Source organism: Hermetia illucens, chromosome 1, assembly GCF_905115235.1.
Source record: "Hermetia illucens chromosome 1, iHerIll2.2.curated.20191125, whole genome shotgun sequence".
NCBI lineage: Eukaryota > Metazoa > Arthropoda > Insecta > Diptera > Stratiomyidae > Hermetia > Hermetia illucens.
Window position 1 is genome coordinate 159,591,489 of NC_051849.1, and position 72,089 is coordinate 159,663,577.

At 39.9% G+C, this 72,089-nt stretch overlaps 1 long non-coding RNA gene across 1 annotated transcript; it reads right to left on the bottom strand.

Annotated features, from left to right (window-relative positions):
- Positions 1-5,114: 5,114 nt before the first annotated feature.
- Positions 5,115-47,342, bottom strand: LOC119647160. The gene is made up of 3 exons (XR_005248806.1): positions 47,217-47,342; positions 46,300-46,762; positions 5,115-5,168 (listed from the first exon to the last, which is right to left on the bottom strand). It is a non-coding gene; the product is annotated as an uncharacterized LOC119647160 (long non-coding RNA).
- Between the last annotated feature and the right edge of the window lie 24,747 nt (positions 47,343-72,089).

A 72,089-nucleotide genomic window follows, 5' to 3' on the forward strand; every position in this document is an offset into this window, starting at 1 on the left:
AGACATGTTCTATAGGATAGACCTCAGCAACATGCGAGACGATCCAGGGTACGCTTCTCTGGCATGCTCTCCCCTGTGCACCAAAACCAATAAAACTAGGGCAAGGCAAAATGGCCAAGGGAGAGCACGCGAGAGCACATCTCTGGACGTGAACCAAAAGGAAATGGATTAAACCATGATACGGAAAATATCACCCAGTAACTAATGGATACAGGAGCAAGGGCACATATAAATACCAGAAGGCAGATCCAATATAAGCAGTTAAATGTATACTGAAGAAGGGCGCAACTGCTGCCTGAAATGCAAACATACAATTATTAAATTCAGTCCCGTCTTAGAAAAAAAAACAACTAAAGTGTTTTTATTCTTTGGAGACTAAGCCCGAATAAAATTGAAAACTTGAAACTGGACCTTGGCCCAATAATTCTGGCTCTCTGATGCAGGCAGAATCAGACTACAGATGAACATTAACAAAACCAACGCTTTTAGTCTGACTGATCGTCGCATTCTCCTTATCTGCATCAATGTTAATTAATTTCAAGTCAATTTTTCAGTCTCAGTGCGTCGATTCTGCCGAGAGTGATACCAAATTCATTGTTACCCGGTGCATTAACATTTTTTCCAAAATCTGGAATGCAAATACTTCAACGCCAACATCAAGATTGTTTCATGCCCAGGCATGAGGAGAGGGGTGTCGGAGTTATCTCCGGGGCCGGGAATAGGAATTTTACATAGAAAAGGATAATATAGGATTCCATATAATTTTTACCTCAGGCCTATATATTTATCACCCCGGACCCGGTTTTGCGCATTATTTTAACGCTGAATTTTCTCTCTACGTCTCTGCTAGTGCCAATATTCTCTCAGAAATGGCATTGGATAGGTCAGATTTAAGAAGGGGATATAACTACATGAATTTCATTATTGGAAATTAACAACGAATGGGTGGCACTAGAAACACGTAGTGTAGAATAGTAGAGGAGAAGTGAAAGAGTCTCTGGAAGAGTTGAAGTTGCTTTTGGTGAACTCATAATGGCAGTAGTATAAACACTGTGTTCCTTTTATGGGGGTAATGGCAATCATATAACCAACACCTAACTAGCACTTTCGATAGTGGTGATTCAAGGGAAGAGGTGTGGACACATCTGATGAGTTGCTTCTGCTTTGAAGAAAACCGGCAGCCACTACTTTTCCGTTTCGGAAATGAGAGCATTGTTCATAAAATGTCTGCCCTTTACACCTTTTAGTCGGTTGTCTAGTAGATTTGCGATCCGCATTCAATCATTCAAACCTGTAAAATTTTACCTTCTTTAAAATGCTACATATATTTGGAGAGGGTTTTTCCAATCCTACCAGGAGTGCTGAAATTTTAATACTGGAATAACCTTCGACTCCGTGGTGGAGTATAGGGCATCCGCACAGTTAGATTATGGCGACTTGGATTGGAACCCAGAGCCGCGAGATTGAGAGACTGACGCTCTATCCCCTCAACCATCGTGCCGTCCAAGAATCTAAGTTGAATAAATAAACAAATAGGCAGAGAAGTTACTGGAATGTTGTTACTGATAATTGAATTTGCTTTATAATCAGGTGTATTGTCACTTAGAATTCCATCAATAATCAGATATATATAGTTGCCATTCAATCTTTGGTAGGGTATACCGCGTCGATCACACCTACGGGCCAGCTCTCGCAGTTACTTAAAATGCATTTTAGATCCCCCACCAGTGCTTCCGGAGATGCTCGCACTCTTCCTCTACTGCTCTGCGCCAAATGCCCCTGGGGCGACCCACCGTAGGCCATCTGGGCAGAGTATACTGAACTGGTAGCTCATCTAGGGAGAATGGACTCCACTGCATGGCGTCGCCCGCAATCCAATTGTCGCCCCATGTTAAAGTGTGACCTATCCACTCCACTTCTGTCCTCCAATCACAGTGCATACGAATATCAGGCCTGTGCGCCGACCAAGTTCTTTATATGAGACAGTGGCAGGCCAGCAGATTCCGATGACATGACAGGTAGCGACGAAAGCTTGGAGCTTTTAGATAACAGTGAAGTTCAATTTCCCTGTGCTACTCCCATATAGCAGCACAGAAAGAATACTAGCACAGAACAATCTCAACTTGATCTAGCTGTTATGATAATTGCATCTGTAGATTTAAGACAAGACAACGAATGTGGATCTAGTACTGTTAATGCATCGTGCAACATCCAATTTGATGCCACCGTCGGCAGAAACCTCGCTTGCTAGATATACAAATTGGTAGACATTTTCGATGCTTGGCCCATTAATGCAGGCTGAAAACCTTGGTTTTATTGATGTTTACCTTCAGTGCAATTATACTTGCCTCTCTGTCGAAATCCAGCGCCATTTAGCCAAGATCTATGACTTGGTGAGAGAGCAAGCAGATGTCATCAGCTTAGTCGAATTGTTTGAGGAAAGATGCCATAGTCCATGGAATTGACCCACGTCCTCCGGACAAGTCAGAATCAAGAACATCACCAACAAGAAGAAATAATATGGGTGACAGGATGCAACCCTGGTGGGCTCTGCTATGGACCTCACAATCTCCGAGATTTTACCTCGGTGCAGTACGTGAAATTTTGCGCCATCATATGTCCCACTGCTAATAGTTATAATTTTCTCTGAGAGTTAGAGTACTCCAGATACACTCCCTGCCCACGCTATCGCAGACTTTCTCGAAATCGGTGAAGAGTAGGTTTAGCGAAGATCTAAGCTCGCAGTGTCTCATGGTGATTAGTAACATATGCTTAACTTGAATGCAGGAGGATCCCGAGCGGAATAATCAAAAATCACCAGAGAAAAGATCGTTTCAAATGTTGATCTGTCACTTCAGATTGCTTAGAAAATCTGACCGTCGAAGCATGCAGAATGTATTTCGTTTTGAATTTGCTCATTCTTGCTATTTGAGGTCTTAGACAGATTAATGGACGTTATTTTATGCTCTAGTAATTAGTTTCCAACTCGTGTTGAAACTTCCAATAGTAATCACAAGTAGTATCATGTTCCGTAGGTATGTATTTTTCAATGGATTCATGAAAGTCAAGGCACCTTTTTCCTTGAATCTTAAAGGCTTTTTAGACACATGTTTCTCTCATACGAAATTCATTAAATTAAAAGTTTAGTGGAGGGTGCAGTGTGATAAATTCAACTTTACTTTGATTAGTCTAACTGTCACCGTGACGTGAATATCTCTCGGACTTTATTGTAGTTTTAATCAGACGAAGACCTTTAGCTGCAAATAATTCTCTTCGTTTTATAAATGTTTTCAGTTACAGAAAAGTCCGTAATAAAACATTGTTGATATCTTCTTAGGTCCATTAAAATTTTGTAGAAGTCTCCATTGCACTATTTCTAAATCCAAAGCCACATCTGTTAGTAAACCATGGTTCAACATTTGAGCTGCTAATTTTTAGGATTCTGTCGAAAATGAAAATTATGACGACAAAGATCTTTTACTAGAAATTTATTCGGGCACTATCAGAAAGTTAGAGGAATAGTCAGTCACATTTCATTTCTATAATATGCAGGTCTCACCACAATGGACATTTTCATGTTTCAAATGCCTCATTTAGTTAAAAAACGCTCACTCTCTTCAGCAAAGTTCTGCCAGAATGCTTTATCCTGATAACCTTGAATATTGGAAACACTTTATTAATAACCTAAAATAAACTTCAATAAACTCTGCAAACATCTCAATAAAATTGAACTGGTTCTTATATCCTGCAACTCTGGTATTACCTTACGAATCTCGATATCTTTAATAAGTAAATTGCCTAGTTAACACCATTAAAGCGAACAGTGACACCATTTACTCCATAAATTTAAACCTCGTAAAATCTTCAAGCCAATGTACCAATGCACTTCTTGTACTGCAGATACTAGTTAAGTACGGCCAATAAAACTATCTGGTATTACTGAAAACTGCAGTTACGTAGTGAACATATTATACATTGAACTTTAGGGAGAAAAACCAAAGTATGGAAATGTATCTATAATGCTTGTGTTCACGTTAATTAAGAATGGATGGCCGCGAAAAGATATCGAAATTGACTATCGATTTGTAAAAGAGAAGGAATGTGGGAGAATTAGGATCACCAGTGCTTATTTTAATATTTTTAGAGATCATCTTTCCCACTAGGAGTACGATTCGAATCAGCAAGTTAGCTTTTGAATACAAAGATAAAAAAAAATCAGGATTCATTAAAATGTATGAATATTCGAATTGAGATGATTTTGAATAAATTGGGTTAGGCAAATAATTGGTGGGAGTAGGTATATCCATACCTCTATATACCAATAATAGGAAATAAATCACGAAGTACATAATTATCCAAAGAAAAATTGGTTATTTATCTACTTATTGGAAGTGGGTTTGATTGGCAAGCTGATCACACAGTGTTTATTTAATACAAGTACGGTATACAGTTTAGTTAAGGGTGATTGAATGGATGGTAATGGAGAACTCGCCCTTGGCAACGTTTCAGTTCCCGCATTAAGTTACCTGGTTCAACGTTAGCGCCAGTTCATAATGGTTATCAAATACAGCGATATTTGACTATAATTCACATCCCCAACGATACCAAAATTTCTTCCTCTGCAAAGGGTCATTTTCGTCTTATTGCTCGCCCTCTGAATCATAGACTGCGGGGCAAGAAATTCCTCGAGTAGTTTTCTTCTTGTAATTCATACATAGTCTACCTTTGGCACACGAAGGCAGCGTATCCTAATCATTTACGATTATTAGATAATATTCATAATTACATGAAGGCATCGAGCGTTTGCCGTGTTTTAACTTCATTTGCCTATACTGTCATTTTTTTGCGGATGGGCAATCTCAAGGTAAGTCAACTTGCTCGGACGTTTACAAGGTAATAGTCAAGATGTAGAGCCGATTATCATGTATTTCACTTATTGCAGTAGGATTGAGAATTTATTGGGTTTTTCTGCTTTTATGTTGGATGTACGAAAAGAGTTATTGCCAAGCTTTGTCATAAAAAAAATGTTTATTCTCAACGGGAAGTTTCGAAATTTCAGGCTTAGCAGAATTTACGATGAGCATGACATAAGGGAATAAATCATTACTTCTGCTCGAATACTCCGATACTTATCTTCATGAGGTATTTATTGTAATCCAGAAATTTACCTGAAATAAAAAAAAAGATAGGAATTAGTAAATAAATTACTAAAAAGTTGAAACAAAATATACGTTTTAAAAAAACTAAAAATGCTACTATAAGCCTGATGAATGAAATGAATTTTGAACGAAATGTTGGGTATTTACGTATCGGCGCACAGGCGACTGGTTCTTCCATCATGACAACGCACCGGCCCACACCGCCCTTTCCGTGGAGCAATTTTTGACCAAAAACGCGATGACACCGATTGTCCACCCCCATACTCACCGGATCTAGCCCCCTGTGACTTCTTTTTGTTCCCCACACTCAAAAGGAATGTGAATGGAAAGCGTTTTGCCACTGTGGAGGAGGTGGCTTGCCAAGCGGAATGTTGTGGAAATTCGGCGTTGTTGAGGCTCTATAGCCCATTTCGACCTTGTCTTTCAGGATGCCCTTTCGACAACCATCTCGATTCCTTGATCGCGTTCTCCAATTTCGAAATTCGAGCGGCGGCGTGCTATCTTCACCAACACAATCTGTCCAGCCCATCCAAGGTTTTTCTACTGATCTTCAGCCTTCTGTTCTCCCTTCGGATACTCTTTCAGGTATGCCAGTATCGTCTATACAATGAACTTGGGCAGCTCATTGCAACTTCTGAAGTTTGATCAATTTAGTGGCCTCAGAGTCGTCAAATGTTCAATGAAAAATAGTGTTGCACCCATTTTTAGGTATATGAGGACCGCCCTTGAACCTTCTTACCAAATTTCGTATCAACTGATACAGTCGTTTCTGAGAAAAGTGCGGGTGACAGACGAACAGATAGACAGACAATGACTCGAATTTAATAAGGTTTTGTTTAAGACAACGTTGTTAAGCCCGAAACGAGGGCTCCGTGGGGTAAATTGCTCCGCATTTGATCCGATCTAACATCAAGTGGATGCAGACTAAGGGTTTCCTCAATCCATCAAAATATTTTAGCTCTGTCCAGGTTTTGGCTCAAAATATGGACAATTTACTTTATTTTCAATATAATTCGTACTCAAGTCATCCAGATCTCAAAATACACCCCAATCCAATATCTGCACAAATAAAGTTAATATTAGTATATTACCGTGTTTTAGAAATTTATCGGAGAATAAAATTCGGCATCAGCGTAAGCGATAATACAGGACATTAATCGGAAAAGTTCGAAGGCATTCCATCTATTATTAACAAAGTTATAGAAGGTCACAGTTTCGCAATTCAGGTAAATTGTTTGCACCCTTTCAGTTTTCCTTTTTTGGCTGTTTTTAGTTATTTGCATATCAGTGTCAATTACTCGAGGTAGAGTAACCAACCAAAGCTGGTTACCAGCGGTTTTTAATTTACGTATGTGCTTTTGTGCACGGAGTAAAGTGCAAATGTCTGAGTATGCGTTAGATGAATTTATCAATGCGATAGTAGGGTGGTCAAAGGGTAGTATAGGTCCCGGGGCGAAACGTGGATTGGTACCCACGATGGATCATAAAACCTGGGAAATGCCTGCTGAACCAACACCAACAGCTCTACTACCAAACCCTATCTCCACCTCCACGTGGTGACCGCTGGGAGCTCTTTCTTGATGAAAAGCTGCAGACGGAGAAGGATGAAGGCGAGTCTCCCGCGCCTAAAAACGGGACAAATTGTACCAACTGGTCCTCCAGGTTGGGGGTTGGGTAGGGCTGACAACCCTACACGGAAAACAAACTTGTTACGAAGCCACAACAGGAGCCTCGGATAGGACGGATTTTAAAACGACGGACCCGAAAACGACAAAGGAATAACGATTTGCGCATTTTCTCATGGAACGTGCGCTCCCTGTACAGAGATGAAGCTGATAAGCAGCTAGCCGATACCCTGTCCCAATATAGGGCTGATATAACAGCGTGGTAAGAGATGCGATGGACAGAGACCGGTTTCCTGGAGAAGAGCCACTACACCATATATTATAGCGGTCATCCAGTAAACCATGTGCTCGGAGTAGGTTTCTTAGTCAGCCAAAAAATGAAACCTGCTGTTATCGGCTTTGAAAAGATGGGCGAACGGCTATGCACTCTGCGCTTGCGAGGCAAGTTTAGAAATATAAGCCTCATAAACGTTCACGCCCCTACAGAGGAGACTGCAGAGTCGGAGAAGGATACCTTCTACGAGGCAGTAGAACGAACCCTCGAAGCCTGTCCCAGATATGATATCAAAATCATACTTAGGGGTTTTAACAGCCAAGTAGGGAAGGAGCCCGTATTCAGGCGATACGTTGGCTCCCATAACTAACACGAAAAAACAAATGATAACGGACTGCGGACTATTCAATTAGCAGGGTCACACGAAATGGTTGTTGGAAATACCTGGTTTGCGCGGAAAGCGGTCCACAAACATACGTGGGCCTCTCCAGACGGAACCACTTTCAACCAAATTGACCACGTGTTGATCGAACGCCGCCACCTCTCAGCCTTGATGAATGTCAGAACATATAGGGGGGCCAATATGGACTCGGATCACTATCTCGTTGGCATGGTGCTCCGAGCTCGAATAACAATACCACCTAGAATCCCCTCTGACAATCAGGTTAGAGTGAACACTGAAGCCATCCACAACACAACCCTCCACGACACCTATAAGAGGGAAATGGATGCCGCAATAACCGCAGTCAACAGAGGACCTGGAGATGAAGCATCAACAAATGATCTTCACAATCACCTGAAGAACGTTATCATGGATACGGCCACAAATATACTTGGCCTCAGCCGCAAAAGGAGTCGCAACGGCTGGTTTGACGATGAAAGTAAGCTAGAAACGGAACGGAACAATGCCGCCAACCGAGTAATGTTGCATTCTCAAAGAACGTGGGCACGCGCAGAGACTTATCACGAACTTCGTCGAGCGGACAAGCGACTTCACAGATGGAAAAGGAAGCCTGGGAGAACCAACAAGTCTGCGAACTAGAACAGTACAGGGAGCAACCGCACCAGGCGCGGAAGGCGGAAGTTTTACCAACAAGTCAGCAGGATGAAGCCTTATACACCTCGATGCTCATCCTGCCGAGACAAAGAGGGAAATCTGATTTCCGACAGAATGGGCATATTAGAGCGATGGGTTAAGCACTTTGATGAGCTACTGAACAACCAGAACATCGGCGAGTTGGAGGTCCCGCCAACTGACGACGACGGGCAAATACTGCCACCACCAAGTTTAGGAGAAACAGTCCGTGCAACTCATCGGCTAAAAAATCATAAGCCGCCAGGAACCGATGGAATTACAGCCGAATTGGTTAAATATGGAGGCGACCAGTTACACCAAGTGGTTCATCAACTTGTGCTCAAGGTATGGGACAGCGAATCAATGGCTGACGATTGGCAACAAGGCATAATCTGTCTCTTACATAAAAAGGGAGATATCACACAGTGCAGCAATTATAGAGGTATCACGTTGCTGAGTACCATCAATAAGATATTCTCCATACGCCCATAATATCATTGGCCTATACCAAAGAGGCTTCACTCCAGGCAAATCAGCAACAGATCAGATTTTCTCTCTGCGGTTTCCGGCAAGCGATGGAAAAACTGTTGGAATATGGACAACAGTTGCACCATCTGTTCATCGACTTTAAAGCCGCCTATGATAGCATAGCCAGGGCAAAACTGTACACGGCCATGGGAGAATTCGGTATCCCGACGAAATTAATAAGACTGACTAGGCTGACCCTGACCAATGTGCGAGGCCAGATAAAAGCAGCAGGATCACTCTCAAGACCATTCGACATCAACAACGGTCTACGACAAGGGGATGCGCTATCATGCGTCCTCTTTAACCTGGCCCTCGAGAAAGTGATCCGTGATACTGAGGTGAATGCAAGTGGTACAATCCTCTTCAAGTTCACCCAACTACTGGCCTATGCTGACGATATCGACATCATGGGAAGAACCACCCAAGACGTACAAACTGCCTTCATCCAGATCGAGCAGGCGGCAATTGGCGCGAGATCTTGGGCTGCACATCAATGAAGGCAAGACAAAATATATAGTGGCAACGTCAGCACCGAAGACGAATCAACCAACAACATCAAACCGCACTGGTCAAACACGGAGAAGAATAAGGATAGGAGAATACAACTTTGAGACAAATCACAACCGATAACAACTACGATGATGAAATCCGCGCACGGCTGTTGTCAGCCAACAGAGCCTATTTCAGCTTACAAAGACTGTTCCGCGCAAAACGTCTCACCATAGGGTCAAAGCTCTTACTGTACAAGACTATGATCTTGCCAGTCCTCATGTATTCCTCGGAAACTTGGGTTCTTAGCAAGAAAAATTACGAACTCTTGGCCGCTTTCGAGAGAAGAATCCTCCGAAGGATTTTTGGCCCCCTACATGAGGATGGACGATTCCGTAGCCTACACAATGACGAAACTTATGAGCGATACCATGGCCGTCCGGTTGTGAATAAAATCCGGTTCAATAGGTTACGGTGGGCGGGTCACTTAATCCGTATGGATGAGGATGATCCCAAACGGAAAGTCTATAAGAGCAATATCCATGGTAGAAAAAGAAGACGAGGCAGACCCTGCCTAAGATGGAGCGATGGCGTGGGCCAGGGCGCCAGACAGCTTTTAGGGATATCGAATTGGTGGACCTCGGCGCAAAACCGGGATGTCTGGAGTTCCTTATTAAGGCAGGCCTAGACCGGATACTGGTTGTTGCGCCGTTGTTGATGATGGTGATGATGATAGTAGACATTATTCGTTTTTTTAGCATTTAGCATTTATGTCCTTGCTATGTATGTACGTATGTGTATTTTGAAGTTTGGCAAGATATGATGGATCGTTTTGGATTCTTAGCTATGTACGAATGGAATATCGTACATAGATAACTTCTTACATAAGGTGAACACAAAACCTCTATTCCCGAAGTGCTCAACTTCCCGTATTCCGATTTGTTTTAATTAGCCGACATACTTACAAACACATAACTGTGTGAGCCTCCCGAATAGACTGGACACGTGCTGCCAACTTAACAGGTATTATTCATTAATGTTTAGGAGTACGAATGTTTAGTCGTTATTGAGTTGATAATAAAAAAGATGAGCTCCGGGGAAAATAGGGTGTATTATTCATTAATGTTTAGGAGTACGAATGTTTAGTCGTTATTGAGTTGATAATAAAAAAGATGAGCTCCGGGGAAAATAGGGTGTATTGTAGAACCGAGGGTGGTTGAAGTCCGGAAAACCAAGCTTGAGTATTCCTTCGATTGAACTAAAAGGTTTTCTACATACTCCGGCCCAGACCAGAAAGCCGGTAGCAACTTGACGCACGAACACGTAGAGGTTGCTCGGTAGTTTAAAGGTATCTGACATCATGTGGATGAGGTATTTCTCCGCGACTAAACTAACCATTGCGAACCATTGGAACGCCGACGGGTAATGATAGATCAAAGCAAGAAACAAGAACGGGAATGGCTGAAAATGCCGTGCCGCAAAGAAACTGAAACTATATGTATTATAAAACGGATTGTAAAAGGTCATCATTCATGCAAGGATCTCTACACAAAAAGATATGTTTGAGGTTAAAAAAGTTATTATACTATACTTATCGTGTTTCCAAACCTTTTGAGTAAAACTTTTTTATATATATATGATTGGTTTGTAAGCGAACGCCCTGGCTGAAATATAGGTAAAGCAGCATGAATGTTAGAGAAAAATGGTCCTTTGGCACGTGATATCGCCAAAAAGTCGTCCTCCCACTTTCTATAGAAATGTACCTGAATTGCTTTCAGAACATCTACAGGAGAGGGTTAAAGCAAAATTGTGGAACTAGATCTCAGAGCCTTACGAGCCTGTACATGGGCGAAATCATTTAATAGGGGGTCGGAATTAAGGGCATGTATTTTGCCCACTAGATGATGCGATGGCGTAGTTTATTTGAGTAATTTACAAGTATGGAGAGAGTTTGTAACGATACCGACCTTCTCCTCACCCATCCTGAAAGCAAAAATTTCAGCGGCCAAAACCGAACTGACATCCAAAGAAAAACGTTAGATTTGTGTCTCATTCTGACAAACCATTGCACTGGCAGACCCTCTACACATGGACGCAGCATCAGGCCAGAAAATCTCGCGCAGCCGCCACCTGGGTTCTGCCGAAGGTGTCCCCCAAATTATACGAGAGGATAACCTGAATCTTATTAGAGATTACGGGAATACCATTGAAAATTATACTCTCGAACAAGCTCCGGAAACGACTTATAGATCTGAAACATCAAATGCTTGGTTTTGGGGGCATGCATAAGTCTGGACATGCTTTCCTTTAATTTAATAAGCTTTTTGGCTGACATTGATGATCGTTACCCAAAGCAAAAATCTGGTGCAATAGGATGGTTCTAGTCTTCTCAGGATACTAGACGATATTGAGTTGATTTTCCTTTCAAAGTATTTTGGCGGATTCATAGTGGGCATGCGGCATACTCTATAATGGGCCTTACCACAGGTCTATAGTGATTAATGGCCTTGCAGGGTGTGAGATTTCAAGAAAAACCAGTTGAAAAATTAACCAATCTGCCTGCCTTTACGGTCCTCGCTATCTTCTTATCTAAAAAGCTGATGGATTTGGCACGGGCAAGGGTAAGATTATTAATTATAAAGAGCAGGGGTGTTACCCTGATTCTCTTAAAGGATATAGATTGGGATTGGTTATGTTGATTAGTAAGCCAAATCTTCGGGATTCATCATCAAACGCATTTACCTGACTTTGCAAACATTTAGAAGTTTTCATTGGCCAAAATGAGGAAATCGTCCGCCTATTGGGAGATTTCAATGCCATCAGAGCATTTATTATGCATTTATGCATTTATTATGTTGTATAGATATTGAACAATATTGGACCTAAAACAGACTTATCCACGCTGCGTGCCATCGTGGTTTACTGAAATGCACTTCAGTTCCGCGAAGAATTTCCCGAGATGGCTGCACTCCTCCTCAACTGAGTGCGATTCCGATGATCCGTCAGACTGAATCCCTTCACTTTGTTGGTGTTTATCCCCAGTCCAACTCTGTTTGCCTCTCTTTCCAACTTCAGAGCCATTTGACCAAAATTAATGACCCAGCGAGAAAGCAAACAGATATCAACAGCATAGACGACATGTTTGAAGTAAGATGTCATATGCCATTGATATCCGGGCAAAGCATGAAGATCGTCACGGATAACAATAATATAATGGACGTCAGATTCCTCTGAAATCTTACCTCGAAACAGCACGTGACATTTTGCGCCATCATACATGTGCTCAAAACGCACAGTGATTTTCCGTATTGGAATCAAAGCTGTGTTGATAATTGTCTATCGCTCGTTCAGTATAAATTTTAGTTCATTTTCTTTTTGAAGTATAGGGTATCACCATAATCTTTCTCTTCTTGTTGGTGGTGAGGATACCGGACTGAAAATAGGTTTAATGGTTCTAACCATCTAAACTCGATCATACAATTACATATTTTGTAAAATATTTGGAAAGAAATTTGCTGGAGATACTTTGTCAATCCTCAGAGGCTCCAAATATATTTCGAAAATATTCGAGGCACTGACCATTTCGGAAACCTTATGAAAGATTTTGCATCCGCAGAAGTCTTGATAATTGAATACTTTTCTTTTGACTTTTTGAATATTTAACTCAACAACTGAGGCTCCGAGATATATGATTGGAAATTGTCTGATTTTTTTCCCTTCCGTTATATCTCCGTCAAAATTTCCAGCACACAAGCAGGCGTTAACAAAGTATAGAGTGCCTTTGTATTAAATTTCATCCCGTTTTTATAGTAAAATACAACTGGTTTTTTATTTCCGCGTTATAAATCCGCTAGGTAGAAATGCCCTTAACTGCAGGATAAGATTGTGTTTATAAATACCAAATAAAATTAATTATAAATTTTCAAAATAAATCCTGAAAAAAGTAATTGTAGTAATCGTGGATTAAGTCAAAGTGTAGAATTACTAGGATTCGGGAGTAAAGGGAACCAAAAAAATGCTATGCTGAAGGTAGGAAAGAAAATGCGAAGAACAAGAGCTACTTCCCAGGCAATCAGGTGGTATAAGTTCGCTATATACTGTAGATGATACGGTCATAACGAACTATACTAGTACGGGAGATCGTGAGGTATCTACTGTTTATCTAAAGCTAGTGATTACATTGCATCGAGCGCAACGAAGAGAATCGCGGCTGGAACAGAAAAGAAACCGTTAAAATATAACACTACCAATGTGAATATGGTCACGCCATGCAATGGGATCCACTATCCCAATACGACCGACAAGTGAATCACCCTCAAAATATAGGGCACAGAAGGGTGGTGCAGGAGTGTAGAGAGAGATTAAAGAGGGTTGAAACACATTTCTGGCAGGCAGGATGGATGGGGTTTAGGTGAGTTGAACGCGCTATGCCACAGTTAACAGATACTGCCAATAATATAATGGAGGAATGAGAATGAGCTGCAATCTTTGGCGATAATCGACTTTACAGAAGTTGTCAGCAAGTTACTACAGCTTCAATATCATTAGGAAGCAGAAGCAAAGGCTTGGTCACTTCTTATACCTATAATCCTACTTCAAATCTAAACATTCCTGTATATGTGAACACAAGATAATTTCTCACCATCATTTGAATTTTTTGAAAAGCATAGTACTACTGTGAAGATGTACGGAATGGTCGCCGAAATTATATCTATGTGGGAAGTGGAAAATTCTGGACAGGCACTAGTGAAAATGTTTCTTGCGTTAAAAACTTGTCTTGTGTAAATCAGCTTCTAGTTGTAAGACTTTCACATATTAGATCCCTCATACTTATGTATGTATGTAAAGAAAAGTCCTTAAGGGGGAATACTAGGTCCTATGTTACCAGCCTGTCAGTCGTCAATTTTCCTAAGTCACGGCTAGTCGCCTGCACATCCTGTTTATCCCTGTTTGTTTCTGTTCTATAAAGGCTTGACAAAACGCTCCAGAATTTCCCCCAAAAACCTCCATCGCTAACGCCATTTATAGGTGCGTTCTCATGTGAGCTATAATTCCCACTCGTTGAAGTATTTTTTTACAGCAAAACATATCTAAAACCATGAACTTTTTAATTTATTGCCTTAATTAAATTCTGAAATCTATTTTGGCAGAGCCCCATCAAACCTTGGGTTTTGTATCAACGACAAAAGTATACCGAATCTAATGCAGTTCAAATATTTTCCTTTGAATCAGCAAAGCATAACACATGAAAATTGAATCGAATTATTTATTCGTGACACAAGTGCATGAAACAAAGCTGAAGACAAAAAAAAAATGGAACCAATTACTCAGCAAAATTATTTGTACGAAACAGATAATTTGGAATAGTCATTGAAGTATTCCAAGTGGACGGAAATAGTTTATTTTTTCGAAATCTACTTGAGCTAATTCATTGATGGTCACTTTTAATAAAAACTTTAATCCACCATGACCAATCTACTAATTTGACGAATAGGTGACCAATCAACCAGGAAGGCAAAAGAACAGTAGGAGAAATACCTTTTTGTTATTCATTTTTGTTGCAAAATGGAACGGTTTCATATTAAATATGGTAAATTGGAATAATAACAATCAATTTTAAGCACTCAGGTTCACCTAGAAGAAAATGTTGAATGAAACTACTGCCTTCCCTCAGGGTAGTAAATGCAATCTTACAAACTCGATTAGGCTCACATTATTATTGCCACCGTCAATTCGTTGAAATCCCCATCAATCATAATAGTCATCAATTACATTTTACAATCAGAAAATAGCAGTTAATATCAGGTACTATATACACTTGGCGCATTGAATACGTACTAGGGCGGGTCTATATGACAGTAATGCATTTATATCTTAGATTCTTGGTATACTCAACTTGACAATTTATATATTAAATGAAGTCGGCGTTCCACAAAACCGGCATTCGGACCAAACCATTAATATTTTAAATTTGTTATTTGGTTTGCGGTTAAAGCATATCATTGCACTGGTTTATAGCTAACCACATTATTTAAGCAGCATTTATTGTGTATTATTCGGTGTGGATAAAACGCCCTTGAAACGAAATTGAGTGACAGAATTGGAAAAGAAACTAAACGTTTTATGTGTATTTAAAATTTATCGTTATTGCTGAAATTGTTATGAATGGTTAAAGTGGAGCAAATGAATCTAAACCAGTTTTGAGGAATTATGGAAAATTGGAACTTGAATCGCAAAGCTCTTGCATTTCAACATTTTTCTTTCTCAAGCTCCTTACGTTTGAAATAAATTAGGATGAGAGATTAGATATTGGTACGAAAACAAGAAAACACTATTTATAATCCCCAACTGAGCTGGTTTTACTCAAGCGGTCTTTAAACTATTAAAGGTAACTTTGGGTCACTCACATCTTTTTAGGCATCCCAACAAAGGCAACTGTCAAATACAATCATCATGCTTCCTACAAATTGAAATTCGAAGCTAACAATCCTATTTACAAATCAAACTCAATTATCCATATAAAATATTCTTTCATCTCTCAATCTACGCAACAAACAAACAATTCCACAACTGTAAACATTCTTTCACTTTGGCAGTTGCAACACAATAGCTAAATTCCGATTTCCTAACAAATCCCCAATTTAAGTCATCACCAGGCAAAAAAGCATATTAGATTTTCTTTTTGTCCCCCAGAACTGCCTGAAGCCTCAATAGTTCGTGTTTGTTATTCTTAAGTGCCACGCCATCGACATGTAGGCGAGACAATACGGCCAACTGTCCATCTTCATTATTTCCACGTATTAGCAGCAAATATTTCATTAATGATCGATTGGATAGATGAATGTGTTTTTCCACTCCTCCCTTTGATCTAATAACGGTGAGAGTTTACTTGTAATTTGGCTTCAAGTTGTAAGTTGTTAACAAGGTGAAATTCTTTTGGAAATTCCAGCAAGAAAAATTTTATTGACGGAAAATGAGAATCTGAAGTGATGTTTTTGTTATATGGAAACAAAAGATTTAAGCCAGAAACTCGAAAAAATAAGTATCGAATTCGACTTGCTTATGGTTTGGCTTGTTTTAGAACATTTAAGTCGATTTGCTTTCATATTTTAATTGGATACAAGCTTTTACTAGAGAAACAATCTTACGGATGAAATCAATTTAAAAGAAATCGGAAGCACAAATGAATGCGTATCAAATATACTGTCACTGTTCTTCCAATGGCTCTTTATATGTTAAATTTATTAGCTAGAATGGATTGGAGCGTGGAAAGAGGTCAAATGTTAGTATATCTTTTGGAATAGCATGTAAACATCCAGCATCGTGCGTCATACTAAATTTATTAAAAAAGATGAGTCGCACCAACAATACTACCGTCATATCAAGGTCCAATGTCCTAGTTGATCAACCACAAATAATGTTGGAAATTAGATGGGAAAGATTGAAGATACATCGCATATGTTTTTGAAAATCTAGTTTTGGTGTAAAAAGTTGAACCAACAGTGAATATTTTGAATTAACTGTGCAACTGTGATTAGTAAACTAAGAAAGAACTTGGATTAAGCCCAAATGACAGCAGGCGCCATACAGAGGAAGGACTGCGCATTTTCATTTTCGAATGTTAGAATACTGATCGTAAAAAAACGTAAAAAAAAACCATTTAGACTCTCATGATGGCCGTGATCCTCTATTTGGCAACCGCTTTGGCACTACTACCAGATGAACAATCTTATATATGTTAGATTAGCCTGGGCCACCGCTTGTCATCAACACTTTTAAAGCTTAGTTGAAGGTTTCAAATTCAATCCTATCCTTTTAAACTAGACGAACTAACTTACTTTGGACTTCTTAATGCTTCATCACGATAGCGTTTCTTTCTCGAAGAACATCCTCAGTAAATCTTAATATGATGTGTTGACAAGTGGGTAATCCTTTCAACAATGCTGGTAACAACACTCGAGGGTTATTCTTCCGCTTCGCTTCCGTTAGGTAGCAGTTTATCTTGTCTCTTTTATCTAGGCATAGAATTCCGTCCGTTATATTGCAGAGATCGATATCTGCGAGGGCTCTTAAGGCGCACCAAGCGCCATATTCGAATGTCGTTAGTTGCCTCACATATAAACCTACGATCCCAGGCAAAATAGTAGGAAGTCGAGCCAGGACAAAAATGTGGATTTAGCCGGTGTCGGATTAATGGTTGCGACAACTACAAGGCGCACCCTCATCATTTGGGAGCTAGTTTCGAACAGGATACTGAGTCCCACAACGGAGTCGGTCAGGAAAGCATTTTGTGGCCAATATTATTTCTTCCTGATATTGGCGACCTTTCTCTGCTTCTCATCCGAAGCATGTGAATGGCTTCAATGGACCATGGCATTCTTCTTCAAATACCTCGACTACGCTGATGACATCTACCTGCTGTCTCGAAAAGTCATTGACCTTGGCCACATGGGTTCGAAGATTCAGACTGAAAATAAACGCTAACTAAAGCATGGTTTTCCGTCTAGTGGGTGGGACGGGGTTGGTCGAGAAACTGAGCTGACAGCGATACCGTGCTTGACACCGTTCGACACATTAACATTAGCACATTCTGTTTTCTAAATAATGGGTATGGGTGTTTCTTAATACCACAACGGAGATTAGAGCCTTAAAATTATCTGTCTATTGCACTAACGCAATGTCGGAATCACAGGTAAGATCTTTATGATAAAGTAAATAAAATATTTTTAAAACTTAGGGCTAGATACAGGAACAAATTTCTCAGGTAGACCATCCGGAATATAAATAAATACAAATAATGCTTGATTCCATGACACAATATGCTGGGCTCAGTTTCATTCAACAAGGAAACAAGGAAAGGGTTGCTAGTTTTCGAGCCTAGTGAGTAAGATCGAGCTGTTTTCTCTCTCAAGATTTTGAAGCACCGAGTAACCTTAAACAATGCAGATATCGTCAATGACAGTTAGTAGGCTTGCATGCACCAGTGCTCTTGCTGGGATCATTTCTCCACAAAATGATCTGGAATGATTGATCATCCTTATAGACTCAAACTTGTCTGCTCATTTTTGGGATGTCTTCAGTGAATTCAAACTTTGGCAAATAGAGACGAATTAAGACGGAAAACAGCCCAGATTAGATGACTGGCCTTATAGCTAAAACATTGTTGAGGATTTGCTAAATAGGTCGAAAGCTACTCTTGGTTTCATTATTATACTAACTGGTTTTGGAACCATATGTGAGGTATAAAGAAGAGAGGCTTCGATTGTTGCTTAATAGTTGCCCCTTACATGGCACAGTTAGACATGTTGGTTCATTAATGCGACATGCAAGGGTTTGAGCTCAGATAACTTGTTGAGCTTAATTTCAATATGGATGGCACATGCCAGCTTTTGGTCAGTGTCCATGTCTGCCATCGTCCCGGTAATGATAAAATAACGTCTTTGAAAGTACCGGCTTCCATAAAGCTTAATTTGAGCCAACTGACAAAACGCTGGACAAGTCTGGAGAATACTTCCGGTATTGGACAACTGGGGGGGTTCGTGGACCAGGATGGGTGCCCTGGTTCGAATCCCGGTTCGTCTTGGGCTTATCATCTGCATCGCATAAAGTGTCATGATAATGCTCCTGAAATACAGTTTTATTGAAAATTGGTATTGCGTGGAGTAAGCCAAAAGGTCAGCAAATATTTTACATACGGACATTTGAGACTAGAGGATTAGCCTTTTTTTCCTTCCTGGCTTCGGAAGAAGTGGATCTACCCAGGTTAAGTAGCACGAACTAAATTTTAGAAGGTTCAGGAAGGAAGGATAAGATGTTCCTTAACTATTACCCAACGAAGAAATTATTCTAGAAATATGCACAATAGAGTCGAGTGAGCATTCCATGATTCAAATGATTTCGTATATTGCACTCGTGACTCTTGGCGCTAGGGGTCTAGAATTCGGACTTATTCCAGAAAAGAACTTGTTTTTAACTACATGCCAAGTCTCGAAATATACTTTTTTAAATTCAAGCTTGCAAGATTCCATACATACTACCTGATCTGAAAAAGCAACCGTTCCAATGAGCAGAAGAGGATACCGATAAATATGATTTTTTTTCCACTGCTACAGTCCGATCTTAGTCCTTGGTTTCCCGCAGTGCTTATATCCACTCTTCTCCAAGTTCTGCAATTTCAAAAACCAGGCAGACGTTTTGGGGTTTTTCCCGTTGGTAATTCATCTTGATTCACTGTTATATCTGTTTCTTTCCAATTAATATCATGATTTTCGATTTGTATTCGTTTATTTTTAGACTACTTCATCTAGGTTCGCTAGTGCCTACTTCGTTCCCTCTTTCAATCGTGCCTCCATTGTCATATTATCCGCATATCCGCAGTCTATCTTGGATGAATTGTACAATAGCAAACCATTTAGATCCACTGCAGAACGCGTTAATTATCCTTTCTCCATGAGGATGTGGTCAATCTGGTTGAATGCCGCCCCATGTGGTGAGACTCATGTTCCCTAGTAGATCCTGTAGTGGAGGAAACAAATGAATGAGATTTTCATGTTTCTGGTGCAAAAATATTCTATGAGCCTGCTTTCATTTTCGTTAGTTCCATTCTAGTGAATATACATAATGGTTTCAATGTGGACTATCTTTTTCTGACTTTTGTATTGAAGTCGCCGTCTACTATATTTGCGTCGTTCGATGACAATGAATCAAATACTGTCTCATGACAACTATAGAATCCGTCCTTTACTGAGCAGTTTTTGACTTTGGTTAGAGCATGTACTTTGATTAGCCAAAGCTGAAAAACTTATTTTTGCTCAGGCGCTTTAATTGTTTTATTTATTGGTCTCAAGTCAAGGAAGTGTACTTTCCACGTTGCAAACTCGTAGTCCTTTTTCGATAGTCATCATTGTATTTCTGACCCACGCCGAAGCTCAGCTCTGAGTTTCAAGACAATATTATGCTGAGGGTAAGTTGTCAACCTGTTGCGCAGTCCCCACCTAAAAGATGAATTGCCTCATTTTTTTCTCAAATCGGACAGCACTTGCTGCTGCTAAATTGTAATTTTCGTGAATGCATTATACCTTTAAAGATAATTTTATTCTCAGACCTAAATTTGCAATGTCTCATAGCAATGTTGCCATTTAGCTACGCGAATCTTGTTAATCATTTATTTGATAGCCTAAAATACAGTGTACTCCATGAAACTTATCAAAAGGTCTGCGCAGGATCCGAAAGGGACATGATTATTCAATTCAGATTTTCAATGTTTGATAAAACTAACACCATGTACCTGTTTCCTAATCTGCGACATTGGCTCTGGATAAAATCGGGCTTACCTAAAGTTGCACCTATGGTCCATGTCTCGGATTATACCCGCAAATATGCTTCACACTGGGAGACCTACCAAAGGCATACAGTGTTCAATTGTCTTGATAATGCCAACTCTAATGTTAAAGTTTATCCACTACATTTTGTACAATTATATAATTTTAATTTACCAATTCGATTTGGACTGATAGAAATCGGCTTCCGTAAAATGAGAAACCGAAAAACTTGAAAATCATTTGGAATGAGGTGAAGTAAATAAACGGAAAGATCGCTAACAGAAGAAACGTTTGTAAGAGAGGCCGCAGCTGATTTGAAATCGAATTGAAATTGATGGTGTGCGGAACGAAATATTTAAGGGGCTTGTTCTTGCGCCGACAAACTGAAGCGATCGGAAGCATACAAATCATACCAGAAGTACGAAAATGGCAATGAATAACTCACACTATATCCCCATTGTGATTGATGGATAAAAGTCATTTCATTTCAATTTTCTAACATCATTTCTCTGTTGTCTTCGCTTTTGTTAACTTCTTCAGATTAATTAAATGTGGTGTGTACTTGCTAGGTCACGAATTTATTTTTCTTTTTTTTTTGCTTTCATCATTTTGAGATTGTAGAGTAAGGCCTCATTCCCAAGGTGAAAATGAAATTTCGAACCTTTGACCAAAATCTGTTACTGTAACACAACTAGGACAGCGTTTGGAAACGATTTGCTGCTGGAATCTGTGGCGAATACATCTTAAAAGGAGGAAATGTCCACGATTCGCTTTGCTGACCCCAGCGTCAAATCACTATAGCCTAATTAACTAGGATAACAATATAAATGAATTATAATTTTCGGCTGTATCTTTTAAAAGCTTCGCGAGCTCTGTACCCAAAATCACTTTCACTTACTCATAAGACCCCTTAGTAATGCAACTAATTCTTGAAAAAAATTAACACCTCAAAATTCTTCATTGTTTTTACTTCATTCCTTCCTCACCTTACATTACTGGCCGAGTAACTGCTAAAACAATGAAAAAGTAATTCTCCTTCAACTTGCACATTTGAGACTACAAAGTTGCAAACAAGAACTTTTCAGTTCAATAGTGACTGAGGGAGAACATGGAAGAAATTGAATACTTTGCTGCACAGCATGGCGACAAGAACTGGTTTCCTCAGTAATAGCAACAGCAGTAGAGGCATTGCATCAAGAATGAAGTGCCATTGACCATAAATGCTACCTTAACAGTTATGCAGAGGTGATAGCGCATTGCCGCTTTTCTTCACACTATTATCTCGCCGGGCACGATTTACTTGAAAAACATTTGGGACGCCGCCACTAGCATATCGTTTGCATGGAATTGTGTCAGTATGGTCTCCAGCATCTCAGCAATGGTACATATTTTACGGTATAATCCCTACATCCGACCTGAGCAATACTTCTTCGTTACTACAATGATTCAAGATACTTCATTCTTCAAATTTGCACAAATCCAACAAAGATCTGGGTTGACACTCCAACAAAAGCATTGTTACTGTTGCAGTTGGGTAACGAACAAACACCCATAATTCATGTTCAGTCAAAATAAGCAATTAGCGGTCCATTATTTCGGATCAATATTTCACCACATACATAACGGTCAACAGCCAGAAGATAATTACGAGTACACTTAGTGTAAATTGTGATCTTTGCGAGGATCCTACGGAACGTCTCGAGTTGGCCAACTGAAAAGTGAATTTATAACCATGCTTGGGTGTAAATGCACTTTTGGTACCTAAATGGACTCTAATGGACAATGTATCTGAAAGATGATCACTGAAATTACATCAGAAGTGCAGAAAGATATAAATAACTGACAGCCTTATTCCATATTTGCTGAACCTTTGCTAATTGAGATCGGAGTTACCGTTTGTGGTCTTGCTAATGGTGTTGATGGCAAGAAGTTGAAGAAGTTGAAGTTGGATAAGATCGGTCGACTTCAATTGAAGTTCATTTACTATCAAACGCGTTTATAATTGGTAATTATTGAACTGAAATTGAAGAAGAATATTTTTTTGGAAAGATTTTTGTAACTTTTGCGATAGCTCGATGACTGAACAGCCTTTTGATCCTTATTGTCTCACCCATTGTCCTTACGGCAACAAACCCCAGGATCAGAGACTGATACACTATTAGGAGTAATTCGGTTATAGAACATATCGAAATCCCGATAAACAGAGAATTGTGTGTAGCTTTCTACAACTAGGCTCAACAGCTCTAAATTACTCCAGGTGTTTGGAGAATATGCACCTGGATTTCTCACTCCTCTCTCTGGGCTAGGTTAGGGACGCAAGAAAAAATTTCAAAAGCTTCTGATTTTAATTTATTTGAGGAATTCTATGAAGAAATCTATCAATAGATAATGACAATGAAGTAAATTGATTATAATTGATACCTAAGACAAAGAGATATAATAGAATAGAAATAGACATTCCTGAAATGTAAAATCAATCCTTCGGAAAAGTTTTTCTCCAAATACCGTTAGATTTCGTTAAAGCTTAATGTCTTCCGGTAATAAACGACGGGGATTTTTAAAAACGAATAGTTCTCTCTTTGTTGTTTAACACATTCACGCAAAATATGAAAAATATGAAATTAAGTTCAATCTTCAATTTTTTAGCCTAACACGATCTTAATTCTAAACCTATCATCGGCCGATGAAAGTATCTATTTCAGATTTTGTCTTTGTCAATTCATTTCAGGCTTTTTCAGCGACGGTCTCACCTTTATTTGTACTTAGCAAAAGTTACTAACTAACTACAAACGTATATGAGTACACATATATTGCATTTATGTAAAATTAACTGTAATTAGAGTTCAAAGGGCAAAAGAAATGAGCCTTCTATTCAGAGTAGTTAGTGGCAGTGTTATGGCAACGACCTTAAAAGGGAAATTTAACTAAGCCAATCCCTCATCTCACCTCACCTGTCAAGAATAGAAGCCTACATTATCAGCGAGAAACGTACGAATATGATATTTGATGATTCTTAGCCAGCCAAAAGAATTCGCCAAACCGGAAATTGGATGCTTCAGGTATGGAAGGTTTTGTGTATTTCTTTTATAAAAACATTTGAGTGGACATTTGTCCCATTAGTACCTAGCACCTAATATATTATGTGAGAATATCCACTTTCACGTGATATTGACATTTCAAGTTTGGAATTTGCAAAGAAGTGACAAATTTGACCTATTAAAACTTCGTTAGTAATACTGAGAATTCCACCAAACTTAGTAGGATCGTTGTCTATATTATAGCCTACATTGCTGTAAAATTCCGTGATTTTGAACCTAAGGGGGGTTTTTTGCAGTCAATTACTAAAAATTATTATTACTGGTTATTACCGGTATGGAGGGTATTTCGGAGTCTAGTTACTGGCAGCCTCTTGATTATTCGGATTTTTTCGTTCCGAAGTTTCTGAGAATGAGTCCTTTAAAGAAATCATCACTTTCAACCCCCGCACTCCTCACCTTTCCAATAAATGTCAAAACTAAGCTTCAGAAAGTACTAGCTTGTAGTAGTTCACTGTTTCACTAAGAGTTCCAAAAACACATGAATATGGTAGATTGTAACATCCAAGCGGTAAGGAGTCACCGACTTCGTATCCACCCGCGACTTTGAGAAATCAGGCCAAGACATGGATTTTGAAGACCTCACCAGATTCATGCTCCCACACGGAAAAATCTGTGGAAGACCTGCTCTCCACTTTAGTGGAAAGGCTACACCCAGTGTCTACGACGCGCTCAGCCAGAAGGGATAGTACAGCAACTGCCTTAATGAGAGGAACTGGAAACCAAACTACGACGGATCTATGTCTACCTGTCGCTTCTCTCCCGCTCCTACCAAATAAAGCGGAAGAAAGTGAAGTTCATGATGTGGTATAATACCGGTACAGACCGATGTAGCCCGAATAACATGAACTTGGGAAGGTTCCCCGCTGACGATAAAAGAAGGTAGTGCGAAAGACGGCGAAGTTTCTTGGAAATGAGGACATATGCGTTGCTACACCTTCAAGTGTGTCGATCATCATCATTATCATCAACGGCACAACAACCGGTATCTAGTCTAGGCCTGCCTTAATAAGGAACTCCAGACACCCCGGTTTTGCGCCGAGGTCCACCAATTCGATATCCTTAAAAGCTGTCTGGCGTCCTGACTTACGCCATGATTCCATCTCAGATAGGGTCTGCCTCCTCTTCTTTTTCTACCATAGATATTGCCCTTATAAACTTTCCGGGCTGGATTATCCTCATTGATATGGATTAAATGACCGATTCCGTTATTTAGACTATGGAAGTGTAGCAATATCCAGAGAAATCAGACTTCGAAAAGTGGCATTTTGGGCTGGAGATGGAAACAAGCTGGTAATCATGCGATCCACACTGGATGCAGCAAACTCTTCAGTTAGCAACGGTTCTACATTTGAATACAATTATAATTACGAACCTAGCCTGCATCCTGATGTCGAAAATGTCATGTGAGACAATTTATTCCCAAAACCTAGTTGCGGCAAACTTCCAACATAACAACTTAATGACAAAAAGAAAAACGTTATAGTTGCTTCTGCCTACTAACCCTATGATTCTTTGTGTCCTGCCCAGACGGAAGAAATAAGGGATCAGGTAGTGCAACCAAAATGAAGTGGCTCAACATATATATTGGGGCAGTAGCAAATGAAATTCCTTGAGGTGAAAAACTATTTGATTTACTGAGAACTTAGTCTGACTGTTGCAGATGAACAGTATGTAGTACAACGACGGAATCCTAGAGAAACGGATCGGACAAAGTTCAATGAACATCTACACAACAAAGTCGAGCTCCCTTTCCACTAAAGACATCTTTGGCGATAGAAGATCAATTGGAAACTCTGATTCGCATACTTTTAGAGTGCTTCGAAGAGACTTATCCTGGTTTGAATTAGGAGGTAGAAGATATTTGAAAATATTTTCCTTTATTTGCTATGTGTCCTTATTCAGAAGGGGATAGTTGGTCTCTGAAATAAGTATTTGTATAAATGTCAAAATACTATTAGGCTTGCCTTACTTCCCGAGGCTAAAGCGGTAAAACGGTTCTGTGGTGGAACCAAAACCTGCAAAAACTCAGGAAATCAACCCGACGACGTGTAAATCGTGCTTGCAAAAGCAACAGGAATGAAGGCTGGTTACGCTTCCGGAATTCATAGGGTAAATATAACGGGCTTGTAAAATGTTCGAAGCGAGACACTTTCAGAGCATACTGTAAGGAACTGAAAGGTGAGAGGAAGACGTTTAAGCTGTGCTGAGTCCTTAATAAGGATGAGTCGGCCAAGATGAATTCTTTTAGAAAACCAGATGGAACTTTTACGAACTCCAGAGTTGAGTCTATAAAAATTCTACACCACCCACCAGAACAGGCCTCCGAAGTAGAAGGGAGATGATTGGCGGTTTCTGCAAACCTTTCAACACGGAGGTGTTGCAGGAGAAATTAGGAAATTACAAAAGCAATTGTTACCAAGGAAAAGGCAAGAGCTGCTATACTACCCTTTGAGCACTTCAAAGCACCTGGCATGGATGGTATCAATCCATCAATACTAAAAAAGACTATAGCACACTTACAGCAATTTCTAAGAAATATATTTGAAAGAGGTCTTGCTCTGTGCTACGTGCCTACCTATTGGCAGAGGGCCTGGAATATATGGCTATTCAATTCCAAAGAATTTTAGGCAAATCATTTTAACATCATTTTCGCTGAAATGTCTGGAGAGACTGGTCGCACCCGCTAAATGAAAGCCAGCACACTTACCAAAGTGGGAAGTCCTGTGAGTCTGCTCTTCATTCTTTGGTTTCAAAGATGGAGGATGCAACTCTGAAAGGAGGTGAGGTTATTAGTGGACATAGAAAGAGCGTTTGACAGTGCGCCTTTCCAAAAGCTGTAATGCCGTCAGAGAGCGAGCAAGTAACGATGATACTTTAAATGGATCTCTGGTATGCTAAAGCTTAGATTGCTATGTGCTAAGGTAGATGTTAATTGCTACCTAACAAAGGAAGTGACGAAAAGTGCCCTCAAGGCGGTGTGCACACTACTATGCGAATTGAAAATCCAGCAATGCACGCCCGAGCTTATGCGCATGACGTCGCCGCGCTCCTTGTTGGTCTAGATCTCGGCACGATGTGAACAAATAACCAACGCGCCGTTTTGATTGGTAGTTGGTGCCTCAGGCATGAACTTTTAGTAAATCCAAATAAAACCACAATGGTATTATTTACAAACAAGAGGAAACTGATTGATCTTTGGTTCCAGATTTGATGAGCATAAACATTAAACTCTCCTAGGAAGTGAAATATTTGAGAGTTTTTCTTGACAAGAAGCTTCTTTGGAACAAACATGCAGAGGTAAAAATGAAACGAGCTCTTATAGCTTATGGACTGTGCAGGCAAACCTTTGCCTAGAGATGGGGACTTAGGCCTCAGATAGTATTGGGAATATATGTTGCTATCACTCGGGCGATTTTGCTATGCACCCACCAGATGGTTAAGGTGAAACAGAAGAGTTTGCACTGTAAACTAGCCACGATGCAAGGAACTGTGTGTCTGGATATTTCTGGTGTCATGAGCACGGCGCAGCTTAAATTGCATTACTCGATTCACAGCTCTTTGATTTGTTTACACAGAGCACTGCGACGAGACCACATCATAGACGATTTCGATTAGATTTATGGAGAAACAACGGAAGTGGGGGCACAGAACATTGGAGGAGTTATTGAGAAAACTGAATCCAGTTTCACATTTATTTAGTAGGAGATATGAAGCTATCTTTAAACCTTATGAGAAAACCGTGGCGAACCAGAAGAATGCATGGCAAGATATACTAACGTTTTCTACTCCAATGGCGCAAAAACAGGGTTCTGGAGCAGGAGTGTACCTCTCGAATATAAACGTGCAGTGGGCAATATGCAGCGCTTTTCAGGCTGAAGTGTATGCGATCCTCACGGCGGTAACCAATGACTTAATCACTTTCATCTCTAGAATTGTATGGATAGCGACTGAGGATGACACTCGATCGGATTGTTTTACAACATCATTCTATGCTGGTGGAATTTTTCTTTTTCTTCGGCTGGATGGCCCTTAAAAAGTTCATCTCAAATCGAGGGTTTGTTGCAGCTCGTTAGACTGGCACATGTGGATTTTTCATGATTTTTTTCAAGTTCAAATCTTAGCTTACGAGCCTTAACTTGGGACCCCACCCTTTTTGGCTATATTTGAAAGAATGCTTTAAGCAATTATTTTTCTTAGGATTTTCTAATTAATTCTAACAACAGTTCCACAAACACTTAAATAGGGAACAATCTCAAATCGAGAATAAGGTTTTTAAGGTTTTATGAAATATATATAATCTGTAATGCGTATCCGGATGGCTCAAGTGGTTAGAGCGTTGGGCTATCGTAGCGGAAGGTTGCGGTTTAAATATCACTGGTGGCAGAAGGATTTGTTATCATGACTGGATGTAGGATACCAGCCGACTCAGCTGTGAATGAGTACCTGAGTCAACTCAGGGTAATAATCTCGGACGAGCGAAATGCTTACCACATTGCCTCCTACAGTGTACCGTAGCGTACCGTAGCGTACCGTTGCGGTCTTGAATGAAGCGCTCTTACGTACTTCAAGGCCCTGATCCAATATGGATTGTTACGCCAACGATTATAATTATTGCTTTAAATACTACTGAAGTGGATGTATGTACCGTGGACAAAATTACCCAACAAGGTTCTCCCACGTCTTCATCGGTAAGCAAACTGAGTACTTGATGAAGTGAATCAGTCTAAGTTGATAGAAATAGGCATGTCAATATATATGAAGGTAATACGGCTAATCTTTTAAATTTTTTTTTCATTTTACATTCATTCGTAATGAACTCAAGCTACTTGCCAGGTCGTAGTATAGTCGCTTCAGTAGTATCCAGTAAAACAAAATAGAGTGCGTAGATTCACCGATTGATCGCATTTCGTTTTCATAATCCCGACTTCGATTGCCCTGTATTCTTAATTCCAGCTAGACAGAGAATCTTTTATAGTGAAATATTGCTTGCGTTAAAAATGGAAACACTGTTACAATAACTTTGGGAATCAAGGATTTAGACCGAGCACGAAACTCCGCCAAGAATACAACCTCGGATTGTAGGCTAAATTCCAAACGTCAGCAAACAGTTGATTGCTCCGCAGGCACTTTTGCAATTTCTACGCATTTAAATGATGATACTTCATATACACATACTAATAGTAATCGTATACCGTTGAATCAACCAACATCCAATGTCGCGGCTCCGAGAAACCAACATTTGCAACATTGTTGTGAAAACAGCCTCAGAATTGCAAATTGCACTGTAAAACGATTTTTCATACAACAATAAATAAACTTCATATCGTCGCCCCACAGTACTCAAGATGTCAGCTGAAAGGATAAGGATTGCAAAAGTAATTGAATATCAGTTAGTATGGAATGACCGGAACGGGGTGCGCATTATTAATTTTGAAAATGTTTTCTTTGGTTTTCTGATCGTTACTCAGATGCCCTGGATGGGTTGATCGTGGATGTTATTTTAAGAATTGTAAGGAATATATCTATGGATGTGTCATCCGTACTCACTTCAATTCCGCAGCATTTTTCTCAGATTCAAGTTTTATATAGAATTATTCATTTTTGATGGCTCGCGGGGTTTTCTTTGGAGTCAATCTCTTGAATTTGTTTATTTGCATCTTGTGCTGTAATTGGTCCCCTGGAAGGTCGCCTTAAGAATGTAGCTGGAGGAAATTGCTCAAATATCTATGGTTGCTTTTAATTCCGAGATAGGACACGACATATTATCTGTGGCTGCCAGAGGTCTTTGCTTCTATCCAGAAGCAAGGACAGCATTGGTGGGCCAAAAAACAAATATGCAATACAAATTTATCATCTGCAAAATAATGGGATTGAATATTTCTTAAACCTTTTGTCCATAAGAAAATATTTCAGCTCCCAATATTTGGAGAATTCAAATGTTTGCTTGATCAGATTTGTAGCACCTTTTAGTAGTAATAAGTAAATTTTCACTCCACCTACTTCTTATTTAGTGGCTTCTTATTGTTAGATAAAATTCTCTTTCAGCCCGTGAATGAACTTCTAGGTTGGCACCCTCAATTACCCTTTGTGAATCAGTACTTGGTTGGAATAGACCAAAACATTTCTCAGAACTCAAAAAGAGTGTCGACTTGGATAGTTTATGTTCCCGTTGCACCTTTTAGAGGACTAATAATTTTAGCATTTTCATCAAAAGTAGTGTGGTGTGGATAAAATACAGTTTAATAGGTTGCGGTGGGCGGGTCACTTAATCCGTGTGGATGAGGATGATCCAGCCCGGAAAGTCTATAAGAGGAATATCTATGGTAGAAAAAGAAAACGAGGTAGACCCTGCCTGGGATGGAGCGGTTAGGTCAGGACGCTAGACAGCTTTTAGGGATATCAAATTGGTGGACCTCGGCGCAAAACTGGGGTATCTGGAGTTCCTTATTAAGGCAGGCCTAGACCCGTTGCGCCGTTGATGATGATGATGATCAAAATATCATATCATAATTTGATAATTATCCTTTTGAAAAAATATGAAATTGTAAGTTGTGTAAACTTACACTACGGATCGAGTGATACGATGCTTGATTTGAAATAGTACAGCTTATATATACATATATATACACTTGCGAAGAACAGGATCCGGCAACGAATTGTGGCTTCAGCTTTTGTAGAAATTCTGTGGCATAAACAATCGATACACCATGCCATTGGTTAATTTGTCACTATACCAAAGGCTGATTGCATACGCTTATAAGCCTCACAGCACACGGAAAGTGACCGCTACTGTCACTCGAAAGTTCAAAGCTTTCATCAATCACATCGGGACACTTCCACTAATCCAACAATTAATGAAAAACAACATTGAAGACGGAAGTGGCAGCAGATAGATCACACGTTGAGAAAGGATGCAAAGCAATTACAGGTGATATCGCGCTTTACCGCCCACCATCCCAGGACGGTCGACGAGCGAAGGACAGTTGGGGAACAGGTCAGCCCTCTCAGAAAGTCATAGGGAGTTTTGAAGCATATTGTCAAGAGCTGCTGATGGTGGCGGGTAGATAGGCTTGTAACGATATGCCTCACATTAGAGTTTATTGTAGCCACTAACAATTGGTAATGAACTAGGTGTTTTTTCGCAGCTGGTCAAAGTGTCATTCTGAGTTTTATATGGTCTATAACGGGAGCAAAATTGCAGCGAAGAGATTAAAATTTGGCAATTCCAGTTTCATATATGATACATATGTACGTTAACCCAAGCAACTTTAGAAGGAAATTAAATGTACAATATCGGTCCTTATTTTTAAAAAGAACATCCTTTATTTGGCAGGATGACCCCATGAAAATTTGCTGTTCTATTCACTAACCCTCTTTTTCAGAGGCATGATTTCACCCTTCAGTCTATTCCACACCAATGATCGCCGCCTAGAGGCTGTTAGCATTCCTTTGCGAATAGCTAACAATATATCGAGAGGACTGGTAAGTAGTTCCAACCCCCTAGGTGATATTATGTCAGTGTCCTAGATAGTAGGCCTCAAAAAGTTGACCGATAAAAAGTGAACTTTGATTGAATGGTACACGTCGTGGTATACTCAGAGCCACGGACCAGAGCAGAGTTGGTAGTTATGGCATGTATCAGATGCCAGCCCAGTTGGGATTTTTGTAAGATAATGCATATTGAACCGGTTTTAGCTGACAACGTTTTCTTAAGCAAGCGCTAATTCGGTCATGAGTTCTCAGGCTCACAACCACTTGCACACCGTGCGCTGGTACGAATTCCATGAAGGTAGTAGGAGAGGAAGAAAAGCTGGTTGCGTTTAAATGCAGGATTCCATGGTGCGCGGCCAAAATGATAAGCTTAGTACTCTGGGTTCCTCCTGCAGCGGAAAACAACCCAGAAGATGGTTTTGGATGCAGCCCGAGTGAGGCACCAGTTGAATCCTCTTGGCTAAGCCGAAGAAACAGTTTTGAAGCATATGCGATCGATAAGAGCATCACAAGCGACAGACTGTCGGCAGATAGGCCGTCGTAGTACGAGCTTGGGGAAAAGCGAAATATGGAAGAAGTATTTGGATGTAACCTGATTCAGTTAGTGTCCAGAGAACAAAAAAGGAAGGAAGAAACAAATCGCCGCACCGATTGAAAAGATGAGCAAGCTTACATACTCGCAGGTTCTATATTTAGTCAAAATGGATGCCCCCTTGACGGAATGAAAGAAAACGTTATGTGCATAAAGACGTACACAGAAAGGCGATGAAATAAATAAAGATGCATTTGAGGACTTGCGGAAGCAAATCTAAATAGATTATGCAGCAGTAATCAAGATGATTTGGATGAAATCACGATAAAATCCGATCTATGAAACTTATCAGTTTCAATTAGGTCGGTAAGCTCACCTAAATTAGTCAAAGTAGGCAAAAAGGGCACTCATTTAAGTTATCGAATGGGTGGTTTGCTGGTTTCAAGGGCAGACACAGTGCATTAATAATTCCGATGCTTGCAATTTGACCACATGGCGAAAGCACTAATTTGCAAGGTCATTTTCTCAAAGAATGCGACGAAGAGCCATAATGTGTGCTCTACATGGGGAACGAAGTATAACCGCATTACTCACATTACAGAAAGCAGTAGATGCCCAGCGTTATTAACTAGATGCAGATAAAGTTCATGCAACTAAATCTAAAGCGCGTATTCGAAGACAATGTCAATACCGTTGTCGTGCACGGCCAATACAATGGTAAGAATAGTGGTGGCTGAATAGCGGACAGAAACAGAAAGGCAGCGATAAGGAGCTATAGAAATCGAGAAGATACGAAAAAGTACCTAGAAGTGGAATTCACCCGCACCAAGATAGGAGGTATACCCCTCTACAGCTGTTGTGTTGCAGGAATCCATTAGGAGAATTGATATTGTTGCTGGAGAAATTATCCACCGATGTAAAGGGCATGGTCCGAAGAATGAGGTAACAGGTAAACCGAAGCAAGAGATCCGATATTACTGGAAATTTTTTCACAAATCTGGAGAGCAACTATTCCTGAAGTAGAAAATTACCAGTGGAAGTAGACCTCACTTTCGGAAGGCCTATTAGAAACAAGTAAAAGAACAGCGATCATCAAGCTCGCGCAAAAGGCCAATAACAAGAGCTGATGAACTGAGCAAACCACAAATGATGTTATCAGCTAGCCTAAAAGCAAAGATTTCACAAATTGTCCAAGAATTCCAGCAAGCAAGCGATACTTTATAGCTCATAATGTTTTCTACAATAAAAAAGCTGTCACAAGGACAGAAAGCACTTTCAACCTAGAAGAAAACGACATAAAACTGGAGAAAAAAAGCAGAGGCCCCTCATTGAAAGCAATATTTAATATTCCTTGAGAATGTGTAACGAAGCCGACTTTGATCCATCACGTGACGTGCAAAAGTTCTTGATATCATCACTGTTGTGAGTTGTTGCTGATACCACTCTTCTCTTCTAAGTTGTTATAGAACAAAGTTACAGCCCTTCCGCTTGAAGATGTAAGTTCTACTAGCTCACCTGCAATTCATGTGAATATCGACGGTGGTGCCGGATTGATTGAATTTTAGATAGCGCGAAAAAAACTCGAAAAGTTTGGGGGAGCGCAAAGGCAAAGTGTTCATGATCGGAGTAGATACCTATGCATGTCCACAAGGGGAAACCAAGGAAAAATACTTCGGAGGACACATCGAATGTAAAACCAACCGGGATCCCGCAAGAATCACGTAGGCTATAGAGGCTGAAAAGGTTAGATTGGGCAGTCTGCCTGGTTTTACCGGAGGGGGAGAACTGGACGACCAAGACAGAGAGCACCACGCGAGAAGGTGCCAAGTTGAAGGAAGAGGATGATCCTCCTGCATTGGATAAGAGGTCCAAGCAGCAATAAACTAATTGCCGGCACCAAGATTCCCCAGGTAAATTTCGACCACGCAAAAGCTGCATCTGCAGTAATTAGAAGGGCAATATTCAAGGATAGCATTACGATAATTCTGGCTTAAAAACGCTGGGTGTTCGTAAACTCCAAACAGGAAGCATGCAGGTAACTTGGGATCTCTTTTGGGATAGACCAAAAGCCTACATCCTTCCTAAACGAAATTTAAAATGTATATGTCGTTCAGAGTTCCTCATTAAAGACCTCGTGGTTGCCTAAGTTTCATTGGAAGACGGAAGGAGAACTCGGGAGGCAGTCGTGATAGTGCGATATTTCCTTGAATCCCGCTGGAGTTAGTCATTAGATGGGCGAAGTTCTGCAAGAGGAAAACACCACTACCCCTTTTCGGCTACGATGCCAATGCGTACCATGCGCTATGGAAAAGCAGTACTTGCAATCGAAGAGGTGGATATGTTTTTGAATGTATCCTTAACAATAAGCTAGAAATATAAAATACCGGGAACATTCGTGACCAGCACCACGATACTACGGATGACTTTATGGAACAGTCTGATGAACCAACTGGTTACTAATTAAGGAAGAATAGACAACAACATGACTTATCTACACGGAGCCGAAATGCAATCGAACTAAAAAGATTGGTCAAAATTCACAATAGAGTTGCTATTGACGCATATGGTGTCAACTCTCCGGTTAAAACAGTCACGTCACATAGGGATGTACTCTGGTGGAACAAAAACCCAACCAGAATGGGAACAGAGGTGCGAAAGCTCTTCAACCAGGCCAAACAGCACGGGGCCGGACAGCGATACAAAAGTGCAAGAATGCGACCAAGATAGCAAAATCGAACTGCTCCAGAGAATTGCATGAAGGGGTCGAACAAACCACAGAAATAGCCAGGCTGAACAAAGCTTTAGCCAAGGACAGGGCAATACTATCTGTCTGAGGAGCTGGAAAAATTTACCAAGAATGAGGAGGACAGGCTACAACTGCTTCCCATAACTCTTGTTCCCCACAACGGAAGACAACAGCAATCGACCTGACACTTCAACAGCAGACAGAAGGGGAAAAAAAGAAAATTCGAAACTAGACATAGAGGTATGATGGGCAGTGGAAACTTTTGAACCACTCTCGCCACCCGAATTTTTCCTGCCTTACTTCCACTAGAAACCGTCTTACGATTCCTCTCAAGTTTGGTAAAGAGAAGCATAGCCTTGGGATATATAAGTTGTAGAGGCGGGAAATAATGGTCTTTAATCCGTAAGCGGATAAAAAAGATTCCTTTTGCCTTAAATCTTTCAGACCAACTTGCCTGATATCATCTGTTCCCAAGACTGTGGAGAACAGCCAACTACATTAGAAACAATGTTCCAATGAGTAATCCATACATCCAGGTCAACACGTCTACCGGACGGAATTTCGAATATGGTAGTTGATGAACTCCTAGGAGAGTTAACAAGCACTGGAATACATGTCCAGAAGTACGGTGGTAACATTGCTTTAATCTGTCGTGGCAAATATCGGAATACACTATGGCATAGAATCCAAACTGGACTAACAATCATTATACCTGGTCCAGAAGAACAGGTCTGCGCATCAATCTAGCAAAAGCCACAAAAAGGAAGGTAATCTGGATCCCTTGAGAGCCATTAGATTACATGGCATGCAGGTTAATGGGAAAAAAATCAAATATTCGGCTATTACACTAAACTAAAAATTACTCCGGAAAACATATATCGGAATGCTTCAAGGGTTTTGACGACTTGCGAGCCCATATCAGAAAGGAAGCAAACAGGGTGAATTTTAGAATGTCTGTAAGTATCAGCGAGATGGGGAGCTGCCTAATTTTAACGAAGATTGTTATTCTTTTTAGGCAGTATCCCATACAAACTACTGATAATAAGAAGTTTGAAATGCAATGGGGCAACTGGGCAAATTGGGAGAGCGTCCCAGTGAACTACGGTTTAAATCAGCAAGTGATTGCCTGGTACACTGACGGGTCCCTCACAACAGAGGGAGCGAGCACAGGGGTCATTGGCGTAAAGAAAGAGTAAGCCAACGCGAAAACACATCAGTATATTCCAGGCGGAAATATAGGCCATAAATATATGTGCCCGCTTTAACTTCGAAAAGAACTACAGGGTGCGGATCATTGCAATTCTTTCAACCTTAAGAATTTTAAACAGATGCCTTGAGATAGTGAATAGGATAACTGAGCTGGATCTGGAGACACTGGTTTCCCGTGCAATGAGGGAGCGAGCGAGCTGCAAAGAAGGAACAAGGACGCCATTTCACTGACTAGATCCCTCTTGTAGAGTAGGAAATGTGTACATGGCTTCAACGCTAAAAACACCAAGAGGAACTGTACTGTAGAGAACTGTACTGGGCGAGCATACCAAGAATGATCACTGCCGGCTAAATTATCAGCTATGGAAGTTGAGGGTATCTATGGACTCCAACACATTTTCTGGAACAGTATCCGCCACTTGTGGAAAGTAGGTTAAGGCACCTGGGGAAACACTTAATATTAATTGCAATTCATGAATACTAACTATAAATGTAATGTTGCATTCGTTGCCAATTATTCTAGAATTTCATTTCCTGAAAAGACGCTAAGGAACGACGAAATCGGGTTTAATCTATCCTCAATTAATATTTCGTTGCAAAGCACGTACTATATTTCTAGCAATTATCTTCCGAAATCTATGATATCCTTCCGCCCAAAAATGCATCTAAAGGTGATCTTATTTCAATAAAAAAATTGAATTTTCACTGATACCATTGCCGCTAGTCAAGCTTTTATTTGCTTCAAACATAGTGGCCGTTGGTGCAACATTGCACCCAAATAGCACATAATTGTAATTGCCCACATAATACAGTCTTTAGATAATTTAACCTAAGCAAACAGTCACCCAGTAGAGTTGGTCTCTTGCTGCCAATTTTCCCCCATTTTACAATTACTTTGATTCGGGAAATACAATATTGGTTTGATTACATGATAGTTTTCTCAGTGGCATTTACTCGCATAATAGGAAGATGTAAAAGATTGGCAATTTACTGAACATGCTATTTTGCGCTACCAAAATGCCTCAAACGGCTGCTAAGCATTTCAAAATATCCAACTGGAAGAATTCAGTCAGAACGAGGATTTAGCGGCGAAAACCACACAAAATATTAGTCCGGAGGTGCATGCTGACCGTCAATTAGTTTCACGATATACTAGTAACTTCCATTAACTCGCGTCCCACTTGGTTAAGCGAATTTGGTAATACTTCGTCGGTGTGGCAACAAAGTCAGCCTAGAGTCGATTTGAATGGTACTTGGTGTTTAGATCATTCGCAATAATCCATCAAATGATTCAAATGATTGTTTTACACGCGGCATAGGCTCACAATATGGGACGTAGCTTTCCCATGAGTGGACCGTATTTAGAAGTTAATTACTTCAGCATTAAATTGCTTTTCAAGATTGATGATCGAACCATATGACCTCGGGGATTGTTAGGACGCGATAGGTCACACTTCATAAGCAAGGAATGGAAGTCATTTCTGTGGCTTGAAATGCCACTTTCACTGTTGCGTTGCGACGTGACTAAGGCATGTCTAGTAGCCGAGATGAAATGGAATCTGATGTGATTGTTGATTTAGGTAGCAGCCATTCCAATGAGTATCGCTTTGTGGTCAATACTGCTCATGCTGCGCAGATATGAAAATTGGGACGGATATGGGTCAACAAAGTCAATTACTTTTAAGTGGAATGTAACTTGCGGTTGAATCTTAGAAGTCATCCAAAGTATGCTTTTGTCTTATTGTTCTTTAAGATCGTCAGTTTCGTGTTTACAATTCCATTTCATTTCCTCAACACTACTTTCTCTATAAACTCAATTTGGGAGAACAGCATGCCATTTGACGAGGTATTCTCTGCAAATAGAATTTTCGTGTTTCAAGCAGCCAATTTGATACTAAGCCCTCGAAAAACACGCCGGATACAAAATGTGGGTCAGTGCATCAATCAAATGTATGAAACCTAATCGAATCAAACTATAACGGCAGAAATACTACAGAAAGCTATGTACATACTCGACTGAATGTAAGTCGCACTCCTACAACGTCCATTCTTTCTTGAACTGATCCAGACTCACTGCAGTCCAGATGTTTGCTGTATGCATAATACCAAGGCGGACAAACAAGACGTAGAGAATCAATCAACTTTCACTTCTGCATGGGATTCGAATGCACCCCGAGAAACAATGTCCCCAGACTATTTACAGAGATACGACAAAGCTGATATATAGATATCAGAACCATATCAAAGCAAACTTCTTTTCACAGGGTTGCCTTTCCGCGACTGTTAGTCATGGCGCAGCTAAGTATGTATGCCCACGGTTAGTTCAACTGAAAATTATTAAAATATTCATTGAATTATGGATTGAAGTATGCACGGAGCAGCGCAATCAATGCAGTATGAGCTCACAGGAATTGATATGCATGCAGATACTCGTATGTATGTAGCAAGGCATAAACGAATGTGATCAGCGCAGAAAGGCAATACGATATCTCTGGTCCGTACACCGCAATAGTAATAATAACAATAATCCATGCAATATTGAAAATGACAGCCGTTTTGTATGCATTTAAATATTTTATTGTTACTGGAGATCTGGAGAAAACTGAAATACTGTATTCAGTGTAGATACGAGCGCAAGTCTAGGTTTCATTTAATGGTATGGAAGGAATTTCATTTAAAAAGATCATTTGTCGGCCCGAATAACTTTAAGGGGTCCCACAGTATTTTGGAGTTTGAAAGCAATTTTTTCAAATGTTAGGCTGTTGGTGTAATCATTTTTTGAAGTTTCAATGCCCTGATTTCTTGTATACTGGAATTTCGTGCTCTTGATTACTTGAAAACATGCAAGTAGCAACTTTCCAAGCCTCCCACATTACTTATTCCTCCAACGCCAAAGGAATTGCACTCATTCAACTTTTTACCAAATTCCTTTCATATTCCCTTAAAGAGTTTTAGGACTACTTTGGCATTATCACAAAGCATTCTTTGATAATAAGAAAAGTGTTATGATAGAATCACATGGCGGTGATTATAAGGCTTGCGCTTTTATCGAATAGATGGGGACATGATTTCCAAAAATCTTCATGTAAACCCCAAAGGAGAGTTTTTCATTTCGATCCAAAAAGTTACTCAAATCAACAGAAAACAAAGTATAGTTTTATCCTTAGTAAAATATTGAAAGTCAGTGTCATTCAACTACTATCCCAATATTGGAAGATTCAAGGGAGCACAATAATTGCTGATTATGTAAAAGGTCCAGTGCAAGTGATAACACGCCGGCCTACTCCTTCTTATCGAAAATATCTTTGAAAAACTATAAATCTCCAAAAGTGCCGAAAGAACCTGGCTTTGAACCGCTTTTGTACTAAGGAGTGCACTCGAAAATGTTTGATCAGTCACCTTCCTGAATGTAGTGGGTACCTTCAAGCGAAATAAGGAACTGTGCTGGGATGGAAATTTACCATGTAATACAAAACTATGCATTTCGTGCTATATGTTAGCTTAAAGCTTAGCTTAAAAACCATACTCAACTTTCTTCACACTTTGGATGTTATTACCAATAGTAACAACGTCATAACTTTAATATTCACACATAGTAACTGGATTCTTTCCCCACTCTACACTCTTTAACTCCCGCTGGAAGGTGCCGATAAAGGATTTCGATTAAGGATGTGACCCACCGTGAATCTTGTCCCTCGATCGCGGGACTTGGATTTTGAGTTTTATGACTCCACTCCTTTCATTTTCCATTTTTAATATCGCGTTCGTTTCAAGTTGGACTTGACGCAATATCCTTAATTTGTGTTATAGACTTTAATGCATTCCCATGAATCTAATTTAAACACACCCGTCTGAACGACTAAAATATCAGCCCCAGCCTGACTAGCATAGAAGGCGTATCTTCAAGTTTAATTTAGCCGCTCTCTCCAGGTTTTTGAGAACAGCTTTTCCCTTTTACAATAATTGGAGTATAATGATTAGGTCCAAAAGATTTAACTTTTAAATACAAACTTTATGAACTGGCGCATAAAAATGTACTAAACCTGTCAAGTGGGGATGCTTTGATATTAAATACATCCATTTTGAACTCTTGTTGTGTGGTTTCAATCATCTCATTCAAGGAAAATCGATTTTCCTGAAAGGATTTGCGCTTGTTAAGCAAACGAATCTAAGAAAATTCATTGAACCGTCTATTCCGATTGACCTGCGCAAAGAAATATGTTTACAGTGGAAAAATATTCACACTGAAAGCGACAAGAGTTAATTAAGGAGATAGCCCCTTGCACATTAAAATTGTATTGAGGCGACCACGAAGATACATATGCTACTCGCAAAATCCACACAGTTGGACTGGTAGTCGGCCTGATCTATCTGGATGTTCTACTCACTCAGGCTCGCAATAAATACCGTGTAACTCAGTAGTGAATCGCGGCTGATTATAACCTCAAAATAACACTTTTGTGACGAACATTTGGAGCAATCAAACGAAAAGAGACATGCCAAACTGTATAAGACTGTGAATTATATACATTATCCATTATTTGACCTATCAAAGTCAACAAATTGCAATGCGTGGATACCCGAGGAGTGGACTCCCAGATGAGCATTAGAAGCAGATTTAAGGAAAATTGACTTCAAGGAAAGCCATGAAAAATATGGAAAGATACAATTGTTAGTTACTGTTTCCTGTTCACTCCGTAATAGAGAAAGGCAAGAGTTTACAGCAGCTAAATAAACATAGGGCGGTTGCAGACATCCATGTCGACTGGAATTCGAACCCAGAGCAGCGAGATTGAAAGGCTGACGCTCTACACGCTCAACAATCGCGTCGTCGTTATTAGTATATGTTATTTAGTAAAATATTTGCCAAACTCAAATTATTAGTTTCTAAATCGGGATAGACTAATTTTCCATTTAAACTCTACTGATTGACTCCTATTATTGACCAGTATGGCAATAGCCTCATAGGGTTTGTGAAATATTTTCAAATGGCCAGTGTATTAAATATCCTAACCCTCCTTTCCATTATGGACGAATTCTCCAGGTAGATGCATTTACTCTTAGATATCACTTTCATATTCGTGTGCCAAATAAACCCTTAATACAACAAACAATATTCCTGACAACCATGTCTACTTATTTTCTAATGGTTTAAACCATTGGTTTAAATTTCTACCTAATTTTCCCAAATATTGTTGCCGGTCAAGGAAGAATTGCTTCTTCTTCTTTAGACGCTGCTTCAGTTCTGCCCTGCGAAACACCGTGGACGAAAGCGCCTAGAGGTATCGTTAGCTCCAAATATATTGATTCAAAAATCCAGCATCGAGTGACTTAGACCTTAACTGGCCAAAGCCTAAACAAAAACTTCTTTGTTTGAGTGGTCCTAAATCCCCCATCCATTTGATGCCGGACCGGATTAATTTGTGGTGCAACCTGCTGTCCCTGGTTGTGTTGATACTGTGCTAGCTTCTATCTTAGACAAAAACTTAGCCAATGTTTTTAAGATACAAAGAAAATGAAATCCATGCATGAAACAGATACATCTTGGATTTCTTGTGTGTACTTTTGGTACTATCTTCACTTAATATTAGTTAGTTTTCCTACAAACAAATAGACTCAGGATGAAGTATGGATTAAGATGACCCAGGATGCCAGGGGTAAATAGGTTTGCTATATGTCCTATCCATGCTTGTAGAGTTACACTTGCCGACTGAACTGCAAAAGTCCTTCACGAGCCACGTACCATACATACGCTTCTGCTAAATGAACAAAAAATTCATACCAGAGAAAATCGTGTGGCGTGAAAACTTTTTCGCATCTAACTAACTACATTATTTGGCTGAGAAGTGATTTTGGTGACTTAGGGGTCATCTGCAGATCTGTTCTAATAGGCTAGTTTACGGGCTGTGAAGAACTCGCACCAATAGAACAAGTTAAAGCTTCGGCAGAAAAAAAGAGAGTCTAAATGCAAACCCCACAGAGATCGGGAAACTTCTTAAAAAAAATTTCAGCCGCGGCGTTGAACAAGATACTAGATATTAGTCTATCTGTGATAGAATAAGGAGCTTCGATTCCATGTTTGCCACTCAAATAAGTAATTTGTTCTATACACTGCCACCGATATCAAATATGCCTATTTTCTGCTATTGAGTTTAAGAGCGAACCACGTTAGCCACATTAGTTAATCAAAAGGCTTGAAGAAAAGGCGGTTACTACTCCTTTTTAAGTAAGAATGACCGCTATATCTGGTTGAAAGATGAGCTAATCTTCTTGGATAAATTTAATATTGAAAATGCAAGTAATATCTATTTAAGGCACCTCTTGAGTAAAGCTCATTCTCCATATTTTTCTATGAGATGTAATCGGATGACCTCTATTGTTCCTGTATAAGTTAGTTAATCGAAGAGAATGTATTCCTGAGTATATGAATAGTGCATATGAATGTCCACCCAAAGTTCAACCTTCTTATCACAATTAAACTTTGGACTTTTGAAACTTCCTTCTAGTACTTCAAACATTTTGTAACGAATTGCCGTTTGAAACTACTCCAACAAAGAAGTATCCCTATAAATAGGCAAAGCCTTTCTATGCTCCGCCTCCTGTTTCGCTCGGCAACAGTAAATTGCAGTGGTCGATATTCGTCGATTATAAAGAAAGTCAACCAAACAAACCTAACGAATCCCAAAGCCCGATGGCAAGAACTTTCCTTGCAGAAAATCCCACTTTCACTTTTATTGGTGTAGCCCCATATCTTAATCTCTTGGTGTGCTGTTCGCGTCCATCTTTCATAACAAGTTACCATAGAATTTAAAAAATTGCGCAACAGCATAAAAAGCCAGACGACATTGCTAAATCCTTAGATGATAATTTTTCTGATCAGGAAATCATTGCACCAGGACCTTTAAGAAGCCAGCCTGTCCTCCGCCAAAATACTCCCTTATAACTGTAATCCTAACAATCATGATCGCTGGTCTGTAGAACAGTTTCGTTCACAGATAAGGCTAAGAAACGGGTTAAAATTTCAGGAGGTCATAATACTTTTCTTGTCTAAAACTGCTATAATATGGTAGAAATATGCAATAGAAATCGGAACTTTTTGGCAACTCATTACTCAAGCATTGACAGTATGAGGTCAATTGGAAATACCCAGATGAAATTCGAAGAATAGCGACCGCTATGCCTCTTCTATTAGGCTTAATGGCGAGAGTTGCAGCTCTAAGTATCATTGTACTCTACTAGAATTTTCATAACCCACTCCTTAAGGGGCAACAAAAATGCCGTTCTAGCGATCCCGGTTCTTTCACAAAGATTTTCACCCGCCGGCAAGAGTTAAAATTTCTCACCTTGGATGTGTCAATCCTTGTCATTTCAACCTTCAAAGTAGACAGTGGATGGTCTGATGCCAAAAGCTGGCTCTGGCCCCATTATTGTGAGTAAAAAAGTGTAGGTGCCCCATCCAACGTTCCCAGTGAACATAACTAGTCTAGTCTTCATAGCGTTCACCATTGATTTATTACGAAGGAACCAACTGCCGATTACATCAAGAGTTGCACTCAAGCGGTCACATACTGTTGGTAATTATTTTGAGTGGATCGTCCGAAAATGGCAAGACCGTTGTGTCCTCTAGGAGCTGTAGAAAAGTGTCCAGTACCAAGAGCTATAACAGAGGAGAGAGAACTCTTTCCCATGTGCATCCAGCCTCAATAGACCTCTGACTCTAGTGAAGGATCCAACTGATTAACAGCGGATGGAACAGGCCATGAATAAGCCTAAGGCATATTCTTTTTCGAACATCATCTTTTCAATTTTTATCTCCGTAGATTTCCTATTCTGGTAGGCGCGTTGTATATAGTGCATTTGCAACTTAGGAACTTATGTATCCCTTATGAACTAGTCCTTCAAGCTCTTTTAGTATCATAGGAATGACGTTGAACTGATCGGCCGAAAATATCGCTCGTCCGTGTTCCTGGGCTTTCCAGCTTTGGGAACAAATGGTATATATCCCGAATATGTAGGTTCAGGGCACCCATTCCCCCTATTACTAGCAGAGAAACGATGCCATCCGGACCTACAAACTTATATCTTTCGAACGAGTTAAATGCCCATTTCATTCGCTCCAGTGACACTACCTTCAACGCCATATATCAGTCGCTCGGTTGAGGACTGCAAAATTGATATTATTTCGAAGTTAAGTTCACCCCATATATTATCTTGGAAAAGCACCCATCTTGCTCTTTGGATAGCTCAAAGCCATCGTCAATTGCTGTCTGCAATACATATCTCTGCTCCGGGACATCATAATTTCAAGCGAGAAGGTACATTGAAGTGCATGTCCAATACCAGAAGACATATCCAACACTGTGGCTCAGTGAATTCTTTAATCGGATTATTCAGGAAGGTAGAACACCATCTGACTGCCAAGAAAGTACCATAGTTTCAATAAACAAAAAGAAAGCAGGACTTTCAAATTATAGTCCGATCCGGTTACTTTAACATACTATGTAGATTTTTGAAATCATTCTTCGCAACCGTATTCGCGAAATCGTCGAAATAACCGCGAAACAAGCCGGGTTTATCAAGAACTGTGGAACTACTGACGCGATACACGCTGCGCGGTTATTCATGGGGGAACACCGTGAGAAGCCTTCTTTACATTGCATTTCTAGATCAGGAGAAACCGTTTGATCGTGTGCCACACGAACTCATCTGGCATGTTCTACGACAATACTTAATGCCAGAAGAACCAGTGCGCTGGGTTCAATTGCTCTACCATATCCGAAAAGTAAAGTTCGAAGTATGGCGGGTATATCAAAACCGCTTGGTGCCTCTGTTGCTGTTCATCAAGAAAGCGCCCTCTCTACACTCCTCTTTGTTCTTGTTATGAACATCATCACACGGGACATGCAACTTCCGGCCCCCTATATACTGCTTTATCCAGATGATGTTTTCCTTGAATCTAATAGCAAAAATGATCTCGAGAACCTTGTACAAAAATGGAATGATCGCCTCATGCAAAACAGCCTCAGATTGAAGCTGAATAAAACTGAGTTCTTGAAGACCGATCCCCATGAAATAGGCACAATCACTGTCAGCTGTAGTAACTTGCGCAGAACTTAGCGATTTAAATATCTCGGGTCAATTCTACCAGCCAATGGAGCACTGCGTTATGAAATTGCTTCACGCATTAACGCAACCTGGATGAAGTTGTGTTCCACAGGTGGTGTTCTTTGTGTTCGACGTATCAACGAACGTCTCAAATCTAAAAGTTACCGCAATGTCGTCCATTCTGTTACTCTCTATGGTTGTGAGTGTTAGCGGACTATAAAAGACAATAAACGACCTCTTGAGGTAATGGAGGCAAAGATGTTGCCTTGGACTAATGGCGTGACACGTTTTGATCACATCCAAAATGAGTATATCCGCGATCGATATGAGGTTGCACCGATCATGGAAAAACTGCGCGGGAGTCAATTGTATAGTCACGTAATTCGCGCTAACGAGAATAGACTTGATTGGTGTGAACATCGAAGTCGATGGTAAGCAACCAAAAGGCCGGCCGAAACTAGGGTAGATTAATACGCTGGATGGGAATTCAAAAGCCTCGCGATTGCATCCAGGCCAGGCATTTGATAGAACCAAACGACGAAACCGATCACAATGAGCCTACCTGTTAGTGAATGGAACAAAGGCTACCGAATGGAATCAGAAGGTAACAGCGCTAGTCATAACTCAAAAATATAACTAGCGCCGTTACCTTAAAATCCCTGTTTTCAGAAAAGGCGGGGAATGAATTGCGTTCTGTTCTCTACCATAATATGCATACGTTTATTTTCCTGGCAACTAAGACAAGATAATTCGCGAAATACTGAAAATCTAAAGTAAAGCTATCGAAGTTCGGCTGAGTAGACAGAAGGCCTAAAACGACATGTGCTCCATTCTAAAAACCTACTTGTTTAACAAGGTTTAGTTATTAAACTAAAAGCGTCCGTTCTATTTAAGCATTGATTGAACATTAAACTAAGGTTCTATCTGAACGGATGTATCAACTGACCCCCCTGTAGTGAATTGAATAGTTAACCCCACAAAAAAGGAAAATGCTCGTTCATAGAATGCTCCTTAAATACCTTCTTTTGCCAGAAAATGCCAACACCAGTAAGCAGTCAATAAGAAAATTCTATAAGCGGAAAGTGGCATCACTTCCAATCGCTGCTAATATTCAGGAAGGGCTGAACCGGTATAGGAAGATGTTATAAATGCTACTATGACGCCGCGTAATCTAGCAACGATGCACTCTCCGCATCAATGAGCAAATATGTATCTATCCGACCACTGAAGTTCTAATTTAATATTTCAAGCAAGAAGTTGAACGAAGCAAAACCCGAAAACCCCCCCAGGAGATGACGTGATAACCGGTAAGCCGATGAAAGCGCTACCCTTGTCAGGTAGAAAGGCGAAACTGCTTATCTACAGTGCAATCAACTGAAACAACTATTCATCATTCTTGTCAATCATTGTCACCCCCAAGCCAGGAAATGATCCTACAGACCAACCATGTTACTCAATCAGAATCTATCAATCTAACAAAGTCATAAAATGGAAGAGGAAAATTGTTCGAGACAAATACTTGAAACTTTTATCTGTTGGGATCGTCTTCAGTTACACTAGTAGTGCCTGTTGGACCACATGTTACGCCGAATGAGTGTAAATAATCATTTCGAATTTTCAACTATTCCACTTGAAAGGTACCCTTACCTTTATGCATATTCCGGTAACCGACATTCGAACAGACAGTATCCTTCGAAATGGTCATGTACTCCAACCAAGCACGGTTCGCAACTACATTTAAGCAGACAGCCAACAAATACTAGTGAACATACTTCTCTGTTATTATTATTATTATTGCATTTTCTATATTCTCTTGTTATTATCATCTGCGTTCTCTCTTCCTTTCATTTTTATTTTGATTTTCGCATTTTTCCCGCGCATATTCGTTGGCTTTGATTTTCCTCGTCGGATACGTACGCAGCAACGTACGTAACTGGGAGAATATTCATTTTTGTGGCCAAGTCTTGTGCCATAAATCAGTCATTTCAATTCAAGTTATGATTGTTATTAAATTTTAAACCCTTTCGTGCAACTGAAGGCCATGACTGACTGTCTGTCCGAACCAAGATTTTTCTTTATTGCTGGGATCAGTCTTCCTTGGTTCGTGGTGCTGTTAATTAAAATCAATTTAGTTTTTATTAAATAAAGACGTTGCAAGGTGTTAACATAAAAGTTAAATATGGTAAGAGACAACTACGGTAGTCAATGATTTTTATTTAGATGCAAAGTTCAGAATTATAATTGTTGCATTACTTGATTGCGGAGAGCTGGCTTCATCGAAAGGAATGTCATGAATGCATCTTTTACTATCAAGGTCTTTCCCCATCATATCAAAAATTTCTAGGTGCAAATACGGTAAGTATTTTGTACACATATGTATGTATATAATAATAATAATTGTTGGTGCAACAATCCATATTGGATCAGTGCCTTGAAGTGTGTTAGAGCACTTCATTCAAGACCATGTATGTATGTATATATTAACCATAAAGCCATATCAACCATAAGGCTCTCGTAGAAAACTAGAATTCAATCAGCATTTCTACTCAAGTCATTTTACTTACCTATATATCCTTTACGCTGAGGAAAAATTTATACTCATAATTTTAGCTACCGGACCCGCAAGGCTCTCCATGGAACCCTGTTTCGACCCTGTTTCCACCGTAAACGATTTAAGAGTCGGTTGAAGTACAGATGGTTTTATGTGAGAGCTTCTTGGCGAACATTGTTTTCATTACCTGGCTGCTTTGATGTGTACGAAATATAAAATAAAGATTCAAATAAATAAACAAAATAATGATGAAAGCAAACAAAAATTTTATCGTCAAAAGGAGTCCTTCCAATTTTCGATATTAATCGGTAGACAAGCAATTGCTTTTATGAACAAATCCGAATTGACTTCAGTTATAAGAATAAAATTATGCCGCTTATTCTAAAAGCGGTGAAGGTTAACCAGGTATGCCTGCCCTACAACAGAATTGTCCATAGATACGTGTTGGCATCATTCTCCAGTTCCAGCTTTTTCGAAAATATAAAACGCTTCCATCGACGACTTTCACAAACGTTAACGATTACATTTTTAGCGAGAAAGGAAAGAGGGGGATGGGAATATTCTTAGAGAGCACCACCGTGCTCGTGGATATAAGCATCTCATATCCATCCATTCTTCCTAATCGCCCTCTGGTGCTCACATCCATTCCACAAATTCATGTTTGAATGGAGCTTTAGCATTTATTCCTTTACTTCGTTTATTTCATTTTATCTTGGATTTGGGTAGTATGGTAATCATTTACTTCGCCTCCTCTTTAGCATTGACCGGGTCTTTTTCTAAAAAAAAACATATTAAAATATAGAACGAAATCGAAATAAAACTCTAAGAAGCCACCCTTTAGACGCTAGTTCGCTTCTGCCCTGATAGCAATGTAAATGAAAGAGGCAGGTGATCCATTTTTATTAATACGACCCCAGCTCACTTAATAATATAGACAGATGCCTCCAGAGCCCACTGTGTTCTATTCTGTAGATAACAATCAGGCCACAATATCGCCTCGAATTCCAAATGTTAAACCTATTCGGGACTAAGTTTTACCACGGCATTTTCTTGATAGTGAACTGGTTTTTATAATAAACCGAATAGAAACGCTGACACCACCTTCCTTGTAAGAAACTTCTCATTCTTGATTGGAGAATTAGAGACGAAGTCTCTAGGTATTTACAGGGTCATCAATCTATGGGAGAATGAACTTGGCGGAAGCTTTCTAAAACCAGTTTCGTTTCCCTTTGTCGAATTTGGACTTATGAGACTTATGAGAACCTGAAAGGACCTTATTATAAAGCTACTATCTAGACATCCGGGAATCAATCATACTAAGCTGGTCCATCATCAGGTCTAATATTAAGATTGTGGTCAATTCATGTTATTACAGGAGCAAATATTTTTAAGCGACAACGTGCCAACCTTTCTTTCAGAAAAAATGTGAAGGGCAGCCCCATTCCGAATCAGGATCCATTGATCCGAATACATAGTTTAGTTATCGTTGGTGAATGGCAAACACTACCAATAGTTTGAGTTTCAACAATAGTCACCATGAAAATGATATGAAAAAGACTTTCCAAAAATAAATCCTCACGTGGAATACCAATTAAGTTCCACGCGAAGTACGGTAAACCGTTGGAGAGAGGTGAAACGACAACTTATTTGAAGCAGCACTTCCTTACTTGCAAATATAACTACCAGAACAATCGTCCGTGTCCGGCTTGGGTTGGGTTAATTCAGTAGCAAAATATTCAGTAATTATTATGAGTTTTTGAAATTGGTACCCTTTTGCAAACGCCCTGTATAATCAGATGTATATGTACTTACGTAACCATAGTATAAGTGACGTTGAACTTTCCAATTTATAGTTTTTTTAGCAATCCTGGAAACATTGATTTTATCTTTAAGGAACCATTCAAAGATTTATCCTAAACAAGCAACCATCGGACATCCCTCTTTGTTATGTGTTTCCATACATATGCATTCTTATTCATTATGCCTTTTTTAAAGGAGGGCTTAATTTTCGGACCCTGCAAGGTCCGCGGAGGTTGTCGTCTTGGATCGGTCATTTCGCCATGTTTCATCCGTGATCTGCAACCCGTCACTTTCATTAGCATGGCCGGTTTCGGAATACCTTCTATCGACAAAATACTTCTATGCTGCAAGAAAGTATAATAGGCACGAAAAGATTCCGAAACCCAATCGTAACAGTTTTTGCAGAATTATGTGTGATGTATAAGGCCTAATATTTCTATTAGAGGGGCGCAAAACACCACCTTAGTGGGTAATCTAATATCATATCGTTTTCGAAAAAGAAAATATACTAAAGTAATATCACAAGTGTCCGGATGGCTCAAGTGGTTAGAGCGCTGGGCTGTCATAGCGGAAGGTCGCGGTTCAAATCTCACTGGTGGCAAAGGCATTTGGTATCGGAACTGAATGTCACATACCAGTCTACTCAGCAGTAAATGAGTACCTGAGCGAAATCAGTTACGGTCTTGAATGAAATGCCCTAACAGACTTCAAAGTCCTGATCCAGCCAACGATTATTATTAATATCACAAATATTTCATTGCCCTAACCATACATATAACGTTAAATCACCGACATCAAATATTATTCGTTAACCGATAATACTAAATATTATATTTAGGGTATATTTAGCGTAAAGTTTAAGAGGAGAAAATAAACAAAAGATCCCACAGAGATACAAGATAATAGATAGTGATATTTTCACGTTCAAAAAACGTGCATTACTTCACTCAGAAATTGTTTTGGCATAATTAAAGGTTTCTCCATCATACACAATGTCGAAATAATCTCTTCACTGAGCTGAGAGAACAGTTTCGCAACCGATAGTCGCTTCGATCGCATGTAAAACGAAATATTACGTTGAGGAACTTCAAACACACAACAACCAGTAGCTGGCATTTATCCCAATCCATAAAATTACAACCCGATTAGTTAAAGCCAAGAATGTATACCTCCGTATTCACACGAATCCAAAATCACTTTCTAACAAAAAGCCAGCCTGATACTCGGTGTTTTCATCGACAAATCATATTACATCATCACTTATGTAATACGGTAACATTAGGTAATGCGATAATGATTGGTAATGGGGTGATGTTTGATAATGCGATAATGTTAAGTGTCATTGTAATGCTTAGTAATGTTTTAACCGCGCTTGGTGGTGGTAGTGTGATATTACACTCTAAGATGATATAACTTTTGTAATATTAGAAAATATCACCTACCCATCTCTAATTTCCATACAATAGGGCTGGGCCATTCCTATTCGCCAGCGCAGGTTTTTTTCAAACCAAGTTACCATGTACTATGCACAATAATTTCACTAAAATGTTTGATTGCCTTTATTATTTCCCCTGGCTGAATAAATGATAAGTGAATTGGTTCTTTTATGTCCGTCAAGTTGTGATACTGTGATATCCAATGAAGAAAATTTTCAAAGTACTTTGTCATTGCATACAACCGGCTTCTTAGACTACACATTTCCATTAAATCTCCAACTGATAGAATTCAAACTGCTCCTGGAATCCAATTTTCAAATATCCCTTCGTTCCCATGGGTTGTACCCTTGATTCTAAATATGATGGCATCAGGAGGCCGGAAAGTAGACAATTGCCCAAAAAGGCCCAGCTAGATAGTCTAACAAAACAAAGGAAAACACTCAAAAGTTGTCCTCCACCTCACTTTAGAAGACCTCGAAGCTGTTTCATTCCAGCACCCTCAATCACGAGATAGCTTGGAGACACTTTCTGCAGCGACTGACGCAAGCTCTACCCACTCGGATTTCTAAAATTTCAAATCGATGTTAGGATCATTGAGTCAAATAATAACATCATTCGTCTACTGCTAAAACAGTACTTCGAAGCCAATGATATCATTCTTATTTAACCCTTCCGCCAACTCCACCATTGGTAAACCACTTAACTTGCTGAAGGACAACTCTTTTATTTCATTCAACTGGCTATTCCCACACTCAACGTAGCTAGCGCAGTTCTCTTCAATTTCCACGATCTCTTCAATTTCCCCGAACACCCCCACCCATCCTGTACTCGTCTTTCCGAGTTGCGTTCTCTATCTTTGAAAGCAAAGAGCGAAGGACAAACTCACAGGACTTTCCACAATGGCATATTGGTTAGCATTTAGTGATGCGACCTTAGCATCTTATTTCTCTCCCTCAAATCCCCTTCCCACATTTTTGTGTTGTAAGGTTAGCAGAAAGCGCCAATTCTTTCCCTCCCACTTCTGTCACCTCATCTCCCGGGTGATATATTTCCAAGAGTGTCTGCTCAACTTTGAAGATGGTGAAAGTTCCCCTGGTTTTCTAAGAGAGTCCAACTTGGTGCACTCATTCCTTTTCAGGAGTCAACACAGCCTGGAAGTTTCCCTTCCGTCTTGCAATTCCGCACAATATGCTCTAATAAGTTCCTCTTTCGACATTTTACGAGACCCTTATGTTCACGCTGTGGTTCCAGAGAGTTTACCAGTCTTCTTTCTTATTGATTTGACGATTCAGAAACGATCTGGTTGATTTCCTAAGTTTTTTAGCTATAGATTTACCGTTTTCGCTTCGAGTAAGAGAACAAGCCTCTTCAAAGCACTTTAAAAGTATGCGATTCAGAGGTCAATTGATCTTCTGTCATCATCATATACAAATGGTCGCTTACCATCGCGTTCCCTGGTTCTTAACCGTATAACATTTAGTAAAGTTGTGCTTCTTCTAAATGAAATGGCTAACTACCATAACATGCGGATAGGGACTACTCCTGTCAAGCCGCTGGGCTTGACAGTCCCCCCGCGGAACTGTTCCACTCTACAAAGCTGTTTCATTCCAGTAAGTGGAAAAATTTCAACAAGTACATTTGCGGCAATCAGAAGAGGATGTGAGTGCTCTCTATCGTCACGCAAATAATAGCCAACGTTATTAACAAACCTCCTGATGATCCTTCGGATCATTATAGAGCAAATGCTCGGAGTTAAGATCTTCACGTCTATTTCGAGGAGGCTTGCGATAGCGTGGACAGGGATTGTATCTAGAATACTCTATTTTTATATTTTGGTGAAACTAGAAGCTATTATCAAAGCAACATATAAAGGCGCAAAATGTTAAATGATCCAGTGAGGTAAGTAACAAAGAAATTTGAAATTCACAACGTTTTTTATGCTGTCTAGTCCGAAAGGTGCAAAGGGTTTCAATCGTCCATGGTATCTTGCCTAAAACATCTCGATTACACTGATGACATCTGTTTCTTCTCTCACCAAATCATGGACCTCGGCCAAATGGCTCGGGATTTGGAAGGAGAATATATACACCAAAAAAAGGAGGTTTTAGTCTGACGGGTCATTGCACTGTCCCTACTTCATTGATAGGCAATCCATCGAAGGCGTTGCTCAATTTCTACATCTCGGAAGCGTTCTTTCTGTCTGTGGTTGTACCAAAATTAAAGTCGAAGTCAGAAGTCAGAAACATCAAGTTGAGATTATTCTGTGCCAATTTTCTGGATGAGTTGTTATATGGGGGTAGCACATAGAAAGTCATCACCACTGTTACTGTGCGATAGCGGATTCTCGCCAGGAAAATAAAAATGTGAATTGCTTTATCTAAATTTAAAAATTTAAATTGGCTGTGAGATGCACTGATCTGGGGGGGGGGGGAGTCCGTAGACCGGTTCTCATTAACAATATAGTCAGAGAGCATAAATAGATGAATCGGTGAAATGTCGATTACCCTCTGGCTCGGATGCATGGACGAGATCGCGCGGTTTTATTTCTTTTCTGAAATAACTATTTTCAATACTAGAGGAAGTTTTGATTTCCGATATAAACTCATATGCGCTAGATTAAGGTTCAGTTTTATTTGTCCCCCAAGGTCCCAAGGTCCGAATTCATCTCCCCATCCGTACGTAGCGTTGATGTCAACTGGCATTTAAATGGAATTCCATTTCGGTACTATCGGATCTGTACAGTCATTATTGGCAGTATTTTTAGATTGTTTAATAATTCCGCCCTCGTGATTGAAAGTTATTTACTCGGATGATCATTTTGGCTATACTCTACTCTAGGGTCATGACAGGTTGGAGAAATTTTGTTTCATACACAGTTTAGCGCTACTTTCAGAATTTTCAATATCTTAGCAAATGTTTCTTATATGAAAACGATACCACATTGATCAACTCTTTAAATGAAGATCCCACGCGCGGATAAGAGGGGCAAACCCTCCAGCACTGCCTTTGCAATTGCCCAGCTTTAGCTAGAGTCAGTCTACGGACACTGGGTAAACCATTCTTTGGGGATCTCAGAGAAATTTCTAGCTACAGGTTGGAACAGCTGCTTTCCTTCGTGGATGCTACTGGCTGGCTCTGGCTGAACTCTGCCTCCTTGCACTCATGACTGCAGTCATGGTCTTAGAAGTTTGTGGCATCAAAACGGGGCATCACAGCGCTCCTCGAAGCGATGATACCTTCTGCTACCTTCCTACCTATCTACCCGAAGACACGATTTCATATGCCGATAACTCATATACTATAAACAGCATCTTTTAGGAACTCGAATCCCCAATTCTAGAATTTGCTGTGAGGATGGTATATAAGGCAGACCAAAGACCAATTCAACAAGTTCCAGGAATGTTAGTATAGCAAGCATATCTATTTACTTTTCACTTTAGGTTACAGTTTCATACTCGCATCTTCAAAATAACATCCAAAGCACTGAAAAGGATTTATAATTAGTATCTCGAGCCATGATTTCATAGCTCGGAAATGGGGTCTCAATTCGCATCAAAATGACCATGCTACGCTAACATCACATTTCAGACTTGTTCAAAATAATAATATTCGTAATCCATACCTGATCGTTTCCCATAAATACTGCTAGAAAATTTACATGGCGGAAAGTCAACCGCATAAACCTATCAACATGAACGGGGTGAAACAAGCGACGACTAATTTCGGTCGCCACTAACTCAGCCACCATGCCGATATGTAGCATTACTTATGACGTCTCAATTTATTTTTATATCAACCAACATTTTCAAACTAGATTCTAGATATGATTCAGTCTCATATATTCCCATCTAGATTTTTACTTGCAGCTTCGATGACTAGTATTTAACACCATTTCATGAACTAGCACTGAATGAAAAACCAAGAAAACCGCCGTCTGCTTCATATAAGAGGCAACAGTCTTGCGATAATCCTCTATGATACACTAACAGCCCCGTAAAAGTGTTGGGTGGGGTAATTGAGATTTTAAATTATTATCAGACCATGCAAGTTTTCTGGTTGTTTCTTAGATATTCCAACTTCCAACACCATAAAGATTGCAACGAGTGAAATAGTATCCTAAAAGCAGTTGTAGGCATTTTACAAGAATTCGACAAGAATGTAATAATTTGCTTATTATTCAACGAGAGGTTTTGTTTCTTTTTCGGTTATTGGCTGATACAGATACATATTGTATCTGCGCATGGGATGCGTTTACGGGCCATGCATATTGTATCATACAAGGTTTCCACGCTTCGAATCAGTTGAGGGCAGCAATCGCTTGATACCATTTAGTTAATGAATTATGAGACAAGAGAACATGGCGTGGAAATCGGTTTTTTGGTTTAAGGGCACAGAAACCTGATAGCAATTATGAATCAAAGATTTAGCAAATGATTTAGGTAAAGTTATTGGAGTTAATTGATCGTACATGGTTTGTATATTACATCGGAGCTGAAAGCTTTCGACTGAATTGAGTTCCTTCATGTAAAATGCAATTTAACCCAGAATCAGGTTGCTGGCTTAAGTCTTTCGTTTTATACGTATGAAAAGTTTTTCTCCCAAAATTACTTTTCTGAGGTGTTGCTTCTTCTTTTGCTTTTTTGTATTATTTAATGTATATTTTAGTAAATCTTGAGGTATTTGTCAGCAATACTACCGTTTATGTTTTAGCAGTTAATAATAATCTGGGATAATCGTTTGGACTGCCGCAATAAAGTGTTCGTTATATCTATACAGACGAAAGCCGACAAATGGTTGACAAACTGTTGGCATTCTTGCGCGTGATGTTATATTACCGTTATTTGCCAACTATTTTTCTTACCAATAACCGAATAAGTCAAGTAGTTCCTCTAGCCCAACTTGACTTTAAACCATATTTGGTTAATAGATAAATCTTGTTGTAACCATTCGCGAAACTTCCCACGGCGCCCATTTTCACATATCGATTTGTTGGATTTTTCCAACCAAAAACTGCAAAAAAAATCGACGGCAAATCTAAAAATAAAAATCTCATTTAAGCACGACTGTCCCAAATTGCCATTAGCAAAATCGGAAAACTACTCCTCTTTAGCTTTTCGTAAACTTCAAATCATGTTAAATAAGTTCGCGATACGTTTTGTAACAATGCATGGTTTAAATTGTTGATAGTTGGCAGCTTGGTGAGCGACTCCCGGTCGATTAATGTTGTTAAATAAGACATTTAATGTCGCCATCCGAAGAACATGTTTAATTAACATGAATTAAATCGATTGGTAGAGTTCCCTTGTTTTTTTCTTACTTTTTCTCCTCTTACTTGGAAAAGAATTTGCCAATTTAATGAATCAATTTAGACTCGATGTCATCACATATGCACTTTGTCAGGCCCGCTTTTCACTTAGAGCACGACTTGAACAGTCGAGGATTAGTTCTTGTTTTCCTCTTATTGCTTAGTTGCGGTGGTCTGATGGAGTATCCGCTAACCTACAAAACGTATCGGAAAACTGGTGCTTGTCGAGACAAACGAGGTTTGAACCATCTGCATGTTGAATCAAATGGAAGAACTGTAGAAAGCGAATGTCGAACGGTTTCTAATCAAACTCAGTCATCTGTTTCTTTTTTTACTTCGAAAGAGTACTTCATAGCAGAAGGCTAGTCACATACGTAGAAATATTACAACTAATATCAAATTAAGTGAAACTATTAACACCGCTTTTAGAATAGGATACGAAAGAAATATCTCTATGAAAATCAGATTAGCACTACTTTAATGGAAAAGCGCTTTCAAACTCATTTCGAAGAACCAAATCAAACGCACGATTCCATAGCCTACTTAACGAAGAAAGCTACGAGCGATACCATGACAGGTTGCAGTGGGCGGGTCACTTAATCCATATGGAAGAAGAGGATCCAACGCGAAAAATCTATAAGGGCATCTATGGTAGAAAAAGAAGACGAGACAGATCCTGCTGGGGATGGAACGATGGCGTAGGCCAGGTGGTGAACACGCAAAACCGGGATGCCTGCAGTTCCTTATTAAGGCAGACCTAGACCGGACACCGGCTGTTGCGCCGTTTGTGATAAAATCCAACTAAGCATAAAAATAGTTTGAGGTAAAAGAGTTTTGATCGCTGATAAGTCTGTCATAACGGCTAAGAAAATAAAAACGCTGTTGTAAGTTATATAAGAGAAATTGATGAAATAAGGGAAAAACCAGATATAACGTCCAATTCTTGCAACCACAATTGATAATTAATCGCTGTGGTGAATGAAATGGGAACAAAGACATTTAGCCCATTTATATAAATTAGGAGGGAAAATTAGAAATGTTTTCCGAAATTTCAACACGATCGATAGTTTTGAGCAAGAAAATTAAGGACGAAGGATCGATGAAAATAAAAACGTTGCATCTCAGTTATAAAAATACGAAGCAGTGTTGAGTCCGCATCCACTTGACGATGGATGGAAAAAATTGGAATGACACCTTTCCACACTTCTTTTGTTTACCAGCCCCTCGGTTTTAGTTACCCACAATTTTTAGAAAACAGTCGACGTCCACTGTCGTCCAGGAGAGCGGCAACTCATCACAATCAGAGTTCAACTTGCCAAGCTTAGGCTTAAACCAAACGCTTTTTGTACTCATTATAATTCGCTCACATTGTCCCTCCCGTGATATGTCATTGTTCTTCTGTGACAGTAACCTTCCCAACCTCATATTTGAAATTGTCTTAGAGTACGATCATGGACAATCGTTTCTTCCAGTTTCAACGCTTCCGAGAGGGTGGCCTCGATTTGACGAACAAAGAGTCATCAGAGCAACTGTAAAGAACAGGTTCAACTTCAATGCTAAAGTATGCGTTCATCTTCCATTTCTTTTAGAATGAATAACAAGCTATAATGCGCGATCGCTTAAAGAAAATTGAAGTTGACTTAGGTCAATTAAAATGACTGGTCTCTCCTAAAACACAATTTCCGTGCTGCTCCATTGATGTGTTTCGTGGGCACGTGCTTGCATGCCTTTCTGCTAGTCAGGCTCGGGAATGTGGTCCCCCGGCGAAGAGTCGGAAAACTCGAGACACGAGTGTCACAATCGAAATTGAAGATCCACGACAGATTGCACCTTCAATCGATGTTTTCCTTGCCACAGACTTTTCGAGGCACGCCCTTTTGGTTTGCCACTTTGCCCAGACATCCTCAGGCAATAAAAATGGAGGATGGTTTTTATTAGTGTGAGTTTTGCGGGACTTAGGGAGGAGTGAGAGGAGGGAGTCCTCAAATTAAAAACGTAGTTGGTCATAATAAAACTCGAGAAAAAAGTACTAAACTTAAAATGTAAGTACAATAAAATAAGAATAAATGAAAATAAAATAATTTACGTCTCCCTTAGAGAGTGTCAAGTCCGGTTCTGAAAGAAAGAAGGACGGCTTCAGTCAAAATGGCTTTATACTGTAGCCGCCCCTTGCCGTTTCTTGCAATACGTGCATATGACTGTACAGCAAGCTGCAGGCCAGTATTGCTTCATTATTCGTAGCTGCACAGACCTGGCTGTCATCAGGGAGCGTCTTCAGCTTGAGGTTATCGCGATGACCGAGGATCGACGGACGCAGAAATGAGGACAACAACAACACCACGCCGCACTGCAGATAGCATTTTTCATACCTACTGAAGCACTCTTCTTCGCCGTCAGGCTGAAGTCACCCTTGATGTTCAGAACCAAGCACCGATATAATATACCAGGTATTCTCAGGCTAGCAACTCAGAGAATGCTACCTCTAATCACTGATGAGATTGCGTCTCGACTTTGTGTGTGCTGACATGTGGCTACTACAACTACAGTCGTAGTGTGTGGGGTAGTACAGTTGCGGCTGATACGCTGCACGACCAGAAGATTCCATTTTATATTATTGGTTTGAGTGAACAAAGAAATCGACCATTGAAAATTCGTTTAGAACGTCAAAGCAGCTCATTGGGCCTAACATTGCTGTCGGTGATGAACAAAGTCCAAATGATTTACCGGAATTCCCATAATTTTAGCCACACGCAAACAGAAACTTTCTGTCATATACAATCGATTCCGAGATTAAGTTGGAAGACACTATATGCGTATTTAGAATGCAATGTATGCCAGGAACCAAGGGAGCATTTTCAGATCACTAACCGTATCTCAATAGAGCGTCCAAACAGTAGTTTTTTCCTAAGATGCTAAATGGAGTATTGCCGAAGAGACTAGCCATGCCACTATGCCTAATATGAACCGGAGGTTCAATGGACTTCAAAGAGCTCGAAGAACTGGAGGAGCCCTGGTCTAGATCGGGTGCAGAATTTCTTGTACAAAAGGCTTCCTCGAACAATTTCTTTCTTTTCTCACTGCGGGGACCACCTCATCATCGAGGCTCTACAGCACATTTCGGACCTTTACCTTCAGAATTCCCTTCCTTTCATCACGATTCATCGATAGCGTCCTCCTTCAAAACCCGAGCAGAAATGTGCTGTCGTCGTTAACCGAATTTATCGTGAGCTTTCGAGGTTTTCACACCAGGCTTTGTCCTTCTGTTCTCCCTTCTAATACCCATACGTTAAACGTGGCCAGCCCATTGCAGTTTTTGGAGTTTGATTATTTTGCGGACTCCCTGTTGTATTTGATACAACTAATGATTATGTTTGATTCTCCATTGGTAATCCTCTCGTTTAGTTCCTAATATTCTCCTCAGGACCCTCTTAGCGTCGACCATCCAACCACATTCGATCGTCTATATATCACGGTAGAGTCTCACAAGGCATGAAATTGGGTAGCCCAATAACTGAACCAAAGGCTTATGTAGAAACGAAAAAAGGTGTGTGACTTGTTACTTCTTTGTTTGTTGCAATATCGGAGACGCTTGCAAATTTTTTCATCTCCATCAGACGAAGCAAATATCATTTATAATTTATATGATAGCAAAGAGGAAAGCATATTTACCAATGAAATACCCAAGACTTCATTTGCTTCTAATCCTTATTTAGTATCTTATATATTTAGGTTGGAACAGCACGCGACAAATATAGAAGGAATTAAAACATCTCTTCAGTTTAAAAAGCAAGCAATCTCGGCGGTACTATTAAATGCAGACAAAGTAACTCCCTGCAGTTAGATCCGACAAATTAGCTTCAAGATGTTGACTAAGGAGCAACTTCCAGAGGGCTTATACAAAAGCATTATCTATTCAGTTCTCACAGCCATGGTGAAGCGCCATTCCCGTTCACAAACTCTAAGAAGCGACTTTGCAACGGACTGATTTGAACTGGCTTTTCGCACGAAGCCTCACCATGTTCTATTTAGTATCATGGGAACCGAGATGGCCCACTGAGAGCCTGTAGCAGGAGAATTCCTGCAGAAGGTGCTTTCGTTGGGGTTATTTGCGGTTTGCTACTTATGGAACTTTCATGGTTGGCTACGGTTACACGCACATTGCTAACAGAACTATTCGTGCACTTAAAGCGTAGAATCGCAGCCCCTTAATTATAAGAGTTAGGAGCTGAAGCGTGCTATGAGAGTGGCGAGCATAAAGTCGACTTTGCGGACACTCATGACTTTGTACTTGCCAATACATGGTTCTTCAAATGATTGTCTCATCATAAGATGCTAACGTTTTACCATCGTCAATGACTGCACAGCCGTTTCCTATGAGACCGTCAGTGCTAGCAGCCAATCTAGAATTGCGTTATGAAATTGCTTCACGCATTAGCGCAAACTGGATGCAGTGGCGTTCCACAACTGGTGTCATTCGTCTCGGGGTAGAGACGAAGATGTTGCATTGGATTGGCGTGACACGCCTGGATAGCATCCGAATTGAGTATATCCGCGATCGACATGGCATTTCACGGATCATGTAAAAATCTCTATGGTTATGTAATTCCCACTACCAAAAAATCATTCGGCAAGATCGATCTGAACATTGAAGTCGATGGGAAATGACCAAAGGGCCGGTCGAAACAACGATAGCTTGATACGCTGGATGGTGATTTAAAAGCCTCGGGACTGCATCCAGATCAGGCCATTGACAGAGCAAAATGGCGCAACTAATCACGACGAGCCAAAGACCAAACAAATAGGAGGAAAAAGGCATGAAGGGTGTTAGATAGGCATCGCATTCATTGATATGAAAACTGACCCTGGTTTCAGCATAAAGTGCAATTACCATCCCAATCAATCCGCATGCAAACAATTACCATCCCAATAAATACCCATATCCGAAAGGACCGTGGGATCATCCCCGTATGATAGATACCCATGTTAAACTCCCAGCGGTTATTATCATTAACAATAAAAATTGGGGCAACAATCCAATTGGATCTGGGCCTTGAAGTATGTTAGAGCACTTCATTGAAAACCATAACGGTACACAACAGAATGGCCTGTAGAAGGCAATGTGGTCAGCATTGCGCTCGTCCGAGATTATTATCCTGATTTGACTCAGACTCATTCACAGCTGAGTCGACTTGTATCCGACGTCAAATCACGATACAAATCACACTGTCACTAGTGAAATTTGAACCGCGACCTTCCGTGCGACAGCCTTGTGCTCTAACCACTCAGCTATCCGGACACCAGGCACATTATCATTAACATCATTATATCCACCGAATTACCCACCTACGCTGATGATATCATTTGCGAGAAAAACCTTTTTTGCAGAAAGCTTGCATTCAAGTTAACCAGGCGGAACATTAGGGAATGCACATCAATGGAAGCTAGACCGAATTTATACTGCCGGCCAGTTTCTATATCATGGCTGAATAGTCTGGTAACAGACAAAATTAGACAGACTGCCGTGATCAAGTCAGCTGGTCTGAACAGATAATGAATGAGTCTCCCAGGGCAACCTTTATGACAAAAGAGGATGAGACTGGCCTCGCCTTTGGCGGAGCGATGGTATCGGCCAGGAAGTCAAGAATATGCTGGGAATAATGAAGCGGATGACCTGGAAGACAAGAAGGAATATTAAAGTTAACTTCCTCAAGCACGTGGGAGTAATTTCTAGAAAAGTTTTGAAGATTCACATATCACGGATAATTTTCTTGAACCTCATACGCAACGCTTAGACAAGGAGAGCGCATTTCAACAAAACACAGTCTCTATTTTGATGAGTTCAATTTTTAGCAAGATACTTATTTTGGATGACTGAGCTGATAATCATAGATTTAATGGTGGAGACAAGCTACATGTGTAAGCCCAGGAGTATATACAACTATCTCCTTTATGAACTATTTAACAGCGTGATTAATGAAAAGTATTGTCTTCTCTGCTACGCCTTCTTTAATCTAGAGAAGACGTTTGACCGCCTGCCAGATTTACTGTAAACTAATCTAGTAAGCACTTCGGTAATTCACACCAGGTAGAAAGAAAATTCTCTTTGGCTGAATTAAATTCCTATACCACGATTCAAACAGAGTTAGAAGTGTGGAAAGTACATAATTGCCGACCTTTGTGTCCATTAGTGTCCATCACAGTCAATGTTCACCACTATGACGAGTCGTGAATGAACGAATCGGTTCAGGGATATTTTCTGAAAATCAAATGAAACTGAAAGCGTAATGGCGAAAAATGATTGAATGATTGAAATGATTGAAGTAACGCTTATTCACAAACGAATATCTTTGGGAAAAGAACTTGAAATCGATAGAGCTTCATTCATACTGTCACCCAAAAAGAGATTGAAGGATCTCTATGATCTTTACCTTCGAGAATCGTCGGTAAAGTCTAAAACTGTTGTAGGTAAACAATGTCTGAATTAGTTCACTTGGTTTAATGACCGCATTGCGAGATGACTGCCTGAAGCTATGCTTTGATCCCACTTCCTCTCTATGGCCTGATCTGAAACCGACCCAAGAGGTTTGATATAATTTAACTTCATCCTTCGTGTGTTGGTTTGCAGGCGGAATAGACCAAGCTGATACCAAATAAAGAGGGACTTTTAGTTATTCTACCTCGGTATCACGCATATGCAACGAAAATAATATTCTGGTAAAGGCAAAATTTGATGGATAAGTCTCGCTCTTAAAAAGAATCACATCTCACTGTTGATAGATACTCTCACAGGCCTGACGAGAGGGGAGGAAATTAGAGAGGAACTGCAGAAAATTCAGTTAATGTAGGTCGATTCGTGGCACTTTTGGCCTGAGTCAACGAGTGTTGTCTATAATTTGCAACAGAATTGTAGTTCACATTAGGATTCTTTTGGTCCAACCTCCGAATATAACTTCAACTCACTTTTTGGCATGTGTAGACCTCCAAAGTGCCTACAAATTTTCACCGCAGAGCTCACAAGATATGCAGTCTTATGACACCTTTCTCTCACAATCCAAACGTGCTCCGTACATGCATGTCTTGTAGTAAAATTCGTACCACGTTTGTTTGTTACGATTAAATTTCACTCGGAAACATTTCTCCTTTTGATTGTCTCTTGATTAGAATAAACAAGAAAATGCCAGAAGCTATCCAGGCTCCACAGTCAGTCGCGCGAACTGCTAAACCGTTGAGCGGTGAAGGAAAACTAGTCGGTGGCATAAGCGATGAAAAAGAACTCCAAACAAATAAACTAAAATAATTCGAAACTACAAATACGACACCATGACACTATTTGCAGTTAGGAAGCAGCAACCTATGTGCATCATTTAGATCCGTCTCTCCTTCACATCGTATCTATAGTTTTAGATTCGTCTAGTATCTTCCTCGAAGCCAAGAAGCCCGATTCGAAATAATGCTTTATTGGGTTCGATTGAACCGTGCCTTCATTGACCCAGAAGACAATCGATGAGAGAATTATTCAAAATATTTTTTCAACGACAGGAAATAATTTATATCTCAATTGTAAAGGAGACAACGACGAGGAAGATGATGATGAAGGGAAGATACCATTGAATGGTATGGTATGGTTTGGGTGAATGGTTTTGCTAGCGCACTGTAACCAAGTGAGAATTTGAATTAGAAAATGGTGTTAGCAAACAACTGCTAGTCAGCATAATGGGACAGCTGTGTCTTTCAAAATTCGAAAATGATGCTGCCGTTGCTCCGAGGCAGTTAGATGGTATCGGGATAAATTGCTGGACTACCTACGTAGTTGAAAGTAGGTCTTGGTGTCAAAATGAATTCAGTAGATTTATGCTCCTATTATTTAATGTCTGTAATATGAGCACATGTACTTGCAATTGCTGAGGCTATTGGGTTTGCAGCATACAATGATTGCCTGGTTCACTGAATATTCTTGTATTCTCTTAATTTATTACTCATAACCAAATAGATTGAACATTATTGCGCAAGCACAAACAGGGGAACTGAAGTATTTATTAATGATTTCCTCCCTTTCTAACGCCTATTTGGTATCCCTTAATCCGAGTAATAGTGAGCCCAATAGGCCATATTAAAGAGTTTCTTACCTTTTTCTCATGTATATTAAATGAATATAGATCTCTACAGAGATTTCATGGTGATGTATGTAATTGGCTTACCTGCAAAAAAAAAAAATGTAATAATAATATTTTCTCGAAATCGAAATGAATGATTATATTAATTACTTTTTGAAAATATTTCCTCAATCTACATATGCTAATTCCAATTCTAGTAAAACTTTATTGGCTCTAATTAACAGACCAGATACAAGGCAGGTTGTACATTGTTGATCACCTAATAGTAAAAAGAACACAGCAACAGCAACTATTCATTCAGTTGCAGAGAATAGCTTTTATTTGTTTGTTACCAAAGGGTGGGGCAACATTGGCTCGTCACTTTATGTGTTTTTTGAAAACTGTAACAGCAAAGCATATCCAAGAAAACGTTTGGATAAATGATAAAATCAACACTGCATATCAACTCGAGTATGAGATACAATAGGCGGCGTAGAAAAGCACTCCAGATCATCATGGACTAAATAAAAAATATACTGACTGTCCTACAGAGGTTAGCGAACTAATAGTTAGAGTAGAGAGCAAACTACGGCAAAGAAACTGAACAACGGGAAGGAACAAAACCCTAAACTTTCTGACAAGCAAGCTAAAAGCTTTAATTAGCAAATATCTACCTATCTAACTATCTGTGGAAGGCCGCGAAAGATTTAAAAAGACTCAGAGAACAAATTCCACCTATTAAACAGGAAAACGGTCAATGGGCTTGTTCTGCACAGGATAACGCAGATCTGTTTACGAAGTATCTAGAAAGTAGCTTCCAGGCTCTAGATACACAAGCGTTTACATGCTTAACGCCAGTCCTAACAAAGCTCCTGGCTATGCACTTATTACAGGGGGAATACTAAAAGAATTTTCAGAAAAGGGTCTAACCAAATTATTATAAATAATTAATGCAGATTAAAACACGTCCCTCGACAAAGGAAATTGTCAGAAAAATGGTCCCCAAACAAGGAAGCAGCCAACTAAATTCGAATCGTATCGACCAACATCGCTACTCCCTAAATCATATGTATCAGAACGCCTATTCAGAGTGAAATATGAAGGAACCTACTATGACCTGAAAAAAATGCAGCTGGTGTACCGCAGGGCAGTGTCTTAGGCCCAACACTGTTTCTTCTGTATACAAATTATATACTTTGCTGTGGAAAAACCAAAATAACAACACTTGCAAACGTCACTGCTATCCTTGCCACAGCTAAAACTACGGAAGAAGCAAAAATAAAGTTCCAAACAGCTATTGACAGCATTGCAGAGTGGGCCAAGAAATGGAAAATAAAGTTGAACGAAAGCAAATCAACGTAAAATAAATTCACAAACAAAAAAGAGAACCCATCTGAAGTCATCATAAATGGGCAAGATGTGCTACAGGCGAGTGAAGTCAAATATTCAGGCAAGACACTCGATGCTAAGCTTAGCTGGATAGGGTGTATCACCCTAAGAAATAAGGACAAACTAAATATCAGATACAGACAGATGTACTGGCTATTGGGGAAGAATTCCCAGTTGACTATCGGCAACTAGCTGTTAATTTATAAGCAAATCCTAAGGACCATATGGACTTACGGCTTCCAGCTCTGGGACTGTGCCAAAGAATCGAATCTGAAGGTCATACAAACGTTCCAAAATAAAGTAGAAGTAGAAGCATAGAAGACCTTCCCTTATTCATTCTTAATAAGGATCTGCATAGAGACCTGAAAGTATAGTTGGTTAGTGAAATCATCAAAGGTCAAGCAATTAAACATATCCACTGACTACGATCACTTGAGAATAACAAAGTCCGAAAATTGACTGATATCGCTGATATCATGAGACGACTGAAAGAAATAAAGCCGAACCGCTTGCTAGCATAAAGAATACCTAAAAATGTAAACTCCTGAGGAGCAGCCTGGGAGAAGAATCACCCGGTCTTCTCCCAATAAAAACGAAAGCTAAATATGAAACGAAAGTTGTTGAAAGAAAGAAGCTGGAGAAATATCAGTCGTAGCTTGGTAAGAGGTGGTTTTAGTGGGGAAAACATGTGCACGAGAATACAATCTACAGTTCAGGAACCAAAATAAATCCTCAAGTCTATGCAAAAACTTTTCAACAAAGTATGAAGATATATTTGAATAACGTACCAAATTTAAATTAAATTTAAAATCGCAAAATGTCAACTAAATTATTTTAAAATCTGACGACAATATATAGAACCTCAGGGGAAGAATTTAGACAGGCAAAAACCTGACAGTAACGCCAACCAAGGCAACATTTTAGGCAACTTCGAAAATATCAATGATATCAAGAAGAGACGTATGGAATATTTTATGGTTCTGAGTGTTAGCCGAAGATAATGAACGGCGTCTTGCGATAACCGAGACGAAGATGCTGCCTTGGAGTATTGGCGCGACACATTTTGATCACATCCGAAATGAGGATATCCGCGATCGATATGAGGTTGCACCGATCGTGGAAAAACTGCGAAAGAGGCGTCTTCGATGGTATGGTGACGCGCGGTAATTCGCACTAATGAGAATTAACTTGCCAAGATTGGTGTGAACATCAATGTCGATGGTAAACAACCAAAATGCCGGCCGAAACAACGGTGGCCTGATACGCTGGATGGGGATTTAAAAAGCCTCGCGACGGAAGAAAAAGAAGCAGTTGCTCAATATAACTGGCGCACCAATTCGATCTATCTAGTCTAGCCTTGTGTATTGTCAGTACTTTAAACACTTTTGTGTAAAGAATGGAAAGTCGTACATGAACGAGCAAATTTATTATAAAACGGGAGAAAATTCTAAATATAAACCACAACGTTTTATTGAAAATGATCGCTGCCTCTCGGAATGTAAAGTACCGGACGCTCAGGCTGTAGCTCTATATCTGTACGTTGGTGGTTTCAGTTGGAAAATTTAACGACTGCACGGGCTAGACTGCGTCTCAGAAACTGCAAACTGAACGCCATCTTCTCTAACTTATTCTAAATTTGATAATTCAATGGATTCAAATCGCGCCTGCACTAAGTCAGATTTTCCTTCCGAATAAGGGATAGCACATTGTTTTTAATCACTGCTGACCCGCTTAAAGATCAAATTGACGTTGGTAAATAGAATATCGCTCAAGTGCGCGGCGTGAATGTGCAACTTTTACCACCCCTTTACTACAGGGAAAATGGGGCCGCCCACTTTTCGGTCGGTCAACAAAATCTCCACTCGCTCCATATAACTCGAGAACAGGCATACGTTCGTTAACTTTTAACGGCTTAAGCAGCACATAAATGGGATTCGCAGCCTTGCCTGCTTTTTGAAAGCGAACAATAGTCACGCGCATATGATATTACCCCACTCCATTGTAGCTACTATAAAATGCGGCAACCGTTGTAATGTATACCTGTGTTCGGAAGGTTGTAATACTGCTTTACTTCTGTAGTGTAAAATTTCTCGATTTCGGAATATAGTGACAATATTCCTAAAAGCTGTCTGGCGTCCTGGCCTGCGCCATCACTCCTTCTGATACAGGCTCTGCAACGTCTTCATATAGAGGCCTATGAAATTCTCGAGGCCGCGAAAAGGATTATCGAAAATAAAGCCCCAGGTTTAGACGGCATTCCGATTAAAACTCTGGTAATCACCATCAAGTAAGGTCGAAATCGGTTTTCTCAAACATTTACGGCTTCAAAGAACCAATTCCGAAGTCAAGACAGCTTGGATTTCGAAAGGCGTGATCTACTGTTAATATGATCAGTACGATGAAAAAAATTACGGAAAAACAGAGCCAATATTCCTCGCACGGTAGCTACTTTCAATGTGAGAAATGTCTTTAATTCTGTGAGGTGTAAGCCAAACAATTAAGTCTTCAGCCAAATTAGGCACTCCCAAATACTTGGTACGCATAGTCTAGGCTGGGAGAGACTATTTTGTTACGATCCATCCGACGAGTTCCACAAGAATGGGTCCTAAGCCCTCTTCTATGGATAATAACGTACAACGGAGTTTTGAGGCTACATCCTCCAAAAGAGTGACCAATATTTGCTTCGCAGGCGACATCGAAATGATTATCATGGCAAACGATATTAAGGAGATCGAGATCGTTGCATACGAGGTAGTTTAGAAATCAGATCTTGGCTGGAAGACACTGATCTGGCACCCGCAAAGCATAAAACCGGGGTAGTCCTGATCCCCAAACAAATGAAACAAACATGGATATGGTATGGAGTAGGTATGGCTCCCATTGACATCGAACGCGAACTTGGGTTGACGTCCAACATGTGCAATCAACGATTCCTGCACCTATCGTCTGCAAATGACACGAAACCATTTAAGAGAGGCAAAAAAGACAATCCACCTTAATGACCATGAAATGCAGATGTGGTGAAGTTAGCTACGACCTAACACAATTCCTAAGCGGGGATGTAGGGTCGGATTCATACCTTTATCCAGACGTGACGACTCCATGTCGTCCGACATGCAGGGTGATTTCGAAATTGTCGCCAAGGTGTGGTTGTCACTCGAAATGGAGAGCCAAAGAACATAAAAGGTACTGGGATATGGAAAACTAAAAAACCTAATGGTGCAAGGCAGACATGGAGCACCAGTATATCTACTGGATCAGCAAACAAGGCAGTCAGTGGCCATTGTTAGCATCGTTTAGAAAGTGTGCAAACCAACATACGTCACGGAACGGCGAAATAAAGGCAAATAAACAAATTGAAATTCTAGCCTGCACAATCTGAGCTATTCGGCAAGTAATTTTGAATGAAGTTTTCTAATTGTGAAGTCGATCAGAATGCGATAACAACAGTGGATAAGTGATAGATTGAAAAAAAGGGATAAATCGATTGTTGAATATGCTATGCCATGGCATGCGTGTGTCGTCTGACAGGCACATGGAGTAGAAAATTGGAGGAGAAGTGATGGCTTGCCCCCCAACAAAACCTGCGTTTACAGTTGCTGTGCTATGTCAAGCATAACAATATCATAGTCCGCGAATATATTAGATAAGTTAGCGGAGGACACAAGGCATTACAGTAATTTGTGGCGAAGCCAGAAAATAAATACTCTAAACCTTTTGGCTTTTAAGCATCAGCATGAAGTAGTAGGTTTTATATTATATATTTAACACCCATAAGTGTAATATCAATTGGTAAAGTAGCTGCACCTGCATATTCGTGAAGAATATGCGCACAGTGATCCTACGACAATATTCTAACCTAACAACACACAAGGGACCAAAAGTCTTAACCTCTAGCCTGGAAAAACTCGATGTGAACAAAGAAAAGACAGTAAAGGGGCTGCTTCAGAACAATAGCAATTAAAAGATGTCGCAATACTTCCAACCAGTGACATTAAGCATGTAATACCTGCATACTGAGAAATTCAAGCTCCCAGAAAAATAAACTCAACGGTTTCTGGAATGCATAGACCACAAAGAGCAAATAGAAAGTGAAGTGAACATTGAAAAAGTGTCTCCCTGAACACCATCTTCTTGATTATAAGAATACTCTCATAGAGCTGCAATCTCGCGAAGGGACTTCGAGGATTCCTGCAAAGGGGCAAATTCTGAGTCAAGCTGGTGCTCCTAGAACTCGATAATGTTGAGAACACCTCTCTGTTATGTGCCCTAGCTAGATTATTGCTATAAATTTTCACGACACTGATTTCGTAATGGTTGAGTTAAAGCTCAGCTTTAAATTTCCTATGTAAATAGGGGTTGGGAAAGGCATTCCACCAGCCTCCCTCCCCAATCTCCCGCCCTCGGAATTGAATCAATAAGTTGTAATTAGGATGGCCCAGCTTTGATGATCACAGCTTGCCTGAAGAAATGGGAGTTGCAAAGATCCGTACCGATTAGGCTCTTAGATGAACCGGTTACAGCTCCATAATAGGCAATGTCCTTTAACAGATAGATTATAATCATCTCTACGTTGTAAACCGTTTCCTCAATGCCAAGCCAGGAAACCAAATTATATTCTTGGTACATTATAGACTGCTCCTGTTAGCAAAATTTGTGAGGCTGTTCAAATAAACAATTAAAATTGATCCTCTGCTATGGAAGTAAGTAGATGGTATCTTAGTAGGAACCATTAGCTTAACACAAGTGAAGATGCTTCCAAACATAATAATAGTAATAATAATGATCGTTGGCGCGACAATCCATACTGGATCAGGGCCTTGATGTGTGTTAGAGCACTTCATTTAGGACCGTAACGGTACACTACACTACACGACAGGATTACAGTATCCTGTAAGAGGCAATGTGGTCAGCATTGCGCTCGCCTGAGATTATTACCCTGATTTGACTCAGGTACTGATTCACAGCTGTTATGAGTTATGGGGTATCACCGATCGTAGAGAAGTTGCGAGAGAGGATGGTATGGTCGTGCTAACGAGAATTCACTTGTCGAAGTCGATGGTAAATGGCCAAAAGGCAGACCGAAACAACGGTGGTTTGATGATGGGGATTTAAAAGCCTCAAGATTGCACCCATATCAGGCATTCGATAAAGCCAATGGCGAAAGCGATCACGACGAGCCGACCCCGCGTTTGAACCGGAGAAAAGCTGAAGAGAAAGAAGACCCATTGACAGCTGAGTCGCCTGGTATCCGACGTCAAATCACGATACAAATTCCACTCTAACCAGTGAGATTTGAACCGCGACCTTCCGTACGATAGCCCAGTGCTCTAACCACTGAGCTATCCGAACATAGGTGGACTGAATTTTATCACGCCAGACCAATAATTTATGAAACAGCAGACGTATTGCAGGGATAACTCCGAAGAGTGTGAATGTATGCGCGCAACCAGGAGGAAAACAAGTCCGAAACTGGAAACTGGACGCTTCCTGAATGAAAGTTTTTGTGTTGTGTTTTATAAAAACATTTGAGTAGACATTTACCCCATTAGAACCAAGCACGTAATATGTGCATATATTATGTGAAAATATCCATATTCGCGTGATACTGAGATTCAAAGTCTTGAATTTGCACAGAAGCGACAACTTTGGCCTATTATAAATTTGTTAGTAATAGCATGATTTCCCTCGAACCTGGTAAAATTCTGCTCTATGCTATAGCAACCACATAGAACATTTTGTGATTCCAGGATGAACTTAAGAGGGGTTTGCAATCAGTTACTAAAATTTACAGTAATATGCAATTATTAACTTTATACGATATCGGTATGGAGGGTATTTCGGAGCCTAGGCACCATATAGATTTTTCCGTTGGATAGTTTGTGAGAATGGGTTCGTGAAAGAACCGATCACTTTGGCGTGTATGAAGACCCCCCTTAAATACGATGTTTGTTTTACACAAAACCTTAAAAATGAGCGGCGAAAGTCGAAGTCTATCTGAAAATCAATATAGAAATGTTCAAAGGACTTACTGTAGACACTCTACATAGACTTGTCCGAGTAAAAGCAATGAAAAGTCGTGACAAGATGAGCGGTGACGTAGCTTTTAAGTGGGCACAATCAGTATAGAAACATTTTACCACCGGAAGATGAACCATATATCGTCTCTACCAGCCCAAGTGTGACGAGAAGCTTTAATATTGTTTGATAGTCACCGACACCCATCCCTATATTAGTGATTATATAGGAAGAAGTGACTACGACTTGTTGCCATACAGAATCAGCTCTGTAAAATAGTGCCAGAACGGCGGTTCCCATGGCTCTACTGTAAGGGATGCTTGAAAGGTTTAACCGGAAGTTGTGATGCTGAGTGGTAGAGCGGGTTGAAGAGAATACATTTCGGCTAGCCAACGACGATGCCTACACCAAAAATTCGGTACATGGACTATTGGAGATGAAAACTGTTCACAGTTAAAGTTGTTACGTTATGTTACGCAATGAATGGAAGCAACAAATCAAAACGGATCATTCGTTTTTTTTAGAAAGTCTTCCGAGCTTATCAAATCCATTACAAAGAAAACGGTGATTCACTGCCATATGTATATGGCTTAGAGAGAGTTTCATGGCAGGCGCGAGATTGTTCAAATAATTTAAAATCCTGACTTCTTACCCACATGACTCCCACTTAATTTTAGAACCCTCTTGAGTCAATTTTGAATCATCACATCAATGCTGTAAATTATCAGCTTCTTCCTAAAGGGAAGAATAGTTTCATATTTAATTCACTAATTGAAAATCACCTTTAAAATGAAAAATTCGCTAATATGAAATATCCCGGTTTGAGTAATTAAAGCCTTGGCCAC